General features: G+C 42.9%; 2 protein-coding genes and 2 non-coding genes across 4 annotated transcripts; 3 read left to right on the top strand and 1 right to left on the bottom strand.

Moving 5' to 3' along the window:
* Positions 1 to 12345: 12345 nt before the first annotated feature.
* On the top strand, positions 12346 to 49331 carry EIF3A (eukaryotic translation initiation factor 3 subunit A). Its single transcript, XM_054581588.1, has 22 exons — positions 12346 to 12547; positions 19166 to 19356; positions 19723 to 19859; positions 20245 to 20408; positions 22304 to 22503; positions 23764 to 23972; positions 25442 to 25613; positions 29654 to 29758; positions 30400 to 30498; positions 31626 to 31742; positions 32000 to 32185; positions 32766 to 33113; positions 33731 to 33835; positions 33918 to 34031; positions 35628 to 35750; positions 36276 to 36429; positions 37576 to 37760; positions 41587 to 41675; positions 42217 to 42968; positions 44962 to 45160; positions 46001 to 46182; positions 48116 to 49331. Exons 1-22 carry the CDS (start codon positions 12499 to 12501, stop codon positions 48343 to 48345), a joined length of 4110 nt encoding a protein of 1369 aa, XP_054437563.1. The 5' UTR covers positions 12346 to 12498; the 3' UTR covers positions 48346 to 49331.
* LOC129077387 (small nucleolar RNA SNORA19) lies at positions 30129 to 30258 on the top strand. Its single transcript, XR_008529844.1, has one exon. It is a non-coding gene; the product is annotated as a small nucleolar RNA SNORA19 (small nucleolar RNA).
* Positions 31175 to 31302, top strand: LOC129077386 (small nucleolar RNA SNORA19). The gene has a single exon (XR_008529843.1). It is a non-coding gene; the product is annotated as a small nucleolar RNA SNORA19 (small nucleolar RNA).
* Positions 49332 to 53082: 3751 nt separating the features above from the next.
* NANOS1 (nanos C2HC-type zinc finger 1) lies at positions 53083 to 54619 on the bottom strand. The gene has a single exon (XM_054581774.1). The coding sequence runs from the start codon at positions 54617 to 54619 to the stop codon at positions 53756 to 53758; it is 864 nt and encodes a 287-aa protein (XP_054437749.1). The 3' UTR covers positions 53083 to 53755.
* Between the last annotated feature and the right edge of the window lie 14037 nt (positions 54620 to 68656).

The following is a 68656-nucleotide window of genomic DNA, read 5'->3' as shown; positions in this document are numbered from 1 at the left end:
AAGCCAGAAATCTTGGCGCCAAATCTGAGCTGTAGGGGGCCTGAGTCACCTGGGTGATTTGATGTTTTGCCAAAAAACTGTACCAGAGGTGATGAAGCTGTCAATCACTAGTTGCCCGTAGCTGCGGTCTTCTGAATCATCCCAGTAGTTTCCGTGGAGAAATGATCAAGCTTAAGGCAAAATTTGATGAGGATTCTTTGCTCTATTTGCTCAGTCATTTTGAATGCGACGGCCACACAGCACGCATGCCCAGTCAATGGCGTCTACTGCCCCTACTGACTAGTACAGTGACATTGTCACTGTTCACGCATGTGCATTCCAGTCCATTTTCCTTGGCTTCCAGGTTACATCGATGTTGCACAAATTGTCCTTGTTAACAATGGCTGGACTTCTTCCAGACAGACTATATTTTTAATATATATGTGTATATATACATATATACATAGGTATGTGTGTGTATATATATATATATATACACACAATTGGAGACATGCACAGCTAGCTGCTGACAATGGTCAACTCTGAGGAAGGGCTGTGTAGCTGTGTGAAGGTGGAGTGGCAGCGCAGTGACCACTGACCCGTAAGGTGTCTTAGGACCAAGAAATGAAGCAGGCAAAGTCATCGAATATGACAGAATTTATTGTAGAGTAATTTACTTACAGGGAAGATTGGGTAGGAATGAAAAAGATGACCCAGCAGTCTGCAGATTCTTTTCTGCTACTCTGCTGTGGGTACAGTAAATGTTTTATAGTCTATCTGAACTACTCACGATTGACAAGGCAAAGGGACAAAGAACGCAGCTTGAGCAAGGAACCGTGCCTCACACTGGTCTTGGGATGGATAATTGCTTATAATTGATGCCAGTACCTAGTCTGATATTTACCTCAGGTGCAATTCCATTCTGGCCATTTACTGGCAGGAATCTTGGTTGCAGGACACAGCTTATCATTAACTATGAGGCTTTGGTGCTGGCTGAGACTAGAGTCCTCAGCATACAAACTAGGAAGAAATTAGGGGACACACAAATACGGGGTCAGCTTTGTTTACATGGACATCTATACAGTATCCCAAACACTGTGCATTGCATAATAAAAATGCCAATATACTTAGAAATGTACAACATAAATGCCTATATTTACAAATACTTGTAAGTATATATATTTAATACATAATACATATTAAATGTATTATTATACAGGGTCCAACCCAAATAATGCCCCTTTAGTACAAAATCATAAGCATGTAATTCTGTAACATCACAATATCACACTCAAGCACACCGTAGAACATTTTAGGTGAAATGTTCAAATTACAACTATAAATTATTATACCCATATTATTACCCTACCAACCACACTCAAGCAGACGTTACTTCTGCCGGACCCTGTACATGGTTCATAACTGTAAAAAAATGTCATTAGAAATATTGAAGATATTCAACGTCTAATAACAGATACAAATAAAATGGCTTGCTTTAATTAGGTAAGACTTCAGCAATTTTTCCTCCTCCTTTTATTTTATATCACAATTTTAAAAATACCATATTCATTGCTTCCAATAGTTCAAATTTTAAAATCTCTAAAACTGGGATGCATCCTACAATTATAATTTTGAGTGTTCTTTTCTTTTCTTTTTTTAAATAATTTGAGTTATTTCTTTTTTTTAGAAAGAGGGGACGAGAGGAAGAAAGAGAGGGAGAAAAACTGATGGGCTGCCTCTCGCACACACCCACCCGTGGGCCGGGCTGCAACCCAGGCCTGTGCCCTGACCGGAGGAGACCTGGTGACCTTTCAGTGTGCGGACAACGCCCAACCAACGGAGCTCCACTGGGCAGGGCTTTTCTTTCTTAATGGTACACAAAGGGATATATTCAACCACGGACGGTGCTTCTAGATTTGAGGAGACATGGCAAACAGAAAAGAATGAGAAAATATCTTAAATCCATAGACCCCAGATCTCCAGTCTTTCCCATTCACCACAGTTATTTGCTAAAATCTCACAGAGAGACATTTAGCCCCAAATATGTAGTATAGTTTTTCAAGGTATTTTAGTAAAAGGTGAAAGATGTATATGGTCTGAAGAGAAACCAAAGTATAATTGTTCAGGGTACCTTGGCTGGAAGAATCCTTTTCCACAAGTTAGGCATGACTGCGGGATCAGGAAAACGCGACTCCCCTTGCCGAGTGTGCAGACGTTTGCATGGCCTGCGGCGGCCGGGCGCAAGGGTGCGGGGATGAGTACAGAGGCGGCCATGGCAGGCCTCTTGCCTGCGACCGCCTTACATTCAGGTGGGAAAACAGAAAGACAGAGGGAAGGCAGGACCAGACCGATTGCTTCTGAGATTTCAGACCTGGAGATCCAAACCTGAGGAAAAAGAAAAAGTATGCGGGCGTACATCCCCTCCCTGCTCCTGGAGGGGGTGCCGTGCTGTGTCTCCTGCAGTGCCTGATCCTGAGTATTTCTTCAATGAATGTGTTAGGGAGCAGCCCCATGTGGCCAAGGCCCATAGGTGCCACCGTTGTCTCTGGCATATAAGAGACACTCAGAAGATACTGAGGATAAAGATGATCCTCAAAAGATTCTAAAACAAAGGAGTTGAGGGAGATGGTGGTGGGTACAAGGAGAAAAGGCAATTCACGAAGTGGCCAGGCTTGGGTGGAGCAGGACATCGGGCTGGGGCGGGGAAGTTATCTGCGGGTAGGAAGGAGCGTGGCTGGAATCGATGCCTCCCAACCTCCTGTTTTACCACTCAGTGCTGTCAGACCTGCCAGACAAGTTCCCAGAGTTTAGAGGAAAGAAATAAAAGGTAGAGAGAAGGGAGGTATTCCCAACCTTGAGCAATAAGACTGTCACCAACGCAAGGAACTGGGGCGTGGAAACAGACAAACCAGAGTTTTAATCCCAGTCCTGCCATCTTAGCTGTGAAACCTCACTCATGCTGCCTACCTTCTCTGTGCTTATATTCTCAGTGATCAAATGGAGCTATTCATACTGTCCTCTGTGCCTCTTCCAGTGAAGATCTGAATCAAGAAAAACCTTTATGCTATTTTTATAGGTAGGGATAACCTTGTGTAGGAGGTCCCCAAGACCTCCCAGATTCAGTGATTTGTTGGGGGACTCACACAATTCAGCATACAGCTATCCTCATGGCTATTATCTATTTCTGCCAGAGGATACAAGGTCGAATCAGCAAAAGGGAAAGGCCAGATGAGGTGATGTCCTGAGGAAAGCAGGCCCACGCTTCCAGGAGTCTTCTCCTAGTGGCGTCACACAGGATGTACTTAATTCCTTCAGCAACAAGTTGTGACAATGCATGGGAAATAATTGTTGATCAGGGAAGCTCATTAAAGACCCAGTGTTCATTAGAGACTCAGGTCTTTTTATGGGGTGCCAGTCACGTAGGCATCTTCTGCCTAGCACACATCAAAATTCCAGGCTCTCAGAAGGAAACAGGTGTTTAGGACGAACCCCATCGTTTGTACAAGAAGTTTAGGCACAGTCACTCATAAATTCTGGGAACAGTGGGAGCACTCCCGAAAGCCGAGCGCCTTGACCCCAACGCGGGCCTCCCCGCCAGCAGACTTTTCCCAGGACGGCAGTCTCAGGACGCAGTCTCAGGCCTGCTACGTCCTGTTTGCACAGTCTGCTCACTCCCTGCTCTCCAGGAAGAGAACAGGAGGTGGCTGGCATGGATGTGGATTGGGGAAATGTCCAAACTGTCTGGGCATGTGGATAAGGGGCCCCCACATCTTCCACAGACGTTCTAATTTCCAGGTGTTTGGGAGCCAAATGGGCTCTTCATCTTTTTTCCATAACTGGATTCAATGAGAGACTAGGCACGTGTCAGCTAAGAGAGCCATGGGAATGGCGGCTCTGTTAAGGGTTTCCAGGCCCACTGGGGCACCTAGGAAGTCACCTCTGGAAGGAACTTCGGTCAACTTTCCTGACATTCTGTCCTGACGATTTCCTGCCTTCCAGCATATATGAGGCTTCCAGAACATTCCAAAAGGAAGTAGCCCTTCTTGAGTTCTTCACAGATTTAGGGTGCTGATGTTGAAACTTGAATAGATCCCAAACCCCAGGAAGCCTAGCTTTGAAATTGTGTTGTATTAAAAGAAACAGTTCAGCAAGAAAAATATAATTAAAATAAATACGGATCCTTACCTGAATTTTTCAAAGAACATTAAAGAGGATAAAATTCATTACCTACAGTGGTATGTCTTAAAATTTCTTTCCTCTTATATTTTTAAATAAACTTGAAATCTTATTTTATTATTTATTTTTATTTTTATTTATTATTATTATTATTTTTTTTTGGTGCCAAAGCCCAGGATAAACTTTAAAGAATAATTTTAGATTTACAGAAAAGTGACAAAGATAACACTGAAAGTTACCATGTACTTCTCATCCCATTTCCTCCATTATGTACGTCTCACATCAGAGTAAGATACATTTGTCACAACTAATGAACCAGTACTGATACGTTAGTAACTGAAGTCCATGTGTATTTTATCCAGATTTCCTTTGTTTCCTTAGTTTCTACCTAATGTTTTTTTTTGTTTCAAGATCCTGTTTACGATAACATATTACATTTAGTTAACGTGTCCTCTTGGCTCTAACAGTTTCTCAGACTTTCCTTGTTTTTGATAAGTTTGGCAGTTTTGGGGAGTGCTCGTCAGATATTTTTCAGACTGCCCTTCAGTTAGGATTGTCTGATGTTTTTCTCATGATTAGATTGAGTTACGCACTTCAGGGAGAAAGACCACAGAAGTCAAATGTCATTCTTACTTCATCGTAGCCAGGGTCCACCAAGGCGACGACCTTGACCGCCGTGCTCGGGTAGTGTGTGCCGGGTTTCTCTCCTGGAGAGGAACTCCCTCCCCACTCCCCCCACTTCATACTGTCCTCCTTGGATGGAAGTCACTATGCGCAGCCCACAGCTAAGGAGTGGAGAGTTCTGCTCCGTCTCCTCAAGGGCAAAGCATCTACATAAATTATTCAGAGTTCTCCAAGGGAAGTTTGTTTGCCCTTTCCCATCTGTTTACTTAATCAATCTTTATGTCTATCAGTATGGACTCCCCCTCATGTTGTAAACTCTCTCTCATTCATTCAGCACAGGCTCTGAAATCTCTCTTCACTCTCCTTACAAATAACTCTCCCTGTTGCTGACTTCTCTTCTCTTTCCTTTTCTTTCCCATTAGCCTTTTCCAGCCCCTCTGTTCTTCCTCTTTTATCTCAACCCTTTCTTACTTGAATCGTCTACCCCACTTTTCCAGGTGGTCTCCCAACTCATCACCCCATATACCTAATAACATGGGAAAAAGAGGAAGGTAGGAATGAAAATGCTTATTAGCCAACATCAGAATATGAGATAGTAGCTGAGGGAGCAGAAAGAAGCTGTGACTATTCCGCGCACTGATTTTGTCCCTCTTCTATGCATGGATGTGAGAAGGACCTCCACAGAGCTTGTGTCAGGGACGGTGCTGAGCGCCACAGGCCATGTCTCATTTAAACCTCAGACAAACTCATCATGCCCATTTCACAGAAGATAAAACTGCGGCTCAGAGAGATGAGTTGCCTAATGTCATAGTGCTGGTAAATGGCAGTTCTGGGGTTTGAAGCCATGTCAGACTCCAAATCTGGCCTGCTTACAGGATGAACTAAGATGTATTTGTAATTCTAGTTCTGTAGGAAATAAAACATACCCCTGTGTTCTGAAACACCAATGTGGAGCTGTCTCTGATTCCTTCTATGGGGCTTTTGCTCCAACGGTCTAAATCTGCACAGTTGAACCTTACACAGTTTGCCCTTTTCCTCTATTGAGCTGTACCTTTATTTTCATTTCACGCAAGGCAAAATCACTTTAGGATTTTAGATTTCACTAGTGTTTCATTCTTCTTTCTCTGAGTTAATATGGAAGAAACCATTAAGGTCTCTGTATTAGTTTTCTATAGCTGTGTAACAAATTACCACAGGCGTAGTGGCAATTTAAAACAACACGTAGTTATTGGCTCACAGTTCTGTAGATTCTAAGTTCAGGTGCGGCGCGCCTGGGCTCCCCACTCAGGGTCTTGCCAGGCTGAAGTCCAGGTGTTGGTCAGGTTGTGTTCCGTTCTGCAGGCTCTGGGGGAGAACTCACCCCATCTCTTGATGGAATTCAGTTCCTTGTGGCTGTAGGACTGAGGTCTCTGTTCATTGGCTGGCTGTTGGCTAGGGGACTGCTCTCTGCTTCTAGAAGTCGCCTGTGGTTCCTTGCCATGTGGCTCCACCATATTCCCTCTCATGTCTTGGATCTCTTTGAATGCTTTAAAGAGATTTAAAGGGCTCATGAGATTTGTCAGACCAACCCAGACAATCTACCCTTCTTCAAGGCAATTGTAACACATGGCATAACCTAATCATAGGAATAATAACCCATCATATTTACAGTCCCAGGTATTACACAGGGTATGTACCCCAGATAGCCAGAGTCTTGGGGGGGTATCTTAGAATTTGCCTACCACAGTCTCCACTCCTTTATTCATTCATCACGCATGTATGTGCCAGGCACAGTTCTAGGAGTTGCTGACCCCGACTGTAGACATTGTCATACCAGCTATGTCAGTTCCCATATCTTGATTTCAAGGATCTCACTTTCTGGCTACTACCTCCTGCAGTGAATCCTGTGGCCCCCCAAGTCCCGCAGCCCTGCGGCCTGCCTGGGCCCTGCAGTCCACTCATCACTCCTACTTCCTTTTCACTGCTCCTCGGCCCTGAGTCCCCTATCTCCTCCATTCCCAGCTTGGAGTCCAGCGTGTAGTTCTTTTCTTGCTTGGCTCTGCCTTCATTGTACCTAAACCCTGGCCAATCCAACCCTCCACCTACTCCTTGCCTGCAGCTTCATACAACCAGAGTAAAATTCACCACCATGTCGACAAGTCTCACTTTAAATTCCTGACCACAAACCTCAACAAGCCCCATGTTCCTTCTCCTGGTGAACAAGACAAACTTGGTCCCTTAAAGTTTACCATCTAGTGTGGCGAGATGCACAGTAACAAAGGAAACAAAGAAGACTATCAGTTATAATGAACACTCTGCTGAGAATTAACAGAGTGGGATTTAGATTTAGATCAGGTGGTCAGGAAAGGGGGAGGAAATGGCCGAGGAGGTGCCATTTTAGTTGCTCCATGAGAAGATGGCACAATAAAAAAGGTCCACATAGAGACCATCTAATATCCACAAACCCAAGATGAAAGCCACATCCTCTGGTTACAGGGTTCCTTCTAATCATGTTTAACTATTTAACAGAGAAGCCTGTTTTAAAACCACACCCAAAACCACTATGCACAGTGTCTTACTCATTCTGTTTTCTTGTCCCTAGTTGGCTTGTGTAGCTTTGGGCTTGATCTCCTCAGTTCCTAAGCAGGAGCTGGGCTTCAAGGCACGCTAACAATGGCTTGTATAAGTAAGTATGTGCTCCAATTCCCACAAACATGCTTCTAACTGCCCCTCAGCCTTCTCCTGAAGTCTACCAAAACATTACTGTGGGAAGACTCACAAGTGTATGTATGTGTGGAAATACTGCCAGGACATGTTTCTGCTAAAAATATACTGAGCTGAATCTGCATCCCAAGTGCCTGCTTTAAATTTGCAGAACTTAAAAACTCCATGAGGACTGCCTGGAACAGAAACAGTGCACCCCCACATCTGTGCTTGGTTCACCACTGTTGAAAAGATCTCCAGTCCCAGTTGGACACTTACTAGCATGGTCAAGAATGCAAGGCTATAAGATTTTGGACCTTGTTAGTTATCATGCAGTTGGAACCATCAAGATGCTCTCAAACATACACTGAAAAAACACTCTCTGTGTGTTGATCATGTGTCAGCTGTTGTCCACACACAAAGATGAACTGTTCCAGTCATTACATTCAAGGGACTTCCAGTGTCATAGTAGAGACCAACATGCAAATGGGCAATTATAATATAGGGGGATTGCTTTAATCAGTTAAGTCACACACTACTTCTTCTGTGCCAGGCAGTTGTAGACACCAGAGATAGTGCAGTTGAACAAAACAGACACAAATCCCTGTCCTCATAAAGCTTGTTATTGTCTAGAGGAGTAGACAATAAAGATAAACTGATAAAATATATTGGGAATCAGGTGGTAATAAGCAACTAAATGCTATGGAGGAAAATAAAGAAGAGAAGGTGTTTGAAAGTATGAGAGAAGGATAAGTTATTATTGCATTAAAGGGTCGATGGAAGACATCATTGAAAAGGTGACATCGGTGTGGCATGGGAGGGACATGAGGAGGGGAGTTGAGTAGGGCCTTGCAGGCCATTATAAGGACTTGGCCTATGACTGCATGAGCTGGAGCCACAAGAGGGTCTTGATTGGGGACTGAGAGGATCATCTCACTTTTGTTCTGAAAGGATTCCCCTGCCTATTATGAGGATAGTGAAGAGAAGGGAACCAAGGGGAAACAGAAAGACAAGTTAGCAGGTTATTATACACTCTGGATGAGAAACGAGGGTGACTTGGATCAGAGTGACAGCTGTGATCCGAAAGGGTGACAGGCGTCGTAGGTACAAGGTTTGTTGAAGGATGGGTTGGATGTAGGATGACATACAAAAAAGGAGAGTCAAGGATGCCTCCAATGTTTTCGGTTTAGCAACTTAGGAACAAGGTTGCCATCCTTTTGTTGGCATCACATGGGGAAGATGACAGGAGGGGCAGGTTGGAGGCAGAAAACACCGCAAGTCTGGTTTGGGGCAGGTGGGGTTCTGGTGTATGTCAAACACTTAATGGATATGTCCAATAGGCATCTGGTGTGAGACTGGCTTTCAGGAACGAGGCCAAGCACTGGTGACACAATTTTGTAACTTAGAAGCATAGAGGGGATGTCTAGAGCCATGAGCCAGAACCAAGAGATGAATGTAGTTAGAGGAGGGAAGAGGTCCAGGGGCCGAGCCCTAGGACTTGTCAATATTAGAGGTTAGAGTGATGAGGAGACATCGGCAAAGGAGACTGAGGAGTAGTCAGAGAGGCGGGAAGAAAATCAGGAAAGGGTGATTCTGGAAGCCAAGTGAAGAAAGTGTTTCGGGGACGATGGCGTGGATCAATCCTATGTGAGAGAGGTGGAATCCAATGTATTAGTGTATAGGGGCTGGATTTAGATCGGAGCCCAAACTAAAGAGCAATAGGAAGTAAAGCAGAGTGCACGAGTACAGATGCAGGTGGGTGGGTAGGTGGCAGAGCACCAAAGTTCTCTTTTGGTTGCTCCACTGTTTGCAGTCCTATAGAAAATGAGGCCATTTTTTTGTGGTCAGGAATTTAAAGCGAGGCTTGTCAACATAGTTGTGAATTTTACTCCGGTCATATGAGGCTGCAGGCAAGAAGTAGGTGGAGGGTTGGATTGGCCAGGGTTTAGGTAGAATGAAGGCAGAGCCAAGCAAGAAAAGAACAACACGCTGGACTCCAAGCTGGGAATGGAGGAGATAGGGGACTCAGGGCCGAGGAACAGTGAAAAGGAAGTAAGAGTGATGAGTGGACTGCAGGGCCCAGGCAGGCCGCAGGGCTGCGGGACTTGGGGGGGCCACAGGATTCACTGCAGGAGGTAGTAGCCAGAAAGTGAGATCCTTGAAATCAAGATATGGGAACTGACATAGCTGGTATGACAAGGTCTATGGTGGGGGTCAGCAAACCATGACCTGTGGGCCAAATCTGGCCTGCCATCTGTGTTTATACAGCCTTGAGCTAAGCCTCGGGTTGGGGATGGGAGAGAGAGCTGTTTAAGGCACAGGCAGACATGGAGTGTGGTGAGAGGTGGGCTTGGAGAGACAATGGAGGCCCAGAAGAGGGTGGTGTCTTTCTTCACGGAGCTTCTGGCAAGTGTTTGAGGTCTATCCCTAGAAAGCAGAGTCCAAGAAGGCAGGAAACATGTCTGTCCTGTTCACTGCTCTATACCCATGCAGGCTTACTTCCTGTGTCTGGAACATGGTATGTACCTTGATAATGGTGTGTTGAATGAATGTATATCCGTGAACCTTAGTTTACCTCTCTGAAGTTTATGTTCATCAGTATAAATATCATTACTACAGGATTCTTGTAAACAAAACAATGAATGTGAAAGCATTTTGTGAACTCTAAAACATAATGCTTGTTTTCAAGCTATAAGATATCGTGTTGCAAATATGTATAAGGTAATATGTCTGTTGTGACCTTAACTTTTTTTTTTTTGAGAATCTTATATACTCCACTCAAGTCAGGAAAAAACCTCAAAACATTGTATTAAAGAAATTATTCAGTCATATGTAGCACAAAAGGACCTTCATTAGGAAAAACCCTTCATCAGCCTGATCACTTCCTTTTACCATTTCCTAAAGTGGCTTCTAATATATTCAGGTTGCATGTTTTCTACAAATGGAGTATTAATCAACAGCTAGTAATTATGCTTTTCTCCGGGCCCAAAATAATAGATCCTATCTTGTCACTCCTGCACCAGTGAATCATCAAGTCCTTGAAAGCAGGCATCTTGTGTCTTTTTATTTCCAGCATCTAACATTATGGCTATTAGTTGGGACTGAATATACTTTGGTTGAATTTAATAGGTAAATTTATCCTGGAAATTGCCATTATATCTTCATTTATTCACAAATACAATACTAGGCTATAATTAATTTTACTTAATGTACTTAAATGATCATTAGCTATTATATTACCAAATGCTTCATATACTTTTAATAACTTGAAAGACTAAGGGTAAAGAAAGATAGAGATACTGGATTTCATTTTACCTTCCAATTTCCTAGTGTTTGTCTTGTTTTAGGTCTATCAAATAATGAGTATAAATCATTAAGGTAATTTTACCATTTTCACTCAGATATGATAATGGAAAGTTAAGAATGTTTGGAAAGCTTTTCTGCTATTTAGGACATTTCCTTTCATTTTTATTCTGTTGCATTTCTCTATGGCCTAATAGTTTTCTATCTACAGCATTTAAAAGCTGTATTTGCTCTTAGGTTTAGCCCTGTAATTTTGACTTTATTATATACACACAAGAGTCTCTTGATGCTGCTCCATAAAAGTTACTACAGCTTCTTAGTATTTATTGCTTAACTCTGTCTGGCTCTTAGTTTTTGGGGAGTAAGCTCAGACATTTAGAATCATTTAAGCATTTTGGAGGAAGAACTAACTTTTAATTTAAAAATAATCTTTTTCTAGAATTTGTAATTTATTTTTTGTCTGCATTCCCGAACTTTTGTTTGTTTATAGCGATAAAGTTACTGAAATAGAAGAAAACCCTCTTTGCTGAGCCAGAAAAAATGAGGGGGAATGCTTTTTGTGTATATATACTGTGGTTTCCTCGTTCATTAATGCAGTACTCTCATTAATTCACACATACCTTCCAAGAAAGTTGCAACAATTTATTCCACTGCTGCTTTCTTAATTCTTCTACTGAACTCATCTTAATTTCATACCAAGGGCTTGAGTAATTAGGTTCGGTTTAAACGACTTTCAAATTCTAGGTATAAATAGTGTATGGACATTAAGAGTATTAATCTAAAATAAAGGCTGCAGCAAAGGGACTATTACAAATTGATTTTCTTTTCACTAACGCTCATTTTTCTTAGGTTTGTGATGCGTGCTGAATGCAAATACAACACGCCACGTATTTTCAAACATGCTGGTCTGTCCTGCCGTAGGAGGGTTTTTGCCTTCTGCCAGATTGCTCTGTCACCAGTCTCTCCCCATCTTTAAAGTCTCGCCTTGGCGGAGTTGCCCCCATTCCTCGGACAATGTCTGTGTCACCAACTTTTTATTTTACCTAGATACGAAATAAGCATGCTTATTTGTCTAGTTACCTACTGCGTCCCTCCTCCCCATGCTAGTCTGTGTTGTGCCAGGTCACCACTTTTTCCAGTGGTGAGCAGCGCAGACCTAAGGCTACCTGCTCAATGCTTTTCCGTTAAACGGATAAATTCCGCATTTTCACTCCACCAGGACGGGCCGTTCCCTAGGTGGATGGGACCTGATTGTAACTTTGCATGACTCCGCACAAATCACGGTAAAAGTGAATCTGTGCTGACGCCTGTCTTCCAGCCAAACAGAAACTCTGCTCCGAATCTCACCTTTCCCACCCCAAGTCTCGCTTGAGGAGTGAGGGCCCTGAGAGTCGACTCCCTAACGTTTAACCTCGGAGTTCTAAGGCCCTCCGAAGCGCGGCGATGACGCCGACTGCTGCCACGTCAGCCGACGCGCGTAAACCCCAGGGCGCTTGCGCGCGGGAGAAGGGCGGTGCGCACGCGGAGGACCGCCTTACATCCGGGGCCTTGGCGGCGGCGGCGGCAGCGCCGTGCGGAGGTCACGTGGATCCCTCCTTTCCATCTCTGGCTAGCTGGGCGCGGGCGACTGCTAGCGAGGCGCGTGGAACCTCGCGCTGGTTCCCCTCCGTCTCCTCTCCCGGCCCGGGCCACTAAGAGTTCACTGACTCCGTGTGAGCTGACCCTGCCGCCAAGATGCCGGCCTATTTTCAGAGGCCGGAAAATGCCCTCAAACGCGCCAATGGTGAGTGGGAGCGCGGGGCGCACCGGGCTGGGGCGGCCCAGGCCTCAGAGGTCGAGGGTCCCAGGCCTGCTTCTCGCTGCTCCGCTGCCTGACTGCGGCGCGGCCGGAGAGGAGGTCGATGCGGCCTGCCTGCCGCCGTCCTAGCCCGTAGTTGGGCATGGTTTCTTTTCTCGCTCCAACCGACCGGGGACGGGAACCGTCGCCCTGGGGGCTCTGCCTTCCCCCCGCTGCCGCCTGCCGCGTCTTGGGGGCCGCGGCCCTGGAGACTGGGCCACCCGGGCTGGAGCTTGTCCACCCTGTCTAACTCCGACTTGCTCTTTAGGCCATGGGTCTTTCGCCTGCTTAGGCCCCGCGCCCCGGGCCGCCATCTGGGAGTGTCGGGGAGGAAGAAACATGGCTCCCTCCCGGGGACAATGCACGCGAGAACCTCGACTCCACCTCCCGCCGGGGCCGGGAGCCGGCCAGTCCCACCTCCGGCCCTCCCACGGCCCCCTCCGGCCCTTAAATCTGGCGCGGCTCTTTGCTGGGTCAGGGTCCACTTACCTCTCCTCTAGTCACTGTATCTTTGCTTTGGGGACTCTGACCCATTTAACCTGTTCTCAGTTTTTCTCTGGCATTGATTATTGGCAAACCAGAAGCCTCTTCGGAATCACAGGAAGTTGGAACAGAGTTAACACTTGTAAGAGGGAGACTTAAAAGTTCTCTCTCAAAGATAACGAAACTGAGGCCTAGAGAGAGAGAATGGTTTTCCCAAGGTCACTCCGGGAGTGAGTTGTCGATCCAGGGGATAAAACAGAGGGCTCTCGACTTCCAGATGAGTCGTTTTTTACGCCACAGCCTTATTGCCTGCGATTTCTATTTTCCACATGTGCACTGAAGCCATAGGTCCTCTCAAGAAAACGTGTGCCCATATCCAGTAGGCATTTATTACGTTGGCATTATGAGGGTGCAGATGTATTATGCATATCTCTGGTCTTTAAAAACTTTGTTCTTTAGGGTTCCCCCGCGCCGCCCCCGGCCTAACTGTGTTAGGGCGTCCAAAGCCCTTATTTCACCCGTCCTCCTTCCAAAGAAGTTTTGGGTCTGATCCATGTTGTAGATGGATATACTCTGAGTGTTAGAGTATTATGTTTGTGGAGCTTATTTTGTTAAGCTGGTTTGAAAATTCCTCTGGCGAAGAGTCCGGTGTCAGTCACGACAAAATTGATACTACTGGTATCTGTCAGGGCCAGAGACCTGTTGGTCACATGCTTATTATTTTAAGCCAAACTAACAACTTTGGGGGAGGGTTAACAGTCTGTAGAAGGTAATTCTACATTCTATGGAATATAGTAATTGTTTTAAAAAACAGTTAAAACTACAGTGTAAAACCTGACCAGTAATTCTAACCAGCCATTTAATGGATAGAACAGGCGATAAGTTTATAGAAAAGAGAATAGATAGAAATTTATCACTACCGAATAAAAATAAACTGTAACAAAGTTTAAAGTTTAGAATATTAGAATTATATTCAATAACTTGGGTAAAATTATCCTGGATTTGCTGTTGTGGATCTGTTGTACAGTCACTTGGATGCTTTTACCAACAGGTTTCCCCCCCCCATTCTAATAGGCTGACACACTGTAATCTCCATGGCCTAAGTATTACACATTTGGTGTGTTTAGGCTTTATTTCCTTTTTCACTCCTCCCTTCTGAATCTTCATATGAATTCAATATTTCAGTAACTTTTGAAAATTAGTAGGGATACTTGATGTGTAATAAATCTTAAAACTTTTTTTTCACATTTCCAAAGTTGAAATTGATTTGATTCATAAAGGGGAAGTTGGGGAAAGCATCTGAAATTAAAGCAAGCATGATGAGAAGGGGATACTGCTTGGGTGGGCAGAGTGGATTTTGTGTCTGTAGTTTTCAAAAAGCAGTTGACTCCCCGCTGCAGCCCTTTCAAGGTGCAGGATGGGTGTTTCTGTGGTAGAGACGGAATGACTTGGCAGTCTTGTAGTAGTTTCTGTGCCTTTGAGCTCTTGAATAAGAGGTCTCTTCACACGAAGTATTAAGGTGAGCAGAATGTGGATGGCATATGGCACTGACTATAACACGAAGCAGGATAATAAAAGCACATTTCATCCCATGGAAATCATCTCATTTTGTCTAAGTGTTTTATTTGTGACATTTGTAACCTCAAACACGTTTAGACCCAATCCATTGCATTGTCTCTCTAAAATGTGAATACATTTAAGTAGAATAATCCTTTAGGTCTCCCTGAGTCTGTGTATCAGAACAATGTTTTTGAAAACACTTGCAGCACTCGGGAAGTGAGAGCTTGGACCAGCAGTTACAGGCAAGAGACTCCTACCGTGGCATCACTTGGGAAAAGCCCTTTTCCCCAGTTATGTTGTTAATAGTGCAGAACTAGCTGCTCCTAACCAGCTTTTTAATTAAACTACACCAAGGATTTAAGAATAAAGTTGTTACTAAACCCACAAGTTGTGTAACATTATAGCTTATCTACTTGGTCTGTTGCATAAATAAACTAGTAAAATTTGAAAGGTTCACCTAAACTTTTTCTATATACTCAGATACATAGTTTCAGTCATTGTGTCTGAAGGGTAATCTCAGAATGTTCAGCCTCTTGCTAATACAGTTTAAAATTCCAGTTTTCTTTTATTTCAAGAATGTCAGTCTGGAAAGGAACAGTCTTTGAACATTGCAATAGAGTGTTTAGTGTGTGACAGTTCCAGCCTCAATTTTTTCCCTCAAATTAGGTAATTCAGAAGAACTAAATCCTCCTTGTCTGTGTTAGGGTGAAGACATCATGAGTTAGGAAATCTGTTCCCATTCTAGTTTTTTCTTTTGAAAACATTTTTTTGTCGGTATCCGTGTTGTGTGTGTGAGTGTATGTGATAATTGAGGTGTTTGTCCCGTTAAAAATTATTTTTTAATGCATTTTCTTTGGCTTTTTTGAACCTATTTCACAACAGCTGGAGCCACAGCTACCCCATGTTTTTTGAACCTATTTCAGATTTGGAAGTGTAGTGTGGGATTTGGAATCTATCATAAGTTATGATTGGCTCTTTAGGAAGTGAAAAATACTTTAGTTCTATTCCTACACAAGACATTTTATTTTTTAGAATAACAAGAAATCATACTCTCCTATTTAAAAGTCAGAGCTTGGGAAAGTGAATTATGTTTAGACAGTTTGGTATTTTGTCATGGTGGGGCCCGCTCTCAACTTTAACTCTGTGCCTTTTTTATGTTACAAGATATCAACAGTACTTACATATACTAGTATAAGATTTAAATCTTCAATATAAGATTGGGAATTGGATAAAATAGGTTATTTGGGTGCTGATGTTGTGATTATTTAAAAAAAAGATTTTATTTTTAGAGAGAAGAGAGGAGTAGGAGGGAGAGAGAAACATGATTTCTCTCATGCACCCTCCCTGCCCACCCCCCATGGGGACCAGCCTGCAACCCAGGCATGTGCCTTGACCTGGCCCCAGGCATGTGCCCTGAATGAGAATTGGACTAGCGACCTTTTGCTTTGTGGGAGGATGCCCAAGCAACTAAAACACACCTGTCAGGGCTGCTCTGGTATTAGTTTGTTTTTTTAAGATTTTATTTATCTTTAGAGAGAGGCGAAGGAAGGGGAGAGAGAGAGAAACATCAATGTGTGAGATAGATCTATTGATCATTTGCCTGTTGCACACCCCAAGCTGGGGAGCCAGCCCGCAACCTAGGCATGTGCTCTGACTGGAAATTGAACCAGTGACTTCTAAGTTCACAGGCTGCTGCCCAATCCATTGAGCTACACCAGGCAGGGCTGTTCTGGTATTTTTAACATAAAGGATAAAATTTAACTAAAAACATGTGCTCCCCAATTTTTGGCTAATAGATACTGTTTTCTTGTTTAGTTGTGAAAAACACCGAAAGTTCTTTTGTAAATAACTTTATATGCATACTCCAGTAATAAACTAGGTAGGTCTGCCCCTTAAAACAGGAATGATTTATTATTCCAACAACGTATCTGGTTGTTATTACATCATTGTTTCATTTCATAGGATTTGAGAGAGAGATAGAAAGGTTGACAACTGAAAATGGACTTTCTCTCATAATGGCAAGATTAATGTTGAGTTTAAGTATTGAAAAGAGTTTTGCATTCATTTACATGTGAGGGATATGATTTGACATAATATGGGATGCACTAGGATATTGTGTAGAGATATTTATTTTCAGTATGTTTTGTTCGGATTTATCCTTTTGCAAGCTTTTTAATATATGAGAGTTATAAACTTTGTAGCTTTCCTGGGGGAAGGAATGTTCACAATCAGCATTCCTGATAGTTGTGCTAGTTGAAATGAAAGAAGAAATACTAGAGAATTAATAACTGTAGATCTAGTAAAACTCTCAAATAAGGGCTCTTTTTGCCTATTTTTTTGTTTAGCACAGAGTTCCATGGTGGATAATGCTATATATGTTACTAGTTTAACTCTTAATTTTTGGTCTCATTTTTTTTTTAAGATTTTATTTATTTTTAGAGAGAGGGGGAGGGAGGGAGGAAGAAGAAACATTGATGAGAGAGAAACATTGGTTGTCTTTCATACATGCCCAGGCTGGCGGCCAAACCTGCAACCCAGGCAGGTGCCTTGACCAGGAATCGAACCTACCACCTTCGCTTTGCAGGACAACGCCCAACCAACAGAGCCACGTTGGTCAGGGAACAGAGTTTTGTTTTGTTTTGTTTTGTGAGAAAGATACACAATGATTTAAAAAAAATATGAAGATGTAGTGTAAACTACACTACATAGTGTAAACTAGTGTTTTAGTTCTCCCAAATTATTTTTCAAGTGTTCATTGAAAAGTTTCTTTCTGTGAAATGTGGCAATTATGGAATTTTAAGTTGAACATAACCAGATGACTTACGTTGAATAACCTGTCCCCCCAGTTTATTGAGGATTTGTGCAAAAGAAAGCCAAAAATGAGAAGAAAAGATAAATTTCAACATCAGTAAAAAATAATGTGATAGAGGAGCCTTTGCTTTTGACCCAAAGTTCGAAATGAGCAATATACATAAAACATGAGATTAGAAATGGATTTTGAAATACTGCCACAGATGGAATGCCTTCATGTTTAGGTGGTGGTAAATCCAAGAGTATATGTTTCTTTGCTATATATTCTAAAATTTTTTTTTCCAGTTTTTAAGTTTGAGATTTATAGAATTATTGCAAAGATAGTATATATACATCACACGGTTTCCCCAATAGTATTTTATATCTGTATGATGATACATTTGTCACAACTAATTAATAAGTACTGATATATTATTATTAATCAAAGGCCATGTTTCATTCATATTTCTTTAGCTTTCCCTAATGTCCTTGTATTTCAGGATCTCATTCAAGATGCATCACACTAAGTTGTCCTGTGTGTTTAGGCTCATGGTTCTTAACAGCTGTTTAGACCTTCCTTTGAGGGGTACTGGTCTGTATTTTATGGAATGTCCCTCAGTTGGCATTTGTCTCATGTTTAGGCTGGGATAGTAAAGAGATACTCTGCTCATGTGGTGGAGGACTAAATTTTGTTAAGTTGTTGACTCTTCCAAACTTAATGTATAGACTGTCCCAATTGAAAATCCCAGTGACCTCTTTTGTAGATATTTACAAGTTTATATGGAAAGGCAGAAGACCTTGTATAGCCAACACAGTGTCGAAGAGCAGTGTTAGAACACCCGAACTAGCTGGTTTCAAGACTTCACCATACGTTCTTTTCCAGAAATCAAGACAGTGAGGTATTAGCAAAAGACTAGACACACAGATCAGTCGAGAATAATCAGAATAGAGAGCCCAAAACTAGACTGACAAAAATGGTCAGTTGGTCTTAAAGGAACGTCAACCTAATGTATTTTTCTTCCTCAGGTTTTAGCATGAACTAGAAAAAATTACATCAGCCAGAGCACTGGTGACTGAAGTCATACTTTTCTTAATTTGTGGGAAGATTTTTTTCCTCTCATCACTTCAGTTTCTGGAACTTTATTTTATGTTTTATTGATTATGCTATTACAGTTGTCCCATTTTTTTCTCCTCTTTATTCGCCTCTGCCTTGCACCCCTGTCCCACCAGCACCCCTCCCCCTTAGTTCATGTCCATGGGTTGTGCGTAGAAGTTGGCTTCTCCATTTCCTGTACTGTTCTTAACCTCCCCCTGTCTATTTTGTACCTACTGTTTATGCTTCTTATTCCCTGTACCTCCCCCATTCCCCCTCCCCTCTGATCTCCATTTCTGTGATTCTGTTCCTGTTCCAATTGTTTGCTGAGGGTTTTTTTTTTTTTTTTTAGGTTCAGTTGATATAGTTATGAGTTTGTTATCATTAGTTTCTGGAACTTTAAAAATCACTTGGAATTGAATGAAATTTAGCTTTACCTGTAGACCATATATTGAGACAGTACATGGTTTTCGTAGTTTTACCTTTGATAATTTTGGCATAGCTTTAGAAGTCAAAAATAAATGTGACCTAAAAAGAGATGGTAATGAGTTCAGAAACTAAAACAGGCAATTTGAAAAGCAAGATTTAGACTTTTGTATAGTATATATCACTGATTCTGATTCTCCTGAATTTTCCAGAATTTCTTGAGGTTGGCAAAAAGCAACCTGCTTTGGATGTTCTTTATGATGTTATGAAAAGTAAGAAACATAGAACATGGCAAAAAATACATGAGCCAATCATGTTGAAATACTTGGAACTTTGTGTCGATCTTCGCAAGAGCCATTTGGCTAAAGAAGGATTATACCAGTATAAGAACATATGTCAACAGGTATGAACAGAGCTGGGTTTAATTTTTGATAAGTGCTTATAGTAATTTTGAGGTTACCTTTTTTTTTCTTTTTTAAAGTATTTTTAGAGAGGGGGAGGGAGGGAAAAAGAGGGAGAGAAACATCAATGAGTGGTTGCGACTTACACGCCTCCTGCTGGAGACCTGGCCCTCAACTCAGGAGTGCGCCCTGGCTGGGAATTGAACTGGCGACCTTTCGGTTCTCAGGCCAGCACTCAATCCACCAGCCAGGATGAGTTTATCTTTCAGACTCAAAGGAAGTTAATGTAAAGTTATGCCATAAAATTTGCTTTTAAAATATTTTATGGTTTGTTGGGAAAAGTATTATAACTTCCTTTTTTTGATTAGGTGAACATCAAATCTCTAGAGGATGTTGTCAGGGCATATTTGAAATTGGCAGAGGAAAAAACTGAAGCTGCTAAAGAAGAATCCCAGCAGATGGTCTTAGACATAGAAGATCTGGATAATATTCAAACTCCTGAGAGGTATGTGGATTAAATTGCTAATTTTCTCAGTGTTTTTCTTTACATGCTCCTCCCATCTTTATTTGAAGTAGACTTTTATTAGAAAGAGTGCTTACCTTTGAAATTTTAAATGTATAATCAAAAAAATCATGTGTTACTCAAAATTCATAAAAGTGGAAAATTACAACCTTCAGATAGGTGGGTGTATACTAATTTCAGTGGTCGTACTACAGATTGGGAATTCAAATACTTGGACACTAAATGTGACGGCTTTACAGTGTGTCCAAAGTTGTAGGAAGAATTTGCAGTATTTTATTATAATCATCTGGTTTTGGTGTTTTAGTCAATATGGTAAAATAGGAAACCATGTCTAAAAGTGTTTTCAACATTTTTTATGTTTTTGTAGTGTCCTCTTAAGTGCTGTAAGTGGTGAAGACACTCAGGATCGTACTGACAGGTTACTTTTAACTCCATGGGTTAAGTTCCTTTGGGAATCATACAGACAGTGTTTGGACCTTCTTCGAAACAATTCTAGAGTAGAGCGTCTCTACCATGATATTGCCCAACAAGGTAAAACAAGAACTGATTTGAAAATTGACTTAAAATCAGATTTTTGCAAAAGAATAACTTAATGTTAACCTCTTATTCTCCTAAGTACTTATTTTTACATAGCTTTTATTCTTGAAATATTGGCATTCATTTGAATACTAATAAGTGACTGTAAGAAATTTTGTTTTGCTATTTAAGGTAATTCTGTATGAACTGTATTCCGTTAATGGCTGAAAGATCTTTTGAAGTCATTTTGGAATTTTCCAGGAGATTGGAAAAATAAACTTAACTTTTTGATTGCTTTCTGATAAATGAATTCTACTTTCGGCTCCACTGCTCCATATTCTTAGGAAAGCTACTTAACTGTGCACTGGATTTCTAAGGTCTTATAAAGCTCAGGACTTAAGATTCCTTGAAAAATACATGTTTTTCTTCAAAGTATTATTAAATATAGAACAAGCCTTTTTGATGACTCTGGATCATCATTAAAAGTATTCTGTTGTTGGCTGCTCGGTCTGTGGCAGGGCCCATTGCTCTGTCTCACTGCTTCACTAATAAATCCACTCTCACTCTAAACTTAAAAAAATCATCCAGTTGTTACACTACCTGTACTTTGAAGCAAGTACTTATTTTCCTAATCTTGTCCCTTTCTCTTACTGTCACTTGGCTTGCGGTCAGTGCAGCCTTTTAACTGTGGGACTTGAGAGTGGCTCCTGGCTTTTTTCTCCTTTGGCCTCAGCGTGAGCTTGTGTTGCCGTTGCTTTTACCATGGGAATGACTGGCATTTGTTGATTCAAATTTAAAGGGACTTGGATTATGGATATTTTACTAAGAGTCTTAGAACCTGTGTTCTGTTTTTGCTTATGGCTAGCATATATGAATTTTCAGTTACCATAAATAAACTTGGGCTTTTTGATAACTATTGATATAAATAATTAACTCGAAGTTAAACTGTATCCCTTTGAGGCCTATTCAAATAGGAATACTATTTTTTTAGCAAAGGGCAGAAGAATTCCCCCAAATTATCCTAATCTTGCATATATGGCAGAAAATTACTACTTTAATTGGTACTTTAAAATTATTAATAAGTAAATGTCCATTTATTAATAATTAAATGATTAAACTAATATTTTAATGACAGCAAGAAGTACATGTGCACGTCTGTGTACGGAGTTGAAATTAGGTTACCATAAGCCTTACCCAATTTGTGCATTTTTCATTAGTGCAAAAGCTTACTGTCTTTGTAAGTAAGAAAGTTCTTTGTACATTTGACCCTTGAACAACATGGGGGTTGAGGTACCAGCCCTCGTGCAGTTGAAAATCTGCATAGAACTTTTGATTCCTCAGAAACGTAACTACTAATAGCCTACTTTGGAAGTCTTACGAAGTCTTAGTGATAAAATAAAATAAAATCAACACATACTTTGTATATAATGTGTTATACTGTATTCCTATGCTAAAATAAGCCAGAGAAAAGAAAATGTTAAGAAAATTAGAAGGAAGAGAAAATAAACTTGCAGTACTTAACTGAAAAAAATCTCTGTGTATAGGCGAACCTGCACAGTCAAACGTGTGTTGTTGAAGGGTCATCTGTATTTCAGGCTAGAATTTTTTTTGCTCTTTTAGGGTTTGAAATGGTAAGTGTTAGAAAGGTGAGTCCCTTCTAGACTGAAATTTGAATAATTTCCCATTTGTAAACTCAGAACCATATTTTAGTCCAAGGACAGGACTGAAGACTGTCCAAAAGGTGGGCAGGGTACACGAAGTGAGTTTTGACTCTGATCACTTCTAAAGGCTCATGGTGAGTTTGGTAAATCTTGTTAAAATAACTGATCTTAATACATGAAATAAAGCCTCTTCAAGTGCTTAAGTTAGTGATGGAAATTACCTAATTTGTTTTACATTTATGCTTATAGCTTTCAAATTCTGCCTCCAATATACCCGTAAGGCTGAATTCCGTAAGCTGTGTGACAATTTGAGAATGCACTTGTCTCAGATTCAACGCCACCATAACCAAAGTACAGCAATCAATCTTAATAATCCAGAGAGCCAGTCAATGCATTTGGAAACCAGGCTTGTTCAGTTGGACAGTGCTATCAGCATGGAATTGTGGCAGGTATGGTGTGAAATGCTAGCTTTTCTTTCAAGTAATAATAGTCCACATTACTTTTATCCCCCCTTCCTGAGTCTCTTCATCTTGATATCTTTTAGTTAATTTCAGTAGATAGGGCAGGAATTTAAGATTATCTAATGGAGTAGGGAGAGTTCTGGATGGGGAATCTCAGAATATTTGATTCTAGTGTCTAACTATCAAATCTGGGCTGAATCATGTAATCTCTTTGGACCCAGTTTCTTTCCACATAAAACAGCTCATCCTCAGTGCTGCTCAATGCCTGGTGCCAGTCTGTGAACATTTTACTGGTTTTTGATGAAATAAGTCTAGAGAAGACACATTTATAAAGTTTTTATTTTTAATAGCAACTTCATAATAATTTTGTCCGTTTACTTCGATTTTAAAAAAACAGCTTGTCTTTCCATTTTACTTTTGTAGTAATTTTCTTGTATTGTGTAAGAGTATTGATGGTGACAGGTTGGAAATTAAAAAACAAGCTTGTCCTTTACTGCAAATAAAGATATGCTGCACTAGGTTGTCTCCTAGGTTTCTTAGCGCTGCTTTGGCTTAGTTAGAATACATGGTAGGTAATCCTACATTGGAGATCTCATGGCTGTTGGGAATAGTCCTCTACTCAACCTTCTTAATCTTAAGAATTCCACAAAGACATTTTTACATGATTTTGTAGTCATAAGGTGAACCTTTTATGTATTTGATCCCCCCAAAATCTAATCGAAATTATAGAGGAAGAAGTTAAAAATCGTATCAAAAGCTTTTCAGCCAGGTGAAAACGTGATTTGATTTTCCATGCTCTCCTTACAAAATCTTTCTTTGCTGTAGGGACACCCTTAAAATAACTGCCTGAAATAAAAGTATATGTTTATTATAGAAAATATGGATAAGTAAAAAGAGGACAATATTCATTCATGATCTTAAAACTTGGAAAAAACCTCTATATTGTGTTTTGTGTCCTCCCGGATTTTTTCTGTGTATTTCCCCAAGTGGTATGCTATTCTGCACATTTTTATTAAAAAGTCTGCTGTCCACTTTAAGGAATTTAAGGATTTAATATTTTTTGCAATTGTGACAGTTTTCAGAAATATATCAGATATTAAATTATAGGTGAATAAAAAGAACCATACTTGAAAGCATTCTATTTGTCGCTTTTATTAAGTGTTTTGTGCTTTAGGTTTTATAAATAGATTTGAATTATACTTTTTTTTTGTTTAGAATGCAATGATTAATTTATACTACTAATTTTAGGAAGCATTCAAAGCTGTGGAAGATATTCATGGGCTGTTCTCCTTATCTAAAAAACCACCTAAACCTCAGTTGATGGCAAATTACTATAACAAAGTCTCAACTGTGTTTTGGAAATCGGGAAATGCTCTGTTCCATGCATCTACACTCCATCGCCTTTACCATCTATCCAGAGAAATGAGAAAGAATCTTACCCAAGAAGAGATGCAGAGGTAAGAATGTTGCAGAATTGAGATTATGAAATGCCTGTGTACTGTTAAGTGGCATAGTAGTATGGTGTGAATTAGGGTTTGTCACCCTGTGCACTGTTGACATTTGGATTTGGATAATTCTTTGTGGTGCGGGACTGTGCATTTAGGAAGCAGCATCCCTCATTTCTACCCACTGGATTCCAGTAGCAGTCCTTCCAGTCTGTGATGACCAAAAATGTCTCTGGACATTCTTCTTGAACAGTATTCTTGCTCTTCAGTAGCTATCTTGTCCAATAACCAACTCTACCAAAGCTGCGATTGGGAATATTGAATATAAAAGACAGTGTTAAGGTATAAGCTTTCTATCCACATACAGGTGTTTAGAATCTGTTCTTAGAACAAATTAGTTACTTAAAAATAAATACTTTCCATAAAGTCACTTTTTTCCTGATTATAAAAAAAATTAACTATGTAAACTATTTAGGGTACATATATAAATGAATATTAAAAAGGGTCTATAAGCTACCATTTTAAAGACCTATTTACTTTTAAAATTCTATGTAATTCTTATTTTCTTTTGTTTTCTTCTTTTAAAAAAAGTACTTTTCAACTGGACTTAGATGATTTGCATACCATTCTTTTTCTCTTACTGGTAGACCATGACATTTTGGCCTCTAGTTAGAATTGTGTGCACCAAATTGTTTTTCTTTCAGCTTTACAGCAATAATAGAACCAACTTAAATGAGTTTTTCTAGTATATTTTTGAAACTCTTGAGCACAGTGTTTATTCTGTAATTTGCTGCCCCTTATATAATCCAGGTGTGTTTGACATAAGGAAAAACTTGGTTTTCTTTAAGGTACTCGTGTAACCTCTCTTTAGAGAGGACTATAATAAAAAGCCTCTGGTTATTTAGCTTTATGTTATACCTTTGCTTAATTAAGTGTGTGGCCTCAGACCCAGCCTTGAAAATAGAGAGCCGAGGTGGAGCCCTGGGCTTGACGGCTACAGAGCTCGCGGCCCTTGTGTCCAGCAGGCCTTTGAATTCAACTTTACCTTCCTCGGATGTGTTAAGGCAGCTAACATTTAGGTTTTGTTTTCCCCTCCTGATTTGTGTTCACTTAAGGTCGTGTAAGTTTTTCCCCTTTCTTACTGTCATTTTTTCCCTTACATTTTAAAGCTGCCTTGATTGGTTTTGTAAGGAAGTATGAGGTGTGCAGATGTGTCTCTCTTGCCATTTAACCCAGTCTTTTCCAATAGATAGAAACCATTGACAGTAGTAAGTGGATGGATGAAGTTCTGATTCTCCAGGTATTCATTTTAGCACAGTCCATTTCTTAATCTTACGCTTTGATGAGTAGTATTTATGAATATAGTTCACATGGTGGTATACATACTCTGTCACTGGCGTATTTACCAGATGATTATGAGTAATCTCTTTCTGCTTAAGTAACATTTACAGATTTAATAGACTTGTAATTTTGTTCTCCAGAATGTCTACTAGAGTGCTTTTGGCCACTCTTTCCATCCCTATTACCCCTGAACGTACTGATATTGCCCGACTTCTGGATATGGACGGCATTATAGTTGAAAAACAACGGCGCCTTGCAACACTGCTAGGTCTTCAAGCCCCACCAACAAGAATTGGCCTTATTAACGATATGGTTGGTATATGTTTGACATTCTTATAGCTCTGAACAGAAAGCATTTGTCAGGTTTTATAATTCATGATTAAATACTGGGGATTCTAATGCATGGACAGATTTTAAGAATTGGAATTGTAGGTCAGTACTGTGTTCATTTGAGGTGATTTGTCACTAGTGGCTGAGCTGGATTTAAACTTGATGTAGCAAATAAAACTTGGACTAGCTCTGAGGAATAGGATAAACCAGACCACTCAGTAAGAGAGGAATGATGGGCAAGAAGGTTCATGGTTTATTTCAGGGGGCTGTAGGAAAACTAATTAAATTTACAGATTTTGGAAATAATGATGATGAAGCTAAAATGCAGATTTCTAGGTTTCACTCACTACATACACTAAATCAATTTCAGAATATGGAGCCTACGTTACATACGTTTACAGTGTTTTACATTGATGGAATCTTTTCATTCAGCAAAAATTTATCATTTGAGTACCTGTTATATGCCAGGCTAGTGATACTTAAGTGGAATTTGTATTCCTGAGGAGTTTAGATTTTAGGGACTCTGAATTACCCTAGTGTGACTTAGTAGTTATTGTCATATACCTCCAGCAAGTTACTTTACATGGAAAAAGAGGACTAGGTGTTTGAGAAAAGGCCTTACTCTCCTGGCAGAATCAATCAGTTTAGGTAAGAACGACAATAAATTCCCCCCTGTTTATGGGGGATCCATTCCAAGACCCCTAATGCATGCCTAAAACTACTAAAAGTAGTGAACCCTATATATATAAAAAATAGATATACATACTATATTTTTTCCTATATGCATATATTTGTGATAAAGTTTAATTTGTAAATTAGCCATAATAAGAGATTAACAACAGTAACTGATAATTTAAAAGAATGATTATATCCTGTAAAAAAATATTATGTGAATGTTCTTTCTCAAAATACCTTAATGTACTGTATTTATCTTTTCATTTAAAGAAAAGCAGTTCACAGCTCTGGCATATCCAGACTGTCATCATCACTAGTCTTACTCTTTGTGAGCATTAAATAAAACGGGTGACTTGAACACAAGCACTAGGATACAGCTGATCTGATAACCCATAAGACCATATAGTGCAGATACACAGGACAAAGGGATGATGTGGGACTGAGCAAGGACAGCATGAGATTTCATCACGCTACTTAGAATGGTGCACAATTTAAAACTTGCAAATTGTTTGTTTCTGATATTTTCCATTTACTCACTTTAGACCTCTGGTAACTGAAGCAAACTGCAGAAAGTAAAATGCAGATAGGGTCGGGGGAGCTACTGTAATGAGCTTTCTAAATATTAGGTTGGCCAAAAAGTCCCTTTAGTTTTTTTCTGTAAAACAAAGACATATTTTTCATTTTCACCAGTAACTTTATTTATTTAGATATATTGAGTATGTCAGCTTTCTTCTTCTAGCGGGTAGAGGCCAGGGGTGCTGCTAAACATCTTTCAATACATAAGACAGCCCCACAGCAAAGAATTATTTGGCTGAAATGACAGTAGTACGAAGAAACTTCACAAACCGTTTTGGACACATTCGATCAGTCACAGCACCTTCTCCATATACTGCACAAATCTTTCTTTGCTTTTCAGTTGTGTTTTTACCTTTCTTGAGGTAATGTTGCATATTTCCTTCCATCTTCAATATTAAAATGGCTGCACAAAAATTCATCAATTTTGATAAGTTTCTTTCTAAATGTCTGCTGATAAGACAGTTGTCACAACTCAATCTAACAATAGTTTTGAGTGAAGTTAAAGACAACTAAGCACTACTGTTTCTCTTTTACAGTAGTAAGGTAATTTTCTTTTTAGTCAACTTTTGAAAAGCACTATAAAACATTATTTCTCTGTCTTTGTATGCCTCCCTGTTTGTTTGTTTTTTTTAAATCCTCATAGGACATACTCATTGATTTTAGAGTGGAAGGGAAGGAAAGAGAAGGAGGGAGAGAAACAGTGATCAGCTTGCCTCTTATACATGCCTTGACCAGAGATCGAAACTGTGACCAAGGCACATGTCCTGACTGGGAATTGAACCTGTGACCTTTTGGTTCTTAGGGGCTTCAACCAACTGAGCCACACTGGCCAGGGTATCCTCCATGTTGTACTCTGCTTCCACTGACCTCAGACATAAGCTTTGTGTTTCGGCAAGTTTGTATGGGACCTAGGATTAAATGTAACAAAAACAATAGCATTGTTTTTAGGAAGAGGTCTTGTTAGCAATATGTTTTTAAAATTTCATTTTTAATACTGAAGAAGTGTGCCACACTGGAAATATAATCCACATCTCTTGAACCCGTGTCTCTACATACCACACCTTGATACTAAAGTTTGTCTGTTTTGATACTGATTTCAGGGATCAGTGATGGAGAGAGAGCCTTGAGCCAGTAGCCAGGACATCCAGATTTGGGTCCTCATTGTGCCCATAGATAAATGTAGATGTTTATAAGAAGGGTACGGGTTTGTGTCTGGTGAATAGATTAGGTGGCCATAAAGAGGCATTTATATATCTTGGTGAGTTTATTATGTATCTGAGGTTGAGACCTGAACTTCGGGCTTGTGTGGGTATAAACAGGCACCAAGAGAATGATACCATTTTCTCAAGATCAAATGAATTAAGCTATATGAGACTGATTGTTAGGTCAGAAAGCCAATTGTTAATTTTAGTGAGGAATAATACTTCAATAGGTTAGGAAAGCCTATCTCTTAGCACAATGCCTATTTAGAGGGGATGTTAAATGGAGAATCTAGAATTATTTGATTGGCATGAAATTAGAGCTGAGGGAATTTTATTTGTATTCTTATACCACACCACATTCCAATATTCTTTTTATAAGTATTCAAATGTTTTAGGACATTAGTCATATACCCATTTTGCTTTGGAGTTAAAACTTAGTCTAGAGTGCTCAAGTGTGTGGACATCATTCTTTTTTTGGGGATAGGATATGCCAGCATTTGCTTTAGTTTTGTGACTTGGTCTCTATGGGTATGGACTCCTGTACTTTCAAGTCTTGCTGTGTCCCTGCAGTTACAGTGTGTTTGGATTAGCTGTTCCCAGCATGTGAAAGATGAAGGTCCCATGAATTCTAGGTTTAGAGCACAGATAAGATTTAGTTATGGGAAGTTTTAGGGTTTATAACATGATGCCACTCTGTCTCATTTGTAAGAAAGATTATGCAAGTGGCATTTTTTTTTTTCTGGGAAAGGAAGTTGAATTTTATTCAAATATAAACAAAATGTTATTGAACACTTTTAAGAGTAGAAATCAAATGTAATTGGGTAAATTCTTAAAAGTTTCTTTCCAGTTACCACTTTTTATATCCCCCAAGAATAGGCATTGTCCTGATTTATAACATCACAGATTTTTGCCTATACAGATACACTAAGTTTCGTTTATACAAAATATAAGTTCATATAAATATGGAATTGTGAAAATTTTTTCTAACCGTTATATTTGTGAAATTTATGTGTTCAATATAGCTGTTCTTTCTTTGACTCTTTCTGTATGTTGTATGAACCTCTCCCTCGTTGTCCTGAGTTTTTCCAGTTTGGGGCTATTACAAACAGTGGTGCCATGACAGTTTTTGTGAGGTTCAGTTATTTGTAAACTCTGGTATTTTACTTGTTATTGTAAGTAAATTGTGGCTAAAGTTAGATTACTTTGGCCACAGGAGTTGTGTTTGTACATATTTTATTGATTATGTTTAGATTTTTTTCTTTCCTTTTTAAGTTCTTGTGGAGCTTTTCATTGATTGCTGCATAATTTGGGGCAAGAGACTGAGAAGTGGTCCTGGATTTCTCTTCAGAAAAATTTACAAGTTGAGGCTAGATTATCTTTCATTTTCCAGATTTCCAATTCTATTTTCTTCAATTTATCATCTGTTCAGAATCCCAGTTTGAAAATTTTCTTTAGCAATTCAACCTATTTTTTAAATTTAATCTTTATTGCATTTTTTTTCCCATTACCATTTAGTCCCCTTATACCTGCCTCCCCTGGCAGTTGAACGTCATGTTTTGTTTACTGTAGGTCAGATTCAATGTACTACAGTATGTTGTCCCAGAAGTGAAAGACCTTTACAATTGGCTGGAAGTAGAATTTAACCCACTAAAACTCTGTGAGAGAGTCACAAAGGTAAGTCTTTGTATTTAATTTTTGGTTAGATCGCCATGTAGCATGCCCTATTGCAGTTTTTGTTTGTATTTCTATTTATTAAAGGAGAAGTATTCTGTTGTCCTATGTGTTTGAATTCAGTGCTCCTTCCTTCCCTCCCTCCCCCCCCCTCTCCCTTCCTTTCCCTCTCCACCCTAGGACATGCTTATTGATTTTTTTAAAGAGAGGGGGAGGGAGAGAGGGAGAGAAACATTGATCGGTTTCATCTCGTATGTGTCTGGAGGACTGAAACCGCAACCTCGGTATGTGCCCTCACCAGAAATTGAACCCACAATCTTTGGGTTTGCAGGACAACATCCCAGTCATCTGAGCCACGCTGGCCAGGGCTTCAGTGCACATTTCATTGCCTTTTTTCTTTATGTCAAGAGAAAAGGTATTTCTGATGTGCTAAGCAAACCTGTGCAGATGAATCAGCAGCATGACTTAGAGTAGCCATTGCTGCCAGTCACCTTCAGACAAGTATCCATAGTTTCATAATACATTCTGCATTTTCTGTTGTGTGATGTTTTTGTATGTTAAGAAAACTGAAAAAGTTTTGTAGATGTTTTGGTGTCTGTTATGTACAGAGTATAAGTCTTCCTCAATTTAATGAATTTTTACAGGTTCTGAATTGGGTTAAAGACCAACCTGAAAAGGAACCAGAATTGCAACAGTATGTCCCACAGCTGCAAAACAACACCATACTCCGTCTTCTGCAGCAGGTAAAAATGAAAAATGGATGTTTTATGTAAGAACTGGAATCTCTTTCCTTGATTGTTTTGATTGCAAAACTGAAAAATTCAGGAATGGCTTAGGAACAAAAGCCTCCCCAAAGTCTACTCCCTGACCAAAATTAGTTGTATTTATATTTGATTTGGGGAAAAATAATTTTGCATAATTTAATAACTTTTTTTTGCTCATTTTGTTGAACTCTCTTTGTACATTTTCCCTTGGTGTAATAATGGCTTTTCATTGCCTAAGGGTACTATAACTTATTCAGACTATTGATACAAATCTGTATTTCTGGGCTTTTTGCTATTAGAAAGTGTTGCAGCGAGTGTATTTCTTAAATGTATCTTTGCATACTTCTGTGACTTTCTGTAACACAAGTAGTAGAATTAGTCAGAGTTTGTGCATCTGAAGCTCTAATAGCTCCTGAAAAGGTTCTATTAAGGGACCCTCCCACCAGGGGCAAGTGAGGGCCTTTTCTCCTGCAAACAGTAGGTATCATCAATCTTCTAACATACTTTAGTCTTACTTATTACTTAAGTTTGACTGCTGTGATTTATAATACGGTTAAAAGTTCTGTTATAATACAGTTATAATACGGTTAAAATACTGTTTTGTTTTCCATTTGTTTCATTTGGAGGAGAGGCTTATATGTTCACTTCAGTATTTGTGCACATTTCATTGACCTGCTTTCTCATACATGTGAGCAGTGTTATTTCTTATGTGCTATACAAATAGTTGAAGGTTAATTAGCAGTATAACTAAATAGTAATGCTGCCAGTCTCCTTCAGACAAATAATTTTCTAGAAAGTATTCAGATGAGTTAGGCTGCGGGTCTTTACCTGCATATATGTAATGAGTTAGGGGTTTTTTTTGTTTTATGAAATTATAAAAAATGCTTTTCAAAAATAGTATAATATGATGGTCTGAGACATAGGATTTGATGTTGAGAGCCTTGCATTGGAATGTGAATTCCAGCGATGTATTGTTATCATAGATACTCTGAACTTAAACTTTTCTCTGAACAATGGGCATAATTTCTACTTTCCAAATATGAGACTGCACGTAAAATGCTGAATAAATGATAGCTGCTATTATTAACCTTGTGTTTTTTATGCAGGTGGCACAAATTTATCAGAGCATTGAGTTTTCTCGTTTGACCTCTCTGGTTCCTTTTGTTGATGCTTTCCAACTGGAACGTGCCATAGTAGATGCAGCCCGGCACTGCGACCTGCAGGTGGGTGTTGTAAGCAGATGCTGAGGCGGAAGGCTGGGCTTTGAGGACTAGAAACACGTCTTCTGTTTCTTAGCTTTTGGTGCATGGGCACTTTTAAAGCTTGACTGAGCAGATCTTCAAGGTTTTTTATTCAGTGTTCTTGTGTTAAGTTGTTCCTCTAATGCAGTTGAAATTTTAAAATCAAAAATCATTCATTTAAAGAATGACTTTCTATGCATGTAGATTTAACTACTGATAATATTACTTGATTTTCAAAGGTTCGTATTGACCACACTTCTCGGACCCTCAGTTTTGGATCTGATTTGAATTATGCTACTCGAGAAGATGCTCCACTTGGTCCTTATTTGCAAAGCATGCCGTCAGAGCAAATAAGAAACCAGCTGACAGCCATGTCATCAGTACTTGCAAAAGCACTTGAAGTCATTAAACCAGCTCATATACTGGTATGCATCGTGGGGAGAAATGAACTACAGAAATTTTGAGGGGCCCTTGTGCTATGTCTTTCACAAAAAGGTTTGAGATGCTGTCTGAGAGAAGGGATTTATTATATTACCTATTGAGTTGTATTTAGTAGTTTTAGTATTTTTATCAAATTTCTTTATCAGATATACATATCAGTGAGCTGCCTTCCATGGGATAATACAGTACACATAATAAGGAGCATTGGAACAAACCACACAGTGATGAACCCCCCAATGGGGAATACTATTATTGGGCTTTTCCTTCATGCCGAAGTTGTTGTTTTCCTGTTTGTTTGTGTGTCCTGTTAGGGCTCCTCCTTGGCTAGAACATTTCAGAGTAGATAGGGTGCAGAGAAAAGTTGACTTAGCAAATTCAGGTTTTTCAGCTATGATGTTGTTGTGCGAAGAATGTCACAGCATTTGGAACTGAGAGCTGGTAGCTTGAATAACGTCATTACTAAATGCAAACACATAAGGATAATGCATCAGGATTATTTAGTAATTTTTGATACCTAGTACTGTGGCATGTCACTTAACTTTTTAAATACATTTGTTTTTGAAGCAAGAGAAAGAAGAACAACATCAGTTGGCTGTTACGGCGTACCTTAAAAATTCACGGAAAGAGCATCAGCGCATTCTGGCTCGCCGTCAGACAATTGAGGAAAGAAAAGAGCGGCTTGAGAGTCTGAATATTCAGCGTGAGAAAGAAGAATTGGAGCAGAGGGAAGCTGAACTGCAGAAGGTACGGAAGGCTGAAGAAGAGAGGCTGCGACAGGAGGCAAAGGAGAGAGAGAAGGAGCGTATCTTACAGGAACATGAACAGATCAAGAAGAAAACTGTTCGTGAGCGGCTGGAACAGATTAAGAAGACAGAACTGGGCGCCAAAGCATTCAAAGACATCGATATTGAAGTATGTAGCACATTACTCATTAAACTCGGTGTCATCTAGCTCTCTTAGAAGCACAGTCCTTTACCATTTATTGGTTTATTTTGGGTTTTTTGGTGGTTTCACTCATTTTGGTACATAAGATTTATTAGTATCTGTGAGGTATCCATTTATTTTTAATGGCTCTGCAGTTTTTCAGCATATTGGAGGAATGAGAAATAGATGTTATTTCCTCCTTATAATTAAGTGGAAATATGGCTATTGCAAAACATTTTTATGTTGCCCAAGTTTACCCATTATAAACATTTACCCATTATGTAAAAAGTAAGTTTGAATTTGATTGTAGAAGCAGCGCTCCATTGCATTTCTTCTATATTCTTTTTTTTTTTTTTTTTTTTAAAGATTTTACTTATTTTTAGAGGGGAAGTGAGGGAGAAAGAGAGGAAGAGAAACATCAATGTGTGAGAGATACATGGTTGCCTCTCGCACACCCCCAACAGGGGACCTGGCCTGCAACCCAGACATGGTGCCTTGACTGGGAATCGAACCAGCAAACTTTTAGCTCGCAGGCCAGCACTCAGTCCACTGAGCCACACCATCCAGAGCTATATTAATGATGGTACATTTGTATTATTTTTCAGGACCTTGAAGAGTTGGATCCAGATTTCATCATGGCTAAACAGGTTGAACAACTGGAGAAAGAAAAGAAAGAGCTTCAGGAACGCCTAAAGAATCAAGAAAAGAAGGTAAGTGAAAAGACTGGTAAACTTTTAACATGTCAAATTAAGAAATTTGTTTTAAAACTACATTTGTTTTTGTGTCATTCAGATTGACTACTTTGAAAGAGCTAAACGTTTGGAAGAAATCCCTTTAATAAAAAGTGCTTATGAAGAACAGAGAATTAAAGACATGGATCTGTGGGAACAACAAGAAGAAGAAAGAGTAAGATTTTAATTTAATTGAATAATTTTAGACTGTAAGCTATAATTAAATCCTCTGCCAGTAATGGGACTAGGATTTTAAAATTGATTTATTTTGTATTTTTTTGGCCAGATATGGTGCTTTAGTGATTGCATACGAACAGATTGGTGGGCAGGAAGTTTTACAGTGAGATTAAAAAATTAAACTTCTACAATAACTAAGGACAGGTGAAAAGTTTAGTTTTTAAAACAGCTTTGTAGGGATATACCATATTTTACCATTTATAATGTGTACTTTTTTGTCCAAATTTTTGAGGAAAAAGTAAGGGTGTATATTATACATAGGTAGTACTAATTTTGTATCTATAATAATGTTTTTAATTATTTTATTTATGCTTATGTGTTAAAAAGTGTAACTGCAGAGCAATAACATTTGTATGTTCAAAAATAAGTGCTGAAATTTATCATACAAAAAATGAGTATCAAATAAAAAATTGAATTAAAAAATTAAAAGATTTTTTTTTTCCCCTCAAAGTTTGGGCCAAAAACTTTGGTGCACATTATGTATACAGCAGCAAAATATGGTAATTCACGTGCCATGTGACTCACCTATTTCAAGTGTGCAATTGATGGCTTTAAGTGTATTTCCCAAATTGTACAACCATCTAGTTTTAGGACATAGCTCAAAAGAAACTTGGTACCCATTATCAGTTATTCCTTGTGTCCTTTCCACCACCTGGCTGTAGGCAACCTCTTTTTTGCCTTTAGATTTGCCTACTTTGGGTATTTTATGTAAAGGGAATCATATATATGACTAAGCTGCTCCATCTTTACCTTTGTTAGTCTATATTTACCTAATGATATAAAAATAAGTTCTGCAAATGCTTGTAGCAGCCAAATTTGTAATAAAAAGAAGTGACCTCATTCTGGTTAAGAAGAATAAGGTTACCACAGGCGGGAGACAGTGTACATTTGTGGGGACTACAGTGTGGAGAATGCAGCCCCGTTCCTGATTCCATCAGCTTGTTGTCATGTTTGGCCTGGTGTTGCCAGTTCTTTTTTGTTTGTTTGTTTGTTTGTTTTTAGAAGTTGGAATTTTAGTGATAATTCTCTTAACATACATAATCAGGAAAAGTGTTGCAGACCAAATAACGTATTTGAGATGATTTGCTGCAATCTCTACCCTGAGGCCTTACCTTTTTTTTTTTTTTTTAACTTGGAGCACAAAAGGAAAAGCCTGACCCTCCAGTTTTTAAGGGAGATATACCTTTAATAATTCAACCATAGTGCTTATTACCTTTTTTTGTATTTATTGTTTGTATTTACTGTTTGTTTTAACATGTGTATTATACTTTTTCCTCTATAAATATTTGTGATACTGTGGGCCTAAATAAAAACAGTGTCTTACAAATGTCCTGGGACTCCTTACCCATCTCCCTGGTCGCCTTCCTAGGGACCTGTTGGCGCCAGGGGTAGTTGCCCTTCCATTTTTGTTGGCAGGATGGATTGGGGGGACAAGAGCTGCTTGTATTCTGCAAGAATATGCCAGGATTTGGGGTAAATCAATAATCAGATAATGAAAATTTTGGAAATTTAATTTTGTATTATGTATTTGCAGATTACTACTATGCAGTTAGAACGTGAAAAGGCTCTCGAACATAAGAATCGGTTGTCACGAATGCTTGAAGACAGAGATTTATTTGTAACGCGACTCAAGGCAGCACGACAGTCTGTTTATGAGGTGAACTTAGGGTTTCACGGAAATGTTTATTAATGAGTTTTAGTTTTGTCTTAACGGTTCTTGTTTTAAACTCAATGGCATATTGTGTATTGAGTTAACATATATAATGTTATCATTCAAATAATATTTTAATAGAAAATTTCTTAAGTATTTTCCTGGCCAAGCAGTCAACCGTTTTTTCTGAAGGTGAAGGTAGACTGCATGAAATTTGTTGTTGATACAAACTTTTATTTACTGTTTAATTCAGAAAGAAAAAAAATTGTCTTGCTCTTAACATTCTAATTTAATCATTCAGTTTAGTTTGTATGGGTGGCAAACTCAGTGCTGTCAGCAATTGAAATTTTTGGAAATCTTACATGCGATACAAACTTCTGTCATTTGGAAATTCTGGATTTTATACTTGGAGGTTGCTTTTTGTGGTTCCAAGAAATCTGCAATGACTTTTTAAAGTTTACACTTACTGCTATTTGTAACTTTTCAAAAAATCTGATTTTTTTATTTTTTATTTTGGGTGACCAATTACAGGAAAAACTTAAACAGTTTGAAGAACGATTAGCAGAAGAAAGACGTAATCGCTTGGAAGAACGTAAAAGGCAACGTAAAGAAGAACGCAGAATAACCTACTATAGAGAAAAGGAAGAGGAGGAGCAGAGGAGGGCAGAAGAGCAAATGCGAAAAGGTAACTGTAGACCAGTATGTGAGGGATACACAAGGTTGATATTAGGTCAGATAATAGCAGCCTTGTTTAGAAAATAAAGGAATTGAGGAGTCTGGATGATTGACTTACTAACTATACCTAACTGGTTCCCAAGTTCTGAGATATTAACCTAGTTGTCTGTAATTTGTTGCATGTAACGATATTATGTCTTAACCTACTAGCTGAATTTCACATTTTTGGTGTTCTGTTAAAAACTGATACTGCCTTTTAAATTTTTATCACTGTATTCTGTGAGGGGGATCCCAAAAAACCCAGGAATTATCTTCTGGAGGGTGGGCCCCTTGTGGTACAGGCTTCCCCTACTAGGTGAATGTTCTAGAAACCCGCCTGTACCAGTGTACCAGCTGGCATTATTGTGAGAGGCTGCATTCAGCTTCAGTGAATTTTTTGGAAGATTATTTCAGCGCATTTGCCCATTTCATGATGGGTGATTTACAAGCACACCTGCTTACACTGCACTGAGTGTTCAGCAGTTTTTGATCAAAAATGGCATGAGCCCTGTGCCCCACCCTCCCTATTCACCCGATCGTGCCCTGATTTCCCTGGATGTAAAAAGTCCTCAGCTGGAAACGTTTTGTGGATGTGGAAGAGGTAAAACAAAAAATGGCAGAAGCACTGAAAGGCATCAAAATCGACGAATTCAGCAGCTGTTTTGAGCAGTGCAGAAAATGTATCAGCAGATGTATTGTATCAAGTAGAGAGCACTTAGGAGGTGACTGAAGTTTAAACATGTAAGAATAAATACACAATTTTTAATAAATAAATTCCAGGTTTTTTGGTTCCCCTCTCATAAGTAGTAGTAACATTTATTTAGGATTACCTGCCAGGTGAAGTTTGTCAAATAATCCTTTCTCTGGCATCACAGATGCTTTAGGAGAAGGAGGGGATTCCTAGTATTTTAAGTCATTACAAAACTATTAATGAGGAGTGCCATACTTGTTTTCTCAAACATCTTCTGCCCTTTAGCTGATTGTGAGCTATTTTTACATCCTTAAAAAACATTTACTTGTGTATTGTGCTGCATGTTTAATACCAGAAAAGTAGACCTAACACGAAGGGAAAGGTGTGAGTAGAAGGCACACTTTCTAACCTGACAACCTTACATAGAGCGTGAGGAGAGAGAACGTGCTGAACGGGCAAAACGTGAGGAAGAGCTTCGAGAATATCAGGAGCGGGTCAAGAAGTTAGAAGAAGTAGAAAGGAAAAAACGCCAAAGGGAGCTGGAAATTGAAGAAAGGGAGCGTCGTAGAGAGGAAGAGAGAAGGCTTGGTGATGACCCGCTTTCCAGAAAGGTGAGCGTTTAGACACTTTTTCCCTGGGATGACTTGTGTTTATTAGTGCTCCTCTTCTTGCATGATAAATATATGTCAGTGCTGGGCGCAGCATTTTTAACTGGTTACATTCATGTTTTTGGTATAGCTTTGTCTTTCCACTGACAGAAGGTTCTTCAGGGGAGAAAGTTAAACTTATATTAGTGAGACTGAGACTTTTATAGGCATTGGTTTATTGAATCTCACAAGACTGGCTAATGGACAAGAGATAACACTCATTAGTGCTATTGAAGAGGATGCGTTGTGTGTTCCTGGGAAGGAGTTACTGTGAATTGAGAGGATGGGGTGAGTCCTCTAACTTGTGGGCACTGGAAGTCGGGTCTGGTGGACTATCAGTGTTCAGCATCCCCTGGCAGCTTGTTAGAAATGCAGAGTCTCATGCCCACACCAAACCTGAATCAGCGCCTGTCTTTTAACAAGATTGCTAAGCAGCTCAAATGCTGCTCTATTATGTTTAATTTGCACGCATGCCCAGAACTGACCTATTTCCTCTTCCTCTGTGTCTCTTTAATTCCCTCTCCTGACTGGTGGCATTGTTACTCACTTAAATCACAGAGGTTTGAATCCCTCTCCGTCCTTTCTGTTTCTACATTCCTGCCTTTATTCAGAGTTTTTCTTTTGTTTGCATTACTTACTGGTCGTCTTATTGCTCCCCCTGGTCGTATTCTTTCCCCCAGCTTCAGACCTCCCTCTACATTGTGACCTGCTTGATTTTTCATGTGTATTTGATCATTACACCTGCTCTTGGGTTTCAAACCTTTGGTTGGTACTCACTAACTTAGAACCAAAGGTTAAAACATGCCTTTGCAGTCAAAGCCTTTCATTTTACTGCTTTTTTTCATTAGCTTCATCTCTGACATTTTCTTCTTGGTTACCTATACTTCAGGCAGTCTGAACTAGTTTTATGCTTTATCATGTGTGTCTGTGGCATCTACCCGTATGTTCTTTGTTTTCCCTGGGATGTGCCCAGGCTGCCTCTCAAACAGAGTATTGCTTGATTTTAAGGTTAAGAACTAAGTAGCTGGAGGATTTCTCGCCTGCCTTTTTCCCCACTCCTTTATTTGTACCATGCCTTTCCCAAGCCCCTGTCTATATTGGAGGAACCATTAGTAGGTTACCTGTGTAGTCTTTGATTTCAGTTTTATGTGTATGTGGATAGATTGTCAGTTTTACTCTTTTTGCTAATTTCTGTTTTTACTTTTCTTGTTGTGGGCGATTGTGGCCTGTGTGGTTTTCTTATTTTTTTAAATTTAATGCATTTTTTTTCCCCCTTGTGTCTTAAAACATGGTCAGGGTTGGTGACTATTTTTTCTTGGGCACAAAGTTCTGTGTGTGTATGAAAACAGAGCAGTTAGTTGTGTTAGCCAATTTATTTTAATTTGCTTCATCTTGTTGATTTACGGGAAGTTAGTTCATCCTTTGGAGAAAGTGAGGTAACTTACCTATGATTGTGGGTTTGTAACTTATTTTCTCTCAGTTTTTGCAAATCTGTGTTCATCCTTTCGTTTCTGTTTTGTGCCCTCCACCCCCACCTTCACTTTTTCTTTTAATTGGAGTTTTTGGTTTTATCTCTTCAGTTTAGCGTGGTAACTGTTATACTTGTTTTACTTCTAACATACGGTTTGGAGCTTTTTATTTACTGTCCCTGCCATTCCTTCTTTTCTTTAAGCCAAACTTAAGAACTCTGATTTCTTTATTCTTTTAGTGATGCCCGTTAATTTTTTTCCAAAATCTTTGTAACCTTTTAACAGTCTGTAAATTTTGAGAACTTGTGTGTATCTTCAGAACAAAACAAAATTCTGAGCATGCTTTCGTTTATGTTTTATTGCAGTCACCTGTACATTTTTGTCTTCGGAGCATTAAAACAAGTTCTGTCTTTATTGAAGGATTCATTATAGCCATATTGGCAAATATTTAGTTTCAAATACATTTGCACTGTATCACTTTTTCCCCTTTGCAGATAACTTGTGTATTTTATCTTATTAATTTTTTTCAGAACGTCTTTGTGTATGTCTCAAAAGATGTTTTTGTTTTTATGTCGCAGTTGAATAGTGGTTAGGCCAGTTCAAAAACCTTCTTCCCGCAGAGACTAAGAGTCCTGTGCTCACTGTTCTAGTGCACGTTGGGGTGGGGTCATGATAATAGTCCTGGTAGACACGGTTTTATTCCTTGGAAGCTTTAAGAATTTTCTCTGTCTTTGGGGTAAAGGAAGTTTAAGGCTGTGTTGAGGCACCTGAGTGTGTGGTCTTAATGAGTCATCCTGTTAGGCACCCGTGTCCTTTTAGCCAGAGGACGTCATTTACTTAGCTGAGAGAAGATGGAATTCCCTTTTCTTACGGAAGTTTTTTTTCTTCTTTTCTCCATTCTGGTCTTTCAAAGTTAAATTCTTTTATCGTTTTTAATGTTTCACTTCTTTCAACTCTGTCCTTTGGTAACTGGTTTTCTGAGATTCCTGTTTAATTTATATGTTTGTCAGCAGGGCCTGTTCTGCTGTTTGATCTGTCAAGTGAATTTAAGTTTTGGTGGTCATGTTAAATTTTTAGAATTCTTTTTATTTGTTTGTTAAATGCTTCTCATAGACACCAAAAAAAATCCTTTGAGTTTAATTTGCAGGGTGAGTAGGAAGGGAGGGAGAAACTTGCTCTTCTGGGTGTAGGGCATTCATTCCTTCCAATGAGGGGAGCACCAATCACACTGACAGCGAGGTCTTCCTTCCGCAGTGTTCACTTGGGAACGGCTCTTAGAGCAAGCCCCAGGGTAGCCCGAGCCCGTAGCTATGATGGCAGGTGGCTTATTTGGCCATTCTTGTCCTTCATTGCTTCTTATTGCTATTTGTTCTTTAAGGGTTTTGTTGCCAGGACACCTTTTAAATTTTAAATTATGATCCTCATATTCACCTATAAGGGATTACAGTTACTCTCAGCTTTGTTAGGTTTTTATTTTAGTCCTTTCACCCCGTCGCTAAGCTTGTTTTACATTGTTCTTTTCTGATTGTGGCCTTAGGTTGTGTTTGTAGAAGTCAAGCTGTGTCAGAGGTATTTGTGATTAAAATTGTGTGCTTCTCCCCTTCTAAAGGTTGTACCACATTTACATTTTCAACCTAAGGATGTTGAGTATCTCCCACACCCTTTCCATAATTAAAACATTTTTTAAAAAATTTTATTTATTTTTAGAGAAGGGAAGGGAGGGAGAGAAACATCAACGTGTGGTTGCATCTTGCGTGCCCCCACTGGCTACCTGGCCTCCAACCCAGGCATGTGCCCCACACTGGGAATCGAACGGCAGCAGCCCTTTGGTTCTCAGGCTGGCGCTCAGTCCACAGAGCCACACCAGGCAGGGCCCTTTCCATAATTTTTATTGACAGCATAATATTTTGAATAAGGAACTACTATTAGTCTAACTATTCCCTATTAGACATTTCATTTGCTCCACCCCTGTTTAGTAGGCACTGTGATGTGCATTTTGGGACACTTGGCTTTTTTCAGAAAACCTTAAAAGGGAATTTCTAGGTCAAAGAAAATCCGTAGGCATTTTAATGATTCCAGGGGGATGCTGCCAGACGGCTTTCAAGTGGTATTTTAACGTTTATGAAACCACCCACACAATACATGCGAATACCAGTTTCACTACACTGTCAGTCTGATTTCACGTTCAAAGAGAAGCAGTTTTAAAACTCATATTTAAGGACTTAAGATTGTTTAATGTAAGTACAAAACCGTTTGAATGATAACACCAGTAGTTGTAATTATTGCCACTGTGGTGCATCTTACTGTCTTTTCCAATGTAGGACTCTCGTTGGGGAGATAGAGATTCGGAAGGCACGTGGAGAAAAGGGCCTGAGGCGGACTCGGAGTGGAGAAGAGGCCTGCCGGAGAAGTGAGTGCAGTTCCGGCGGACGGTGCCGGCTGGGCATAGGTTGTGTGAATGGCTTGTTAGTGGTTTCCTGATTGGTTTTATTTTTGTAGGAGTGAGGAAAGCAGAGCTGTGAAGAATTGTGTGCATGTGTATTACTGAAATGTTTCTCGTAGTTTACTTCCACACTGCTGTAATTACTGACTTATAAACATCTTGAGAAACGAGTTTTGGAATGGTATTGAAGTTGGAATGGTATTGAAACTGTAAGGATGGAGAGTTTCATAACATGTTTCTTTCAAACCATCCTTTAAAATGAAATTGCCATGGGACTCCTGGAAAAGTGCAGATGCCCTTTTAAAAAAGCGGTTGTATGCTTATTTTATTATTTGTTGCTGTAATATTTTGGGTTTTGTATTTGTTTTTATTAGGAGCCCATGCCATTTTAGTAGTAGGATTAATGAATTTACACTGAAGTGATTTTTAAAAGTAAGTGAAATAATGCCCAAAAGGACTGTGTGCTTTTTTAAGAAAATTCATAGATGTCTGGCTTGTTGCTCTGTAGGGAGTGGAGACGTGGAGAAGGGCGGGATGAGGAGAGGTCTCACAGAAGAGATGAAGATCGCCCAAGGAGGCTGGGGGAAGATGAAGAGAGAGAGTCTTCTCATAGACCAGACGATGATCGGATTCCCAGGCGTGGCCTAGATGACGACAGAGGGCCCAGACGTGGTCCTGATGAGGATCGGTTCTCTCGCCGTGGGGCAGACGACGACCGGCACTCCTGGCGTAACGCAGATGACGACAGGCCTCACAGACGCGTGGGCGATGACGACAGGGGAAGCTGGCGTCATGTGGATGACGACAGACCACATAGACGAGGACTGGATGAGGACCGAGGCAACTGGCGGACAGCTGACGACGACAGAGGACCAAGACGAGGGATGGATGAGGACCGGGGACCGCGGCGAGGAGGTGCTGACGATGAGCGGCCATCCTGGCGTAATGCTGATGAGGACCGGGGTCCCAGGCGAGGCATGGATGAGGACCGGGGTCCCAGGCGAGGCATGGATGAGGACCGGGGTCCCAGGCGAGGCATGGATGAGGACCGGGGTCCCAGGCGAGGCATGGATGAGGACCGGGGAACTTGGAGGAGCGCCGATGATGATAGAATTCCCCGGCGCAGCGCAGATGATGACAGGGGTCCTTGGAGAAACATGGATGATGACCGGGTCTCAAGACGGACTGATGATGACCGGATTCCCAGCAGGAGGGGTGAGGACTCCAGACCTGGTCTCTGGAGACCATTTGTCAAGCCAGGTAAAATTATTTTAAAGGGTTTTTTTCTTTTAATTTTAATTTTTTTGTATTTTTATCCATTATCATATGTCCTCCAATATCCTCTTTCACTTCCAGCATCCCCACAGTCCCCACACTCTTGTCTGTGTCTATCAATTCTTTTCTTTTTGGCTCGATCCCTCCAGCATCGCCCCCCCTCCCCTCCCCAGCTGTCAGCCTGTTTCTGTTTCGTTTGTTCAGTTTTAGAGGGGAAGGGAGGGAGGAGAAAGAGCGAGTCAGTTGTCTCTCGTTTGCCCCCTGACTTGGACCAAATCCCCAACCCAGGCATGTGCCCTGACTAGGAATCTAACCAGCGACCTTTTGCTTTGCAGACTGATGCCCAGCCAAATGAGTCACAGAAGTCAGGACTCAAATGACTATGTTTTGATTTTTTTTAAACAAAAAAATTATTTTTCAATGGAAAAAAACTGAAATTTTAATGGCTATGTGACAGATTGCTCTGTGTTCCTATTACTTTGTAGAGAAACTGATCTTTTCTTTTTTCTTGAATATCTCTGCAGGGACTGAGGTCAAAGCTTACTTTCCTTCAGTATCCCAACACCAAAACAAATGACTTTGCTTTGCTTTTTTCTGCTTTGTTTTCCTTTTGCTTTTTTGACTGCTTTAAAGGCTCTTCTTCCTGTGTCCATACCTTAAGTGTCTGTTCTTCAGGTTCTGTCCTGGACCAGCCTCCTTGTAACATGACAAAGAAAGAGCAAAATACATTTCCAACCATGGGATTATACCCATGGCAAGAGCTCATTTCCTTGTCAGTCTTAGGCCTGATCATCATTTAAAGATGTTATTTAATATATATTATTGATTCATTAACATTGAACTCATGGCCCAAACTCTATAATGTATTCCTGAATGAAGCTTATCTAACCCGTGTATTTTCACCTATCCATTGCCTTCTTGTGCTTGGGAACACTAGAAAACACTTCAGCCCAATGCTTGGAGGCCATTTTAAACAGTGAAATAGTCAACTAAAAGCACAAAAATACAAAAACATGGCACTAACTAGACTTTTAAAAGGATGCTTATTCAAAGCATGAGAGTCACAGTAAGGAGACATCATCTCCCTCCTCACCCTCAGCTGAGAGTATAGTACTTGTCAGGCAACTCAAATGTTTTGCCACTTTGTACATGTCTGCGAGTGACTCTAAAAGTTCTTCAGTTTAATTTTGGAGGTACAAATAAATGTTAGTATATAGATAGACAAACTAACAAGTATGAAATTTACTTAGGTCAGAGCTATGGATAGGATTGAATGAGGTAATATATCAGTGCTATGTATCTGGAATATATCTGGAATAGTACCACGGTGCATGGTAATTAAGTGCTAACAGCAATAATAATTATTAGCCTTATAATTATAATACGTTTTCATTGAAATCTCTTACCTTTGGCCTCTTTGTGTGCACATATAAATAAAATATTTCTAGATTTGGACATGCCGTGGATAAGTATGAGATATTGGGCAGGGTCAAAGGATTTATCCTTGTTTCACGATTGTGTGGGCGGTAAATGGTGGAGGGGAGGAATATGAAATAAAAAGGTGTTTTTGGTTACAAAGGTTTTGAAAATGTTGCAAGTTATAAATGAAAATATAATTGGGGCTCTGTCTCAGAGATCTGGGTTCTACCCTTCACCCTTTAAGTTCTGTGCTTAAATAAGTTGTTTACCATCAAAACATATTTTTTATACCCAGAATAGATGCATACAGGTTACTCAACCCAAGCTTATGTAAGTTTCTTACATCACATTCCTGTATGTTAGAAAAACAGATTAGGTAGCCCTAAGTAGGAGCTGGAGATCGTGTGAAACGAAGTAAATGGCTCCAGGGTTTTCTTTTTTAAAGAAGTTGGAATGTCTTAAATGAGCAGCTAGAATGGTAATGGACTAATGCCAACATTAAGATCTCTATTTATAGTTGCCTTGAGTAGAAATTTTTTTTTTTCCTTTAAAAAAATAGGTGGCTGGAGAGAGAAAGAAAAGGCAAGAGAAGAGAGTTGGGGTCCACCTCGAGAATCAAGGCCACCAGAAGAACGTGAATGGGATAGAGAAAAAGGAGAGAGAGAGAGTCAAGATCGTGATGAGAGCGGCAAGGACCCAGAGAGAGAAAGGGACAGAGAGAGAGATGGGGATCGAGAGGACCGATTCAGACGGCTGAGGTTTGATGCTCTAATTGACTCTGTTCGTGGAGTTCCAGTTAGTGGTTTCTTACATACTCCTGTGTGTTCCCAGGCGTTTTTGAGAGATGGAGGTCCTCATTCTTTCTCCCGCCTAAATTGTATTTTTTAAAAGAATTTTAAAGGTCATCTAATTGAATGTTCCTTCTTAACAAAGTGTGAAAATGGAAGCACGAGCTCTGTGGCTGTCTGCAGTTTGTGTAACTCTTTGGTAGTGGAACAAGTGCAGGTTGTCTTTATCAGTCCATTGCTTTTTCCCTGTGGTTTTAGGTCAGTCAGTTTTATTGCCTTTACATTATTAAAAGCCCCTCTCTTTTTAAAATTGAATTTATTGTGTGACATTTGTTAATAAAATTATAGGTTTCAGAAAGCCACTTTACTTTGATTAGTGGTAATTCTTGCTTGCATCTTTTGGCCAAAGTGGCTTTGTACTGATAAATCTACACCATCACTGTTTAATAGAATTTTCTGCAGGGATGAAAATGTCCTACATCTATAATGTCCATTATGGTAGCCAACAGTCATATTTGGCTCTTGACCATTTGGATTATGGTTAGTGTTAGGGAGGGAGTGTCTTGACTTTATTTTAGTCAATTAAATTTGAGGAGCCACATGTGGATATTGGCTACTGTGTTGAACAGCACACATCCAGGTGTTCTTACTGGACCACCATGCCTGAGGCGTCAGGTTGAGATTGAGTTTAAACTTTACCCCTGTTACATTCCTAAACTCTCTGAGCACCATGATATATGATAATGTTTCCAGTTGTAATTACCCATGTAGTCTCACATCAGAACTTAACGTCATTTTGAATGACTGCAGGGATGAAGGTGACTGGAGAAGAGGGACAGCTGAGGAAGCTTCGAGCTGGAGAGATTCAAGTCGCCGTGACGATAGGGATAGAGATGACCGCCGCCGGGAGAGGGATGACCGCCGAGATCTGAGAGAGAGAAGGGATGACAGAGACCGCAGGGGACCTCCTCTCCGATCAGAGCGTGAGGAAGGTAGGTGTTATCTGTGCAGCTGCAGAACTACTGGAGAGCCGTAACTTCTGGGGAATTTTGGGTTTTAACAATCTTATTTATTTATATGAACAAAAAATACGATGGACAGTGGTATTTCAGTTTAGAATTCATAGTTTTCATAAACTTAGTCAATGGTTGCTCTTTGGGGTTAGCTAATCTATAAATTCAAAGTATTGGGTTGGCCAAACAGTCCATATGGTTTTGCCTTAAAATAGAAGACACATTTTTCATTTTCACTAATAACTTTATTGATTTGGATGTTTTGAGTATGTCTGCTATCCTGTGTGGTATATATGTTGATTGTTCTCAATGTCTCAGTTTGATCGCTATCAGCTTAAACTGGTCTACCCAACTGTAGAGCATTGTCCAGTGAGAGATTTCAAGCACAACACTTTGCAAAACCACTTTTGATATGTTTGGTCAGTCACAGCACCTTGTGCACACACTATACAAATCTTTTTTTGCGTTTCAGTTGCGTTTTTATGTTTTTTGAAATAATAATCCTAATATGCCAAAAAACTGCATTATTTTCTTCCATCTTCAATATTAAAATGGCTACACAAAAATTCACCAAATTTGATGTTTTTTAAAAAAATGCACACTGATACGACAGCTGTCACAATACAATCTAACAAAATTGTTTCAAATGAAGTTAAAGACAACTAAGTACTATTAGAGCCATCTCACATAAAAGAATGAACTCTTTGGCCAACCCAGTATAGTAGATTAATTAAATTGGATAGTAAGAAAAATATATATAAAGAGTTTATTTTATGTAAACAAGGAAACAGTTTGAGTTTTTTAAAGGTAGGGTCATAGATTAGTACAAAGTATAAATAAAATATTCTTTCTCTGAAATTTTAACAGTTGAAATTTTAGTAAAAAATACTTTTAATATTTAAAATGGCCATTGCACTTAAGTAATTGTCTTACAAGCTTCTTACATTTTATTAGTACAACTGGATTGTAAAGGTATTTCTTAGGCAGAGTAAAAAATATCCTTAATCTTCAAGAGCCAGAAATCCTTTTAATTTTAAAATTTTCATTTTGCCATGTTTTTGTCACTTTGTCATAGTTTTGTTTTTGTAGAATTATTGGGTTGGCCAAAATGTCTGTATGGTTTTTTCCATAAAGTAAAAGACAGATTTTTCATTTTCATCAATCACTTTATTGATTTGTATATTTTGAGTATGTTGTCTATTTCCCATGTAGTATAAGTTCATTGTTCTCCATCAGTGTCTCCATTGGACTGCTGTGAACTTCATCTGGTCTTCCTGACCACAGGGCATCATCCAGTGAGAAATCTCCAGCATGAAACTTTGTAAACCACTTTTGACACCTATAGTCACAGCACCTTCTCCATACACTGCACAAACCTTTTTTCTTTTTTGCATTTCAGTTGAGTTTTTACCTTTCTTGAAATAGTAAAGCATAATATGCCAAAAATGTTGCATATTCCATCTTTAATGTTAAAATGGCTACACCAATCCCCCAGTTTTGGTAAGTTATTTTTTTAAATGCATGCTGATAGACATCTGCCGCAATACAATCTAACAAAATTGTTTCAAAAGAAGTTAAAGACAACTAAGCACTATCAAGACATCTTACAGAAAAAAACTGAACTCTTTTGGTCACCCAAATAAAAAGATTAGGGCACTTCCCAGGCTGATGATTCCTGTTTGCAAATTTGAATGAAATCTCCCAGTCTGTATGTTGTCTTAAAGGTTTTGTAATAAAATGTATCAAAATGATTTAAGATGTATTTAGATTTTACTGGTTTTTAATGGCGATTCTGTATTGTTATTTTCAGTACAGGATTTCTGAATGATTTGAGGCATTCCTTTTGCTCAGGTTCTGTTTAGTCTCAGCCAATAGAGGATAGTAGACTCATTCTCTCTCTTTAATTTTTTAGCAAGTTCTTGGAGACGTTCCGATGACAGGAAAGATGACCGGGCGGAAGAGCGGGATACCCCTCGTCGTGTTCCTCCTCCAGCTCTTTCTAGAGATCGAGAAAGAGACCGAGACCGAGAAAGAGAAGGTGAAAAAGAGAAGGCCTCGTGGAGAGCTGAGAAAGATAAGGAATCTCTTCGTCGTACTAAAAATGAGACTGATGAAGATGGATGGACTACAGTACGACGTTAAGTTTCAGAATAATGGATTCAAACTCATGTCTTACATAGGTTTGATCACATCCAAGGATTATTATACTTGTGCTTCAACCAATTTAAATTGGATTCGTTAATGTTGTCTCACCATAACACAAAAGCATGAACTTGTATTAATCCTATATAATAGATTGATCATGCACCGTTTCCACAGAAGGTTGGAAAACCATGCCATTTTCTGGAATTTAAGGTGTTGCATTATTTCATCAATCACTTGTTTACAAAAAAGGAAAACTAAAAAATAAATTTAAAATGTGAACCCTTCGGTATTGAGTAATACCCGTATCTTGGTATAGAACTGATATTTTTTCTTTTGATTTTTGAAATATCTGGTATTAATTTGGAATAAGATAAGGTTCTATTATAGAAAATGTATTTCAAGACTCTTTAAAGCAGGGGGCTGAAACAGTTTTCACACCATTAGCAGCTGAGACATGCCTCTAGGTGTTTTGAGGTATCAACTAAATATAAACAGTTTTTAGGTTCACTATAAGTGCAGTAAACTTTACCAACATCAGATGCAGTGGGATTTTCTGTAGATTTTACTGGAGAGAAGGTGAGTATAAAGCAACTTGCAGTTATTATTGTAATGACAATACTGCTCACATGTGAATCCAAGACAGTTAGTGCTTTTAAATTTTAAAGCATTTGGTAAACTTTTGCCGAGTTTTTTTCTGTTGCCAATAGCAAACTGCTTTTCCATTAATGGAGAGAATTCAGCCTTTCAAGCATTTTAAATATGACAATATTTATAAGTGTGCTGTTTGGAGGAATTGTTTAAATTCTTTTTCTTAATTTCTTTTCAGGATAGATTCTTTCACCAAGTAATTTGTAGTAATGACTGTGTTGACTTCAATTTTGGGGTGTAGTAGCTGTGTTCAGGATTAACCTTGGTCTCATTGAAGCCAACACAGAACTTGCTGCTGTGTTTTTTCTTTAATGATAAATAAAATACTTACAGAATTTGTTTCTGTGTTATCTGTGGTTACATTTAAAGTGTTTTTTTTTATAATGATGAATTTGCATAGTCATGTTTTTTTATTACTTGAATTTTACCTGTCCCAGTGTCTTTAGTATTTACTAGCAAAGAAAATAACTTAAGTGTACTGTCAGGCAGACGTGGACAGGATGTGTCGCCAGGACGGCCTCCTTCATTAACGTGGACTCCTTAGTTCCCTGTACCGTCGTCGTCGTCGTCTGTGAGCTTGTATGCATGGAGTGTGTGTGGTGTACCACCTTGGGTTATCCCCCGAAATTAGAAAAATTGTAATTCAGAGACTCTTTAGTTGCTAGACTGTAGGCACTTAAATTATTTCTGATACTGAGTGTGGTGAAAATTCTTGTTGGTACAGCTATAAGGCCAGAAGAGGGAGTATTACTTAAATATTTCAGATGCGGCCTTTTCTGTTTGATGTTACCAGTGATGGAAAGCACTTTTTAAATATTTAGCTATCTTTTCAAACAAGTAGAAGTCTTTAAAAGATCTTGTGAGGAAAGGGCCTTCTCTTTTGTAACCAATAAAAAGCTGGCAGTAACCTGCTCTGAGCTTACACGTCCTGCACCTGAACTCCATCCCCCCTCCCCAATGTGCACGTATTTTTCACAGGTGTCAAAGCTGACCAAGCAACCTACTTACTAACGCGCAGAAGCCTCCCATGTTCCCAGTGGCTGCTGCATTTTTAAATGTGAGTACTGCTACTGTTAACACAGGTGGATAAGGGTGGGTGGAGACAGTGGCCAGACAAAAACTGCAATCCCATTATTGTCCACAGTGGCCACCAGGAGGAAGTTGGCATCTGTCTGTGGGCGATGTGTTTTATGTCAAGGACTTTGTTTCTTACTATTTTGACTCTTCGATTTATAATTTTACAAGGCTAATTGACGTGTGGGACACTAGAAAGTATGTTTCATGTTGGGCTAAGAGCAGACTAGAAAATGACTAAAACTTTTCTTTCCCTTAGAGTACATATATTTGTGGTATAATTTTAAAAAGTAATTTTATTTATAATAAATGAACACCAAATGTAGTCAAAATTAGTAATTCTGAAGCTTCCAGAAAGGACTTCACAGGATAATTAAAAGACATAAAAAGCCCCTGGAAATGTCACTATAGAGGACAGGCAGGTTAAGGCAACCTGGGCCTCCAGAGTTGGTAAGGCTCTTCTGAGGATTCCATACGTCGTTTTGTTTTTAGCTAAGTGTGTAGTGTGGCCTTTTTCTTTTTTTTTTTTAAGGTTTTATTTTTGAGACGGGGGAAGTGAGGGAGAAAAAAAGGAAGAGAAACATGAGTATGTGAGAGAAACGTTGCCTCTCGCAGGTCCCTAACTGGGGACCTGGCCGGCAACCAAGGCACCTGCCCTGACCGTAATGGAACCAGCAACCTTTCGGTTTGCAGGCTGACACTCAATCCACTGAGTCACACCAGCCAGGGCTATAGTATGGTCTTAGGGAAATTTTTTTCACACTGGTTTTTAAACTTTGAAGAATTGGAAGGTTATGTTTAAATATTGGTTTGGCCAAAAAGTTTAATTTTTTCCATGCAATGGATTTAGTAGCTCTAGTAGCACTTAGCTGTCTTTAACTGCATTGGAAACAATTTTGTTAGATTGTATTGGGACAGCTGTCATATCAAGCATGGGTTGGAAAAAAACATCAAAACTGATAAAGTTTTGTGCAGTTTTAATACTGAAGATGGAAGAGCATATGCAACATTTCTGGTATATTATGCTTTATTATTTCAGGAAAAGTAAAAATGCAACTGAAATGCAAAAAAAGATTTGTGCAGTGTATGGAGAAGATGCCGGGACTGACTGAACGTGTTAAAAGTGGTTTGCGAAGTTTGACATTTTGGCCAAATAATTCTTTGCTGTGGGTGGGGGTCTTATGCATCTGAAGATGTTTAGTAGCACCCCTGTCCTCTTCCCCACTATAAGCCAATAGCTGGAGAGAGCTAACGTACTCAAAATATCCAAATCAGTAAGGTTACTGGTGAAAATTAAAAATGTCTTACTTTACAGAAGAAACAGTGAACTTCTTGGCCAATGTAATATGTGAGGGTGGTTACTTTCCATAAGAGAGTTTTAAAAAATTAACGGTGGTGGTACCCTCTGTTCATATAACTCCCAGTATTTTAATGTTAGCTGGAAAAGGCAAATTTGGGATGGGGGTGTGTTTTAAATGGGTTAATGGTTGCCAGACTGGTTGAGGACCTTCTGGATACCCTTCCCAGCACTCCTGACCGTGACTAAAATCCATTTTCAATGGGTTCCCAGTTAGGCACATCCCACCAAGCGGTTTTTGTGAAGATCTACTAAAGCTGCGTGCCTGGGACCTGGAAACTGACTGTAGTTTGGCTCTTTTTAAAAATACAAAGAAAACTGCCTGTCTCCTACTCCTGGCCTGGAGAACACTGATCTGTTTATAGTTACTGCTGAAAAGGTAGAACAGCAGTGGGAGGGGTAATGAATTCATATTGACCTGAAAGTACCCCCAAAGCACAACTAAAGCTGGTGTACTTTCTAGCAAAACGAGTGATTATGTGGCTCTATTAAGCTACTGGTGTTTAGGCCCAGTCACTTTTGAACCATCTGGAGCTAGACTGGCAGGAGTGGATTTTTTTTTTTCCTAAGAAACAGTATTCGTGTCTCCCATCCCTCTCCCTTGTTTTGATGCACCTTCCTCTAACAAAAAGGCTCACAAGCTGCCCAGGGTTATCTTCCCCAGCCTCTAGTACACCTTCAAAAGTGTTCAAGCCAGCTGCTTGTGGAGGTTGGTTCTTTAATACGAAAGCAGTCCAACCTCTAAATACCTAAATTCTCCTACTATGATCTTTATATATTTAGCTTAAATCTCTTCCTGATATTTTCAGGTGGTTACGCATTTTGTGTTTCAGGTGAATTCATTTTTATTTCCATTTTTAACTCTTGTCTTCAGAGCTACCTGTTTTGGTGTGGCATTCAACTTGGGGAATTTAAAAATGAGGGTGGTAGATAAAGTAATGGTTAGGAACCTTCGCCTAAGGATCAGGTTTAACCTCATTTATGTGTAACTGGTGGGGTTCCAGAAACACTGGGGTCTTCCAGTGAGAATGGGAACATAGGTTTTGTTCCATTTCTCCAGCCCCCAACTCCATGATTAACTGCTGGTGTGAGGACCATCTAAGAGTGTCCAACTCAAGGCCCGCGGGCTGCATGTGGCCCAGGATGGCTGTGAATGCGACCCAACAGAAAATCGTAAACTTGAACCATTGAGGTTTTTGTGATCACGTGTCACAATATGTTTAGTGTGTGGCCCACCAAAAGGTTAGACACGCTAAAGCCAGGCAGCCTGGAGTGGAACCTTCTTGAACAGATTACATTAACCTTCCAGAGTGCAAAGGATTTCATCTTTCACTTAGAGGGGCAACAGCTGTAATGAGCTTTCCACTATTTAGGAACCCGGAAATTGATTCAGGGTCAATTCGACGCCCTCTTGATCTTAGTATCACAAATGTTTTTAAAGAACTGGAAGTGGGGGTGGGTACATAGACAAAAAAAACCAAGTAGCAAAGTTATAGGCAAGATTAATGAATTCATATACTGTTACTGTATAAATACACAAGTCAATTTTTTTAAACAGCACCATTTCCAAGTGTATACACAATATGATTATAACGGCACAATTTTTAAAGGTGAAAAATGCTAGTTGCTAGTTGAGTAATAAAAGATCTGGTACCTAAGAGAATAAACTGTATTCTACCTGCTACAGATTGTGCGTTTTTATACCTCCAGCTAGGACAGAAACAAGCCACAAGGAGGGAATACCCCCTCAAATTAATACTGAAGTTTACTAAATCTTCACTTCTCAAGACTGATGCTGCCAGGGGCTTGCTTCACCTGGAATTATAATAACTGATTAAGGACAACTAAAAAATGTTTCAAACAATAAAAGTCATTTTGCCTACGTTCCATAAAATCAGTTTTAAATTCAATTAAGAGGCTTTTAAAAAAATATTCTAGACCTAGTAAAGTGCCTCCATTAATAAAATTAAACATCCAAGATTAGATTGAGACAATTTCATACTGATGAGCATCTAAAATAGGTCGACGTGTACAGTAAATAAACAGCGGCTCTAAGTTGCCATATTTCAGTTAGTGGAAACACACAGCCTTCACTGTCCGGATGTGCACAAACTAGAAACTAGAGATAAATCAAGATCTTAGCGTCTTGACTCAAACCGCAGTACTCCGAACGGCCGGCTTGCTTTGAAAAAACCAAGACGACACCCCAAGTTGAAGCAACTGTTGAGCTGCACGCCTCCCCAACAGCAAGGAAGAGAGAGTGCGCAGACCAAAAATGAGAGTGGGCAGGCGGTGACCCTGGTGGCGTCAGGTGGCAGCAGGCCCGGCTCAGCGCAGCTTCTTCCCTGGCAGGGAGTCCCTGGTGCTCCGCGGGGGCGGCCGGGCGGTGGGCGGCGGCGGCACTTTAGAGAGCGGGCAGTACTTGATGGTGTGCGCGTTGTCGCCGCTGGCGCCGCACAGGGGACACGTGTAGCGGCGCAGCACGGGGCACAGCACCCGCCCGTCGGGTCCCTTCAGGATGTGGGTGGTGTAGAGCGCCACTGCCTCCTTGTTGTTCCGGCAAAACACGCACACCTGCAGCTCAGGCTTGAGGAGCCGGGCAGCTGTCGCCCCGGAGGCTGCGTGCAGCCGGGGCTCGGCCGCCCACGCCGGCGCCCGTTCCTCGCGCGGCGTCACCTCACCGGTGGCTGCAGCGGCGGGCGCGCAGCCCAGCAGCACCGCGGCGGCGCGACCGGCGAACGGGCTCAGCTCGGCGAAGCGCTCCTCGAGCAGCCCGGCCTCAGCGGGGCCTGCGCACAGCTCCAGCGCGCCCCCCAGGTAGCGGGCCCGGCACCCCGGCTCGTCGCTGTCGTCGTCGTCGTCGTCCTCTTCGTAGTCCGGCGGCCCCAGTACCGGCCTCAGCGCACCGGGCCCGGTCCCGGCATGAGGGGAGCAGCAGGACGAGGAGGAAGAGGAGGGCGGGGAGCAGCCGCCGCCGTCTCTGTCTTCTCCGCGGGTGCAACCAAAGCGTTGCTCGCCGTCCACCGCCTTGGTGATGAGCGTGGCGAGCCCCAGATAGTCGTTCCACGAGCTGAAGGGCTGCGGGTGCGCTGGGCCCTGGGCGCTCACGTAGCGGGCGCTGGGCACGAGCGCCATGGGCGGGGGGGCGCGGCCGCGGCGGGGCGAGTGGGGCGCCCAGGGGAAAGCCTCCATGGGCGGGCTGCAGGCCGCGCGCGCCGCCTCCCCGCCGCCGGCGCGGGCCAGACGGAAGGGACGCGCAGAGCTTGCCCGCTGGCCTGCCGCGGGGGTGGGGCCGCCTGGCTGCCTTTTATCAGGCCCCGCTCCTCCCCGCCTCCCGGCCTCGCCGCCGCCGCAGCCCTGCCCCCTGCACTCCCCCTCCCCGGCCACCTCTCCCGCGCCCCGGACGGAGGCGGAGCGGAGGCGGGCGCGCGCTCCGCTCCGGACCGCGAGGCTCTCGCGCCCAGCGCGCTGCGCTAGCCTCGCCAGCTGCGGGGTGGCTTTCATTCTGGGAGGGGGTGGACAAGGCGCCGCCACGGGCCCCGGCGCTAATTGGCTGCCGACCAGAAGCCCCCTGCGCTATGGGTGCCGCTCCGGACGCTGATTGGTGAAACCGGGGGAGGGGCGTGCCCTGCCCGCGCAGCGCGGCCAGGAGGGGTAAGTAGGGGAGAGGAGACCCGGGAGGGGTGGCTGCTGGAGCCCGCCCTCGCCTGAGCTCTGTGCCCTGGGTTTGAACAGATGACAAGGACCTGGGTTTCAACAGGTGACCAGGCGTTGGGCTCCCTTGACCTAGTGGCCCCAAGGTTCACGCACCCGCCTCCCAGCCTCCAATCCCCAGGCCAGAAGCCCCTTCTCTCACCAGCATCAGCGAGAAAAGCTGTGGGGAGGTAGGACTGGGTGCGATCTAACGATATTGTTTTGGAGTCAGAGCCACCCAACAATCAAGTTATCTTAACGTTTGCACAGCACTTTAGAGAGATTTCAGCTGGATGAGATCCCCGCCCAATCCTGAGGTTCACAGAGGTTAGGGTTCTCGCCTTAGTAAGTAGTCGAGGGACGCAGCACTTCCCACAGCGGCCTCCCAACAAGAGTTCAGAGACTGGGTGGCCAGTAACTGATGACTTAGGACAGGATGGGAAGCGAGCCAGAACACCTTCCAGCCCTAGGACTGAGGGTGCCTGTGTGAGAGAGCAACTCCGCCCCATCCCCCCCAGGGGCTATATCGAAATCTGAGGTGTATGTGCCATTTGAAAAGCAAAGCATATTTAACATTACAATTTAATACTTTGAAACGAATACAGTATTTTTCATAAAAGCAACGGGAAAATATCAGAAGATTTTTGATTAGGAGGGTGTGCAGTGGTCATACCCTTCCCACGAGGAGGGACAACACTTTTTTGTGTTTTCATGGAAAGGTCCTGGGAAGGGTCCTTTGTAAGGTTCTGTGCGACTGGGAACATGCTTCTTTTGGTGGCAGGGCTGGCAGGGCGGGGCTTTCCTTTACTGCTCCAGCCACGCCCAGCAGCTTTAGAACGGCCCAGGGGAGGATGCCCAGAACCTCTGCTGCCACCAGTTACCATTAGAATAAACGAGTGGATCAGCAAGTCGGCGGTGAAAGGGGTCTCTGGGGTTAGCCAATCCCGCCTTACTGTACAGGTGAAGAAAATGAGATGTGGAGAAGGACTTCTTTTAGGTTACACGGTGAGTATGTGCTAGCAAGGACTGGGTCCCATCATGCCTGGCTTGGTGGCCTTCCTGCTATACCATGGACCCCGAAGGTATTTCACACCAAGAGTCCATGTGTGCATCAGCAGAAATCAAGTGCAGAACACAGGGTGCACTGGAGAAAGGGGCCATGCCTTTGGCTTGGGCCGCTGCCCTCAGGGGCCATCTAGGGGCCGGGCGGCAGGCACAGGGAAGGCCTCGAGGCAGTAACGTGATGCCTGTTCTGGCCACCTGTCCCTGTGAGGGGTTGAAGATATGTTTTCCTAGTCTCTTCCTCACTTCCTCCTCCCTAAAGCTTGGTTTAAGTCCTGAAACCAGGCAGTAATGCTCTGCACTCGCCAACCCGGTTCCTTTTTCAAGTTTGTGTTGGCACCCAAGTGAAAAAGTCATTCCTTTACTTCCTCTCCTTCTCCCACCAAAAATAAATAAAAGAGCCCGTGAGGCATGGGGCTCCTGCAGAAGCGTGGCAGGTTTGCTGACACAACTCTGAGCTCCTACCACGAGAACGAGGCCCCCAGAGGGGTGTGAAGGTTATTATTCTATAAATGGAAAATTCCACTCTGTTCGCACAGTCCTGCGGCCTGCACGCTTTCAAGGTATGCCGACGTCGCAAGCTCTGAGGACAACTTCTGCAAGGAGAGTTTAAAACCACCGGCTACTGTGTCTTGGGCAGCCCAGCGAGGGGATGGCCGGAGGTGAGGCCCTGCTCCACTCTCGGTGTTGTCAGCCTGTGGTTTTACAAGGTGGATGAAAACCTTTAAGTGCACATGGATAAGAACAAATGCCCTGATTTAGAGCTGCAGCGTGGGTGGGTGGCGACGATCTCCAGAAGGTGCTCTGCCAAGAGGTGGAAGGGAGCTCATGTGTCTTGGGGGAGGTGGCGGCGGGGGGTGGGGGCGGTGCTGGCTCTGTGCTCCGTGCGATTTCCCCAGGCTGCTCACCTTGTCTGCTATTGGCCTTGTCCGCTGTCGTATGCCAGTAGGTCCTTGACCGGAGAGGACATCTGGACGTGCAGCCCAAAGAGCATGAAGCCTTTTGTTTTTTGGCACATGCTGGCCTCAGGGCACTGGGTGGCCTGGGGGGGGGGGCGGGGGGGGTGTCTGGTTCAGCTCTGGGTTAAATGGACAGTCATTTTTGTCGCCCAGCACAGGCCGCAGCCTGGCCTCGAACTGCCCAGCTCTCTCTGAGGTGGTGGAGCTGACTTCAGCGATGTTTTTAGCACCTCCGATGAAGCCTGCCTTTTGTTCCCTTTCTAGAAGTCTGAAACAACAGAAATAGCCAGAGTGTGAAAGTGCCTTCAAGGGCCAGCCTCGGGTTGGTGGAGGATGGCGATCCAGTCAGGACAGCCCTCATCACCGAGGTGAGAGGGTGTTTTTGCTCGGTTTCCAATGGGATGGGCCTGCGGGGCACAGACAAGGCTCTGGCAGGGCAGCGGTGGGGGCTGGGGAGGGCCGGGGCTCTGTGTCCCCTCCTCCTTGCGTGGCCCCCAGCCTGAGCCATTTCCTTTGCTGGCGGCAGAACTGAGCCGGGAGAGGCAACACACAGGCCTCAGGCTTCTTGAGGCTCTTCAGAAACATGAGGTCAGCCCTGGGGAATGAGGCAGCTTGGCGGGTGTCCAGGCAGCTACAGAGATGCTGTTTGTCAGGCTCCGGGCTCCGGCTGACTCGCCTGCCAAGCTCTTTCGAGGGGCAGGAAGGGCTTTGGCTCCTCGGCCGTGGGGCTTGGATGTGGGTGAGGCGCATCTGGGCCCGCTGGAGGCTCTCTTCTGTAATAGTGTTGGTTTTGTCCCGTCATGTCTCTGGCCAAGCTCAGAGAGGCCTGGGGACAGGGCTCCTGCCCTTTGGGGGCTTAGAGTTGGCCACAGCCAGTTGAGAAAGCATGCGGGAAAGTGATGGAGCTTGCTGGGCTGGTGGCTGGGTTTCCTTCCTGGGCCCTCTGCGAAGTCACATGTGTCCTTGGATGAGGGACTTAACCATTCTGGGCCCCAGTCCCTTCCTGTCATCAGTGGGGGGCTCATACTGTAAAGTGGCAGCCACTTTCCCTTTCTTGCTTACTTACTCTTGTTCGAGGTGAGTCCCTTCCCTCCGCCTCAGGCGTGAGCTGTGGCAGGTGGACCTCAGCAGAAGCATCCTGTTTCCCCTGGGCAAGGGTTGGGCTAGGAGTGGGCTGGTGGCCCTGTCCCAGTCCCGGGTATATACGTGGAGGTGTCTTAGGGGGACTGGGGGAGGGAATTTGCTCCCTCGCTGAAAAAGGAAAAAGCAAACCGCCTCACCTTCTGTCTGGCCACCAGCAGGTTGTGGATATGAGGCCACCCTGAGGGGCAAGTCTTAAAGATAAAAAGCTGGCGCCCTGGGAACGGCCAACCTTGGGATATTTTCCTGGAGTTGCTACACAAGATAAACACCTTTGTTGTTGCAGCCGCTGAGCCCGGCATTCTTTCATCTGCAGCTGAAATCCTTCTAATTGGAACGCACAGTAAGTAACACGAAATGAGAGCATTTGGTGATTTTGTCAAAAACATAGGACACAACATCCTAGCCAGAGGGCGGTGACAACCAGGTTGGAACTGTGTGTGTGGACAAGGGCAGGGAGCGAATCAGAGAACTGAGAACAGGGGCTTTCGCGGGGTCTCCTCTCTCACGGGCCCCTGCCTTGCGGGGAGGCCTCCCAGCTGACAGGGATGCTAGTGACACCGCACCGTCAGACCAGGTGCTTTCCTTTACAGCATCGACTCACGGACCCCGACGTGGCGGTCATGTGAGGCGGGTACTGATCGCCTCGTGTGACTGCAGCTGAGGCAAAGGCCGCTCAGCTCACATGCACTGGGGCTCACGCAGAAACCTGGGTCTCTCACTGCAGAGCTGGGCCTCCTTGGTGTACCTGGTCATCCGCTGGCCACGGGGCCTCTGGGGACCCACGGGAGAGGCCGGCCAGGAGCACAGGCAGTGGCGGCAGGAGGGGAGTACACAGGGACCCCCCGCGTCAGAGATCACCCCTCTAACAAAACCCACTCCGCGTCACAGCAGTCCGGATTTTTCCATTTACCCAGGAGTGGGTACCTGGGTACCGTGAGTAATCCTTTCTGTCTGTAACACACCTGCCTCCTCCCAGGAATGTGGTTTGCTTTTAGATATCGGAATTGTCCCCTTTTGGTGTAAAGCAGGATTCGCCTGGAAGCCGGCAGTCGGAAAGGCAGACGTCCCAGGGCTGATTCCGGTTCTAATAATAATAGTAATAGCAGCTCCCAGGTTCGGTGCCCTTATAAGGCACGCAGCATGAACTCCTACCATCTCCGAAGTCCTCCCAGCGGTCCTGCAAAGATACCCATTGCACAAAAAGGAAATGGAGTCTGGAGACGCAAAAAGAGCGCAGCCAGCGTCTCCCAGCTGGCTGGTGGGTGGCATTCCTCCCCGGCCTGTGCGGCGAGTCGTCCCCCTCCCTTCACCGTCTCCGGGCCCTGGACATTTGTTCCATTAGAATCCACTGCGTCCTGCTGCCCCATCTCCTCGCGGGCTTCCCTAAAGGGGCCCATCAATCTCGTGCTCATCTTCAACCCCCGCTGTCTGCCTCGGGGGAGGAGTACGAGCTGGAGCCCCAAGAGCGGGGAATGCCACATAAAATGGTAAACTGTGAGGTCAAGGTTGTTCTCCAGGGGGCCTGCGGGCTGGGATGGGGACGGGGAAGCTGAGGTCGGGGAAGGGGGTGAGGCCAGGTTGCCAAGCAGGGTTGCTGTGCACGGTCCCAGCGCTTCCCACTGAAGGGGGCGCCTTTTACTGCACGGACCTGGGGATACATACTCGAGTGAATCTATGGTAGTTTCCTGGCAGATGTGGAGTATAGTGTCTTTTTCTCATGGAGTTAGTCTGTTATGACAGTTTCCTGACAGGTGGGAAAAGATGTTTTGTGGATGAAGTGCCTTTTTGAAGTTTGCCTGAAGCTTTGGCTCTGGCCAGAGGTGTTAAATGCCTTATAAGGTTCCTGCAAGCGGGCCTCAAGTTTGCCATCAGCTAGGTGCCCGTGGGCCTTACTAAGGCTTCAGGTGAAAGTGTGTCCCTAAGTGAGCCGATCAGGCAGGTGCTGGTCCTAGAAGGCACAGATGGATCAGCTGCTCCGTTGGGATGAATGTTTTAAAGGTTGCTCAAGTCATCTTAGACATCTTCTGGTCTTACCTGGCTTACACTGACATTTTCCCACCTGCCCTGACTTCTCTGGGGATTTCTTGTGCCCTGGCGGTGCCTGTCCATGATGGTGAGTTGGCAATAGTGTCTGTTCTGGGGCTTAGTGACCGAAATGAAGTCAAGGTGGTGGCCGAGGCCGGTGAAAATGGAGCCGTGTGGAGCAGGTTGTTCCCCTTCTCTGGACTTCTGTTTTCTCTCATTTAAAATAATTGGATGGCCCAAGGGTTTTCTTGGCTCTTTCTAGCTCCGCAGTTTATTTGTTCACCATCAAGGCCTGGGGCTGCGTGGTGAATAAGACTGACCTTCTCCTGAGCTCCTGGAGTTTACACTCTAATTGGGCAGATCGACAAGCAAACAGGTGGCGATGCTTTGGTGGGACAGCTAATTGGTTTTTTTCTGGCTGCTGCGATCAATTACCACTGACATAGTGGGTCAAAACAACACACACTTATTTTGTTTGACATTCTGGAACTCCGGAGTCTGAAATGGGTCTCACTGGGCTGAAGTGAAGTGTCTGTCTACAGGGCTGGTTTCTTTCTGGACGCTCTAGTGGATAATCCTTGCCTCTTCCAGTTTCTCGAGGCACCTGCATCCCTTTGCCTCGCCCCCTTTCCCCATCGCCTCCTTCAAAGCCAGCATCAGCAAGCTAAGTCCTTCCTACCTTCTTACGCTGCCATCTCTCTGTTTTTACTGCTGCTTCCCTCTTTCACCTTTTTAAAAACTGATTTGAGAGAGTGAGAAAGACATCGATTTGTTGCTCCATTGAGTCATGCATCATTGGTTGGTTCTTGCACATGCCCTGACCGGGGATCGAGCCCGCACACTTGTTGTATCGGGACAATGTGCTCACCAACTGAGCCGCCTGGCCAGGGCCCTCTTCCACTTTTCAGGACCCTTGTGATGACATTATGCTCATTGTTCGGGATAACCTCCCTATTTCAAGATCAGCTGGTCTGCAGCCTTCACTCCATGCCCAGTTTTGATTCACTTTGCCCTGTAAGGTAGGAGTCACAGGTCTGTGTGGCCGCCGTTGGGCCAACCACAGCAGCTGTGTAGCCTGGAGCAGCTTATTCTCTGGAACCTCAGTTTCTTCATTCGTACCAGGTTCCTTAACCTCAGCACCATGGACATTTATTGACATGGAGAAAGAATTCTTTCTTTTGGGGGCTGGTCTGTCCATTGCAGGACACTCAACAGTGTCCCTGGACTCTGCCCGTTAGGGGACAATAGCAACTGCTTCCTTTACCCACCACGTGACAACCAAAAATATTTCCAGACTTTGTCACATTTCCCTTGGGGGCAGAATTGCCCCTGGCTGAGAACTGATCTATGAAATGGGTGCTTCACAGTGTAGTTGTGAGGAGCACACAAACGGGTGACAGCCAGAGGCTTAGCATTGTGGCTGTGGGTAAGAAGGTCCCCCTAAGTAGTGGCTGGCTGTGTTTTACTTTTCTGAATGCGCATTACTGGTACAGTAAATAAGACAAAAGTTATTAGAAACAAACATTTAGCAGTTGGGCACTAGGCTTGAAGATGAAATATCCCCGGAGCCCACGTTACCTTTTCAATGAAAAGATTACAAATAAATTTTAATGACTCAAATAGTGGATTAACTCCTATTATGAAAAGTTCTAACAATATAGACAAGGCTAGTATTTTCTGTCATGCCCCCAACCCCCACCCTCTACCATTTCCATCCCAGAGGTGACCCCTGAATATAAGTGCCATGAGGACAGGGACTTCATTTGTATTTTTAATCATTTTCTCTACAGAGGTTGGAGTGGTGCCAGGCACATGGTAGACATTTAATTCATATTTATCGAATGAATGTGTAAATGGGTAAGTTTAGTGTGTGTGCCAATTTTTTAAAAAAAAATTGCTATATAAATTTTAGTGGTGATTATTATTATATGCCTTAGTTCCACAGCTTACTGGCCATATGGTCAAGTTACCTAACCTCACAGAACCTTAATTTTGTCTGCATCCAGGGTCAACAATACTACGGCATGGGGTTTTTATGGGGTATGACAGTTCTTTGGCCATGCATTTCTATGGGCACGCATGCTTTCTTTTATTTTTTTTATTTTTAAGTATATTTTATTGATTATGTTGTTACAGTTCCAATTTTTTTCCCTTTGGTTCCCTCCACCTGATACCCTCCTTCCTTCCAGCAACCCCCCCACCCCACCCTTAGTTCATTGATGTCCATGGGTCATGATGTGTGTTCTTTTAGATTGAGTACACCTGAGACCCTGTGTGGTGGTGTGCGGTTTGCTTTTTTCACTTAATACGTCTCAGGAATTCTCCGGGCCGGTATATGTAATAATATAGCGCCGTCTCCGCCTCTGTAGCTGCTCTGCAGTGGACCGTGGTCTATTTAGGGGTTGGTGTCAGTCTCCCTGCTCTCCAACTCCCGGTGTCTGGCAGGTGTTCAACGAACAAGAATCTTTTGCTGAATCATTGGGCAGGGTGCTCCATAAGCTGGGGGAGCCTGTTGATATTTTAGTTTCCATCAACTGTTCGAGTCTTTGAGTCTTGCTGCTTTGAATGCGTCAGAGTCTGGTCTGGAAATCTACCCGAGATTATTCTTAGCCTTTTTGGCCAGCGGACCAGCCGCTCTATGGAAACGTGTACTTGGGGCTAGAGGCTGGTCTACACATGCTGCCTTTAGCAGGCGGTCACAGGCTCTGGAAGGTCTGCCGGGGCCTTGGGTGGACCTGCCCTGGCTCAGAAATTGATGCGGAACCCTGAGTTCTGAATCTCCAAGCAGGACCGGGGTTCTCCTGGGTCGGCTGTAGCCAGTAGGTAAGGGACCTGAGGGGATTCCCGGGTCCTTTTCTGGTCCTGCTCAGACTGCCTCTATCATGGTGGTTGGACACCGATGGGACATTTTCACTCTGGCCTCCGTCTTTGCCCCCTTGACTCCCAAAAAGCTGTGAGTGTTTGCATCTCAGTGCCTTTGCAAGAGCCGTTCCTCTGCGAGGGGTACCCTCCTCCTCCTCTTTGTCATTCAGAGCTCAGCTCAAACGTCCTCTCTTTGGTAAAGCTTTCCTCTTTCCCTCCTGGGGAAGAGTTGGTCACTTTCTTCTCCGAGGGCCCAGGGAGCCACATTCTGGTCGCAAGGTAGGGCTGACCGCTACTTCTTGTCTGCTCCCCTCAAGAGATAGGGGCTTAGGAAAGCAAGGACCTCCGGTGCCCTCCTTGTGCCTCACACATCGCAGGGCTTTGCAAGTGTCTGCTGGGGGAGCGGAGCTCAGTGGCTGCGGAATAAAGATGCTTAGGAACAGGCAGGCGAACTGAGGGCGTGCGGCACAGGGGAGAAATCGTGTGGTTAGGAGATCCAGGCTGTCCTTAAGAGGCCGCTCATAGGTGGCTCTGCTCAGACAACCCCCTCATCACCTTCAGACTGGTCCTCACAGGCTGGCACCAGAAACCCAGGGTGTCGGAGACTTCCATTCAACTCTGCTGAAACCTTTCTATTTTCTAGAAAAAGATTAAAGGAGGACGGCAATGATTTCAGTGATTTTTACTTTTATTATGATAGGACATGTTATTATGTTAATTTACACATATCAGACAAAGCACCTTGAAGCACTCTCCATGGTGGAGGTCACATCAGATCAGCATCCCGTGGCCACTTTTCCAGGGGGTCTGACCCCCGAAACCTCTGCCGCCTGGCACGAGGCTGAAGTGAGGTGAGAAAGGCCTTGGGTGACTTGCTCAGCGAGTTTGACCCAAGTATTTCTCCTGGGCCGGAGAGGAGCTCCTCTCTAGCGACCTATGAACTCTTACTTCACATACGTTTGTAACAGGCGCCTTCATCTGGTTTTTCAGCTCAAACCATATAAGGTGGTGGTGCTGGAGGAGGTGGTGCCGGGGGGAACAAGGCCCCCTGAAAGCACTGAGGAGCCGTGGCTGAGACTGTGACGTGGAGGGAGGAGAGCACAGTCTGTGGTCACGCTGATGTTAGAGCAGAGCCGCCCTGGGTCCGGCCATTTAGCACTTGGACAAATAGGCCCGCTTGCCTCCAGTCACCTCTCTAGATGTGACTGTGTGATGGCAGTATGTGACCATCTGGCGATGTTAATCCTGAATGACTGGGAAAACATTAAACTTCAGTTACTCTGTTTAAGAAGGCAGGAAATGCACAGCACAGGTTAGAAAATGATTCACATGTAGCTTGGTGTTTGGAGGATATTTCAGGTGCCTGCATTCACTTACGTGATCTCTCTCCTTTCTCAGGACCAGCAGGCAAATGATAATAACGGTGGGTAGTGTGTCCGGCAGTAAGAGCTCTACCCTGTTACCTCCTTTAATCGCTAACAGTCCAGGGACGTGGGTATTATGGGTAATCCTATTTTATAGGATGTGGAAAGTGAGGCTCAGAGAGGGAATGCAACACATCAAGGTCACACAGCCAACAAGAGCTTGAAGGGACTTTGAACAGGGGTTAATAGACTCCAAAGTCTGAACTCTCGGTCCCTTGGCCCTGCTCTGCCGTGGTTTTCCTCTCTTGCCTTGGCAGAGAGCAGCCCTGCTGAGGGTGTCTCCCGCTGTCCTTTAGTCTCACCGCGTCCCTCAGCTCTCTGGGCAGGTTCGGGTGATGGAATCGTCCCACAGGAAGCTGGATGCATGGCCAGGGCCCCTGATGTCCGCTGCGATCACATTCGCTGATGGATAAATAGCTCCCTTCCCGTGGCCAGAGCATGCATCGTCCAGCCACAGGAAAACATCGCATGTGTCCACTGACAGCCCAAGGGTGAATCCTGACTGTCTGGACAAGCTCGGGTTGTATCCAAGGCCTTTGGTTGAGCTGATCACACCGTGTCTCCCCGCTAGAGGTAAAGCCTGGGGACCCCCCTCTGCAGAGGGAAGACCCGGCGGGAGGGCAGCGGGTGGCAGCTCCCGGGAGGCAGGGCCCAGGGCTCTGGCCAGGAAGGCACTGTGGCTGCCCCGCAGGTCACCGTGAGGCCGAGCCTGGGAATCTGCCGGGGGCATCTAAGGCATGATTGTGCCACCTCCCCCTGGCTGCTGCCTCAGGCCTCCCTGGGTGGAACACAGTGTCACCTTCGGAAGGGAACTCAGCCGCAGCCGCGCGTGGGCTGGGACAGCCCTGAGCGAGCTGGAGCTGGGGGAGCTCCCTGACCCACTAGCAACCTGAAAGCTGCTTCCCTCCTCCGGACCTCAGGCTCCTCCCCATTAAATAAAAAGTCAGGCCACGGCATGGAAAACGTTACCACCTGTCATGGATAACAAGCAGGTGAACTGAACTGTAGGACCTCCTCACTTGGTTAAAGCAAACATTTGGTGGGCAGAATTGCCTCTGTAGTTTGCATGAAATATATAAAAATGTGTAAAAGTATAGAAGGATATTTATAAATTTGCTAACAGTGGTCATGAGGTGCTGGAATTATGGGTGACTTTAGCAGAGTAATATAGTACTTATTTTTTAAATTTTATTCAAGTAGTTTACATTCAATATTCTTTATTAGCGTCAGGTATACAGTATAGTGGTTAGATGATCATATACTTACAAAGCGCTTATGCTTATTTTTTAAAAATACAAAAAATTCAAACCCAGGATGTTAGATGCCAAATACGAGCTCCTGGCTCATCCACACTGCTGCCGCTGCTGCCGCAGCCTGGAAGGGGCCGCCCTCCCTGGTCGCCGGAGCCTGCGGCCAGGTCCACCTGCCAGCAAGGCCTCGGTCGCCGCGCCTGCCCGTTCTGCCTCCTTCCTCCTGCTGAATTCTCTGCGTTGCACAGCTGAGAGGCAAACTCCTTTCCACAACAGCGCAAGTGGAAGTCTGGGTCCCGTATGCTTTGTCACCCCTTGCCACTGCACCCACCGCCCTCACCCCTGGTTCAAACACCGTGACGACCAGGAAGGGGTGAAAATAGGAGTAAAGTGAGGCCAGTGGGTGGACCGTAATGGGTCTCCTTTGCTTTCCTCTCCGTCTCGGTTTGAACTGCTATTACAGGATACCACACACTGCATGGCTTATAAACAACAGAAATTTATTTGTTACCGTTCTGGAGGCCGGAAGTCCAAGATCAAGGCAGCGGAGATTTCGATGTCCGGTGGGGGCCTGCTTCCTGGCTCGTAGGTGGCTGTCTTCTCCCTGTGTCCTCATGTGGCCTCTTTTGTAAGGGCACTAATCTCATTCATCAGGGCTCTACCCTCTTGACCTAATCACCTCCTCAAAGTCTTACCTCCAACTAGTGTCACAGTGGGGTGTCAACATAGGAATTGGGGGACACAAACATTTAGTCTGTAGCATCTCCTCCTCAGCCACTCTCCGGGCTCACTCCTGTCCCACACCTTGTCCTCTGCTCTCCTTGTCCTCATCCCAGTAGATCCCGCCCAGCCCCCAAGGCCGGCTCAGTCTCAGCAGAGCCACGGGCAGTGGACGGGGCAGCGAGTCCCAGCTGCCCAGCACGCTTTCCCGCACTCCTGTGGGTTTCTCTGGAGGGTTCCCTAAGGCCACGAGCTCCTGGTAGGGCTCAGTCACAGCTCTGTCCCTGCCACAGTGGCGGTCAGGGCACAGGCAGGCCAATCAGAGAGGCCAGCCCCCACGGCCACAGAGATTGGTTCACGGATGGGCATGTGGCTCAGGACCAGTCAGATTCTTCCCTGAGGGTGACGTGAGTCGACTGCGAGAGACAGGCGCCCTTTTCACCACCGTCGCTCACCGGCACGCTCTGGGTTTGCAGCTGCAGGGGACCGTTTTTGCCTGCATTGGGAGAGCACCTCTGTGCAGAGGAAAGCCAGGTACAGAGCTCCTGTGTGCAGCTGAACCTGAAGCAGGTAGCCCTGGTCTCCCCATGTTTTGTTTGAGCTGGTTAGACACGGGGTTCTTTTCCCTGCACCTGAAGGAGGCCTGACTGGGACAAGCTCCCTGACCCCAGAGCCTGCCACGACACACGTTTTGCAGTCAGTGACTCATTTTTTCTCCAGGGCATATTGTCGCCACCTGCTGCCGTCCTCAACAGGGCCTCCCACAGCTCCTAGACCCTAGGTCATTACAGTTAGTGAAGGGTGACTGAGTGAATGGGGGAGGGACGAGGGTATGGCCACCTTGAGACCTTTCTGCAGCGGCTTCCACTTCTGCCTAAGGACACGTTGGGTCTGAACTTCCCTTGCAAAGACTTTTGAAGAGAACAAGCAGACCTAGCCCCGCGGGCCTACATCCTGCTTCAGGCATGAGGCTGGGCTGGGGCGGTGCCTCAGAGATCGGGCCTGACCTGCCACAGGCCGAAAGGACAGACAGAACTGTCTCTGGAGCAACGACAGCCTAACACTGTAGCACTGGAACCTCCCAGGGACAGAGCTGGCATCTGGGTGAGTCTCGGTCCCTCCAAAGGCAGCCAGGAGCTGGCCAGGAGGTCAGAGGTGGGTCTTGTTGTTGTGGTCGCGGGCCATGGCTGAGGACAGAGGTCCGTTGGGAAGGATGGAAAGCTGAGTTCCTGCCAGGAAACCTGACCATCTACAGCTGCAGCTGCTGGTGAAAAAGCTCAGATTTATTTACTGTGTTACCACCCTGGGCCGTAGGCCCCGTCTTTGGTATGGCTGCAGGAATAAAAGTTATGGCTTTCTAAAAGTGGAGGCAGAGGAGCAACATGCTTCCAGGTCTGCAACTTTAGAAAGCTTGGCAGGTAGCTGAAGAAATGTTTCCCTATAATAAATTAGACAGTGTTTTATTTTTCCTTCAGCTAATCTTTCATAGTAAATTCAACTGTGGTATGGTGGGGCAGGGTTCTTTTAAATAATTCTTCCTTGAAACATAACATCTGCTGGTCTCAGATTGCCAGAAAGGATGATTGATAAGTCTGATATTGATGAAGGTAAAATATTAATTTTACAATTTGCCTATATTTTGTTTCCATTTGTGGATGTTACTCTCTCCTCCTTACACTGACTCTGAAGTAAGTGCCACGATCGTGACTTAGATGTTCAGCGAGTCCATGGTGATTTTAGCAGGAGCATGGCTAGCAGGGAAGTCACTTCCATATTTAGAGATTCTTTTCCAATGAGAAAAAACTCCTGCTCCTCCCAGGGTGGAAGCAATCCAATGCAATCAGCTCACCACTGGATCGCTGGCTGGTCCCCTTGGGGAAGGAACGGTGGCACGTCTGTAGCCAGATGAGCCTGGAGGAGGCGAAGTCCATGTTACTGAGCTCATACCTCAGCTCCATTCATCCAAGTGCATGGCTCAGGAGTCCCCAGAAGTCTAGCAGTTCTCCAGGGCCCAGGACCCTGGGAACCTGGGGGAAGGCTGCGTTGGGGCAGCAGAGTTCCTTCTCCAGGGGCCTGTGGCAGACCGTCATG

The sequence above is a fragment of the Pteronotus mesoamericanus genome, unplaced genomic scaffold, assembly GCF_021234165.1.
Source record: "Pteronotus mesoamericanus isolate MK-2021 breed Mesoamerican mustached bat unplaced genomic scaffold, CSHL_Meso_final contig_657, whole genome shotgun sequence".
Lineage (NCBI taxonomy): Eukaryota > Metazoa > Chordata > Mammalia > Chiroptera > Mormoopidae > Pteronotus > Pteronotus mesoamericanus.
Note: the sequence above shows the minus strand (reverse complement) of the source record. Positions and strands in the feature narration are given on the sequence as shown.

Coding starts and splice junctions, on each gene's coding strand:
- EIF3A (XM_054581588.1), top strand. CDS start 12,499: ATGCCGGCCTATTTTCAGAGGCCGGAAAATGCCCTCAAACGCGCCAAT. Junction 19,357..19,722: donor ATAAGAACATATGTCAACAG/GTATGAACAGAG, acceptor TTTTTTGATTAG/GTGAACATCAAATCTCTAGA. Junction 30,499..31,625: donor TACTCCGTCTTCTGCAGCAG/GTAAAAATGAAA, acceptor TTTTTTATGCAG/GTGGCACAAATTTATCAGAG.
- NANOS1 (XM_054581774.1), bottom strand. CDS start 54,619: ATGGAGGCTTTCCCCTGGGCGCCCCACTCGCCCCGCCGCGGCCGCGCC.